Raw genomic sequence first — 72,089 nt, 5'->3', positions numbered from 1 at the left:
CCTTTCTCTCTCTATTTCCCTCTCTCTCTCTCTCTTTCTGGAAAAAGTCAGAAGCAAATTCACAGAGATACTCACCTATCCAGAGGCCCATGTGCTGAGGAACTGAGATCTTCAGCAAAAACCTGGTGAGGAACTCGACCACTCCTACCAACAGTCATGTGAGTGAGCTTGGAAGTGGATCCTCCAGCCTCCCAATTAGGCCTTCAGATGAATGCAGCTCTTGCTGACATCTTGGATGCAACCTCATAGAAGACCCCAATCTAGATCTATTCAGTTAAGCTTTTCCCAAGTTCCTGACTTGAAGAAACTGTAAGATAATAAATATTTGTTGTCTTAAGCCACCAAGTTTGGGGTGAATTTGTTATGCAACAGTATATTACTTACACAGATAAGGAACTCAATCCTAGATATTTCAATCAGGTATATGAATCCATGTAAAAGAGGGAGAAAATATTTTAATTAGTTGGGGAATAATGGAGAACACCTGATAAAGTAATATACCCTTCATGTTTCAATGAATGTGGGATCATCTATGTGAGTGGGTTGCTCCCCCTCCTCATCAGGTCTAGTGTTAGAAGTTGTTGTATGTTTTGAAACCAGTTTTCAAAAACTAATCTTTTAATATGGTTTTATCTAGATTACTAGTGACTCTGAAGAAACTCTTCTTTAGGAAAGAAACATTGTTTGTACCAAATAAGGAGCTTCCTCCTACCCTTTCCCTCTTTTTCGGGCCCTGTGATTATTCCTAATCCCCACTAGACTAGTAATCAATTTGAAAGCATTTGGTGTGTTTTGGCATTGCTGGAATCACAACCATTGCTTTGCTAGGAGTTTAGAAATAAAACAAAAAATACTTTTAAATATCACAGAGGCATAACATTACCTATCTGTAAACAAACCTGAAAAAAAATGCAGATAATCACTATCCCAAACATATGCTACTTAAAATGCACTCCTCCATCCATTTTGATTACCGTCATCATTTTTCAAGCTGACAAATCAGAAAGCTAGACCCTTTTCTTTCCCTTCATCTATTGTACTTAGTCAAAGTGAACCATGAGCAGACTTGGAAAAAAGGTAAATTTAACTGACAAGGTGACAGTTTGGCAATGTTATAAAATACTACCCCTGCCTTCCCACACCTTACTTTTAAATATCTCTGGTGCTCTCATATTGTACATTTTTACTCCTTGATTCTTTTACCTGCAAAGTAGAGGAAGCCTTTTCATCTTAGTTGTTAGATGAAAATACCATTGAAAAGCTTACATGGTTCTCCTCACTGATTTATACACTAAATCATCACCATAACAAGATTTGCTCTATAGAAACTTTTCCTACCTCCATCCAAATACTCACTGAAATATCAAAGACCTCATTACAAAAACATCTGGGTTTTGATGGCCTTAAGAAAGACAGCAAGGCTACATCAAAATACCAGTGTTTATTTAAACTGATCAAAACAATGCCAAGATGAACACTAAGAATGTCAGATAAAAATAATAGTATATTCATACGAATATTTAAGTTTGATTTTTTATTAAAAGTAAGTTTAATTTGAATAGCATTTCAAATCACTTAAATCAACCTTCATTTTAATGTAAGGCTTTTAAAAATTAAATGCAACATGTGAAGCTGCTAACACAAAGTACAGCTCATGGCATAGGCTCAAAAGATAATACTACAACAGGTACTGCTGCTTCTCTCATTTCTTTTTTTTTCCTTTTGAAACATTTAATAGCTTTATTGAGGTATAGTTGGCATACAGTAAACTATACATTTTTAAAAATGTTCAGTTTGATGACTTTTGACATATGCACACACCCCTGAAACAGTCACCACAATTAAGAAAGTGAACATGCATATCAGGCATGAACATGCATGCAAAAGTTCCCAAATGTCCCTTTGTAATCTCTTCTCTCACCACCACCCAACCCCAAGCAACTAGCAATTTGCTTTTTGTCACTATAAAATAGTTTCTTTCTAGTGTGTAAAAATAAATGGAGTATAAATAAACATTTTCATTCTGGCTTCTTTCCTTCAGCACATGTAAGAAATTTAGTGAAATATAAGATCAACATACAGTTGAAAGTGCCAGTCTAAAGTGGCCCATTACAGCCATCAAAGAAGCTTAGAATAATGCAGTGTATTGATCATTATATTTATTCCCCATGAAGAAAACAAATCAAAATTACAATAAGAGTGTTTAAGTTAAAAACTTTATGTCACACAAGCTTAACAAATTGGGGAGATTATTGAGAAATTAAAAAAAACATTTTTTCTGTCTGAATTGCTGCCTTTATATACTCAAACAAAATTCGATGGTAAGATGGGTCAAATTTGTGGGGTACAGTGCATGGATATTTGGGAAATTAAAGACAAAATAAAAAAACCAAAACATACACATATAACTACCACATGCTATCAAACAACCTCAGTTTTTTGAGATCTAAAACGTGGGATGCAGCATTGCTTCTAGAGAATATTTTGTGCATCTGTGATAGTCATTTGGTTTCAGATAGCACTTATATATTTACATAAATATAATTTTGTTTTAAATTATTATTCATGCTTTATTTATCATTAGAGCATATATTGAATATTTTATTTATTTTTTATTTATATATTTTTAAATTCAGGATATTTTTGGGGTACAAACATTTTGGTTACATGAAACTCATTTGCCTCGCTCAAGCCAGAGCCACAAGTGTGTCCTTCCCCTATACAGTGTGCCTCATTTCCACCCACCCACCTGCTCTACTCGCCACCCCCCCAACATGACTGGCACCCAGTGAGTATTACTACCATGTGAGCACCTTAGTGCTGATCATTTCTTTTCTTTTTTGTTTTTAGAGACAGGGTCTCACTCTGTCACGCAGGACACAGTGCAATGGTATAATCACAACTCACTGCAGCTTCAGACTCCTGGGCTAAAGGAAAGCAATCCTCCTGGCTCAGCCTCCCGAGTAACTAGAACTACAGGTGCATGCCACCATGCCCGGCTACTTGTTTTATTTTTTGTAGAGATAGGGTCTCACTCACTATGTTGCTTAGGCTGGTCTTGAACTACTGGCCTCAAACAATCTTCCCTCCTAGGCCTCCCTGCCATGCTCTCATTTTCATTAGACGTAATAGTAGTGGCAGTAATCTTCTGGTAGATCAATAATAGTTACGTCCGTGCTCTCCTCTCTTTTTATGTGTGCATTTTTTTCCAGAAGGGAACATTATGTTAATTATGAAATGACCAGTCACTGAAGCAAAACAATGATTGAGTCCCTTTATTATACATAATCCACAAAAAAAGAACATATTTCATACAAGACAATGAAAACCCAAGTAAGAATAGAAAGGAAGGAAAACTGGAGAATTCTTTCCAACTTTTGCAAAGGAGGAGAAGCTCATATTTCAGCTACTGGCATATATCATAATATTAACCCATGGTGGGATCTTGTGCTATGAGTTGCAAAAGATATGACTACTATAAAATTCACAGAGAGAAGAGAAAGAAGATAAAAATAATCATAATCATAAAATATGAAGAAGAATACAGAAATGAAAGCAGTGACGCCAACTGAAGACAACTTTGCTAATTGTAAAAACATATTGACAAGAAGTACAGAGACAAAATATGAACTTCTGCTCCAAAGCTCAGTATCTTACAGTCCTGAGTATTTACACAGACTATTCTGGATAAGGAGGTAACCCTTGTCCTAACTCCATAGAACAAGTTGAATTTATAGAGGGCATACAGGTTTCTGAGAAGGGAACGTAAGATAAAGTTGTAGGCAGATATTTGGGTTAAGGGATTGTAAATCCTGGAGGATATTCAGTTCAGATACTGAAATACCTTGAAGCTTCTCTTAAATCATTTATTCTTTTAGTCCTACTATTTTACATAGTTAAGAATTCTCTTTCCTAAAGACTAAACAATATACATACTTACATCAGTCATGATAAAGACTACTTAAAAATGCAAAATAAATTTGAGATTTTATAATTTCTTTGAAAATTAAACCTCTCATTTTATCTAAGGTCAGAATGATAGTGAGATTGACGTGGAAATTCCAGAGGAATTCAGAGTACAAGAGATGTATTTGTCTCTATCCTTAGTACTTCTGAAGAATAAACAGAAATATTTTAATATTTATTTATTAAAAGTAAGAGCTAGACAGTAGTAGGCAAGGGATAATATAAAACAACTGGGTTTCATATTTAGTTCCTTTACTTCTCAAAGTTCCTTCAAAACACTTTACATGGTGATTAGTTAAATGTCAGCAGCGGTGAGCACAGGTAAATGGAGGTACTTGATGTACTGGCAATAAATTACACAGAGAATTGGAGGAGAAAACACGTGATTTAAAGTGGGGGCATTGGTAGAATGTAATGTGTTGTTGTTCTTCCTCCTAATCAAACATTTGTACAGCACTTAGTATTTTATCAAGTGCTTTACAATAATTTTTATTTGATTCTTCATAGGTACCTAAACAGGTGAGCCAATACTAATCATCCCATTTTCCAGATAAGGACATTAGGGTACTTAAAATTTTTAAGTAGTTGTTACTTGAATCATTCATTTACAAAGAGCTTTTTTAGAGTGCTTTACTCAAATAGGAACAAGTTCCAATTAAAAGTTATTCTTAACCCGTTAAAAAGTGGGCAAAGGACATGAACAGAAACTTTCAAAAGAAGACAGACTAATGGCCAACAAACATATGAAAAAATGCTCAACATCTCTAACCATCCAGGAAACGCAAATCAAAACCACAATGAGATATCACTTAACTCCAATGAGAATGGCTTTTATCAAAAACTGCCCAAAAATAAATGTTGGCGTGGATGTGGAGAAATAGGAACACTCATACGCTGCTGGTGGGACTGCAAACTAGTACAACCTCTGTGGAAAGCAATATGTAGATATCTCAAGGAGCTAAAAGTAGAACTACCATTTGATCCAGCAATCCCATTACTGGGCATCTACCAAAATGAAAAAAAAAAAAGACATTCTGTAATAAAGACATCTGCACTCAAATGTTTATAGAAGCACAATTCACAATTCCAAAGAGCTGGAAACAACCCAAGTGGCCATCAATGCATGCATGAGTGGATTAATAAAATGTGGTATATGTATACCATGGAGTACTACTCAGCCACAAAAAACAATGGTGATCTAGCACCTCTTGTATTATCCTGAATAGAGCTGGAGCCCATTCTACTAAGTGAAGTATCCCAAGAATGGAAAAACAAGCACCGCGTGCACTCACCACCAAATTGGTATTAACTGATCAACACTTATGTGCACATTTAGTAGTAATATTTATCGGGTATCAGGCAGGTAGGAGGGAGGAGGAAGGGATGGGTATATTCACACCTAATGGGTGCAGTGTGCACGGTCTGGGGGATGTACATGCTTGAAGCTCTGACTTGGGTGGGGCAAAGGCAATATATGTAACCTAAAGATTTGTACCCCCATTATATGCTGAAATGAATACACACACACACACACACACACACACACACACATATATATATATATATATAGAGAGAGAGAGAGAGAGAGTTATTCTTACAATCAACAGGACCTTAACTAAACTGGCAATTAGGTTCATCCAATACGAATGTCTTCTTAAAACATAAATTGATATTTTAAATTCAAATCATTAATATTGAAGATAACAAATTATGAAATAGATAATGAATATATACATTTTTCTGAGTATAAATTTAAGTATATACCCTATACTTTACCTGATATGCAATAGCAGACAATCCCTTTTCACTGGTGTCTGAACAACATGGTACTTTTACATCTGTCACTATTTCATGCCCATGCTGGACCAAAAAAAGACTTACCTAATTTCTGATATGATATGATAATTGTAGAGTTCTCATTCCCTCTCAAAAATGACTCAAAGTTCAGACTTACTCAGAGTTCTTTTTCCCTTAGCCAATTTCTCAAAACTGCATGCAATAGTAGCTAGAATTAAGAACTAATTCCTTGCAACAATTTTTAAAGAGATTATTTTGCTGATGTTTTCCTTTTCAACTATTTTTGTGCCTTTGACCTGTGGGTTACAAATAGAATTCTCCATTTCTGTCTTTCCATTCAGTTGCTTAACTACATGAAAAATATTTTACTACCTTCAACGCTGGAATAATCATTGGTGTTTAACCAAGAAATGACTACTAGGAATAAATAAAACTACATGGGCAAGGAGATGGTTGGTTGACAGTATTCTAGTACTGCATGATATTGTCCTTGTAAATGTACAGAATGGATGAGTTTCTGAAAATAGATTATAAATTTCTGTTCACAAAAATATAATTTTTCCTCTGTCTTATCTTTTCTAAATTGGAGAATAGTCCAATGGTATAAGTTAACAAAGAAAGGAAAAAAAAAGACTTGGAACAAAAACTGAATTGTAAAATTCCATTTAAAAATTAGGCAAGCCATTTAAAACCCCACTTTTAAGGAATGGTTAAACTTTATTTCATTAATGAAAATACTCAAAATAATAATTATTACCAGATCTCTGTACATAGCGATCAAAAAATGTCTATTGAATGACAAAATATCACCATATAAATTCATATAATCTCACTGGAAAATGTATCCTTTGTGCAGGATTAACATGAAATGATATGTACCCTTAGGAAGTTCAAACGTCTGTAGAAAGCAAATATAAAGAACAGTCCTGTCCCATTTCTAACAATTTGATAGATTCACTGTATGCCAATTAAATATTTTTTTTCTATACTGACTGTTGATTTAGTAAGCTACTACTGAGAGTTGCTGTTCTTATACTACTGTATGTTGTTTCATTTGTTAATAAATTTTGACTGAGGTTGTTAGTTTCTCAAAGAATATGGGAAGAAAAGCGAAGTGCTTGCATTTTATTTGAAATAGCCTCATGAACTAAGCAGCACCATTAATATCTTCCTTAGCAGAATTATATGTATGTGTTAGCGAATTAAAAAAATTTTACTTCCTTAAAATGATTAGCTCATGTCCTTTGGATTTCCTTTAAGTGAAGTACATTATGTCTTACAGATGTGTCTCATCTCCAATTAATAAAAAAAGAGTGTGCATTTGGTTTGATTGATAAATACTTCCAATCAACATAGCAATTTCTATCAATGTTCTTTATAGTTTCACCTTGTCGTAAACAACTGTAGACTTCATTCATTTTACATCTTCGTCTTGTCAGTAAAGGAATAATTCTACACCAAAGTCACAATATGTAAGTGGAGCTAACGCCCAACGGTAATGTAGTTTCAAAGTTTTTCATCTGTGTTAAATTAGAAAAGCAACATAGAGACAGATGATCAGAATCTTCAACATTGTATCAAAAAAGAATCCCAATAACCCCACCCTAAATCACTACCATGCAGAACCATTAGCCTGCAAAAAGAACAAACACTAAAAGAAGCTCATCAGAATAAAAACACCAAAAATTAACTAGAAGAATCCCTGGCATTTTTCTTCCATATCAGAGTGACCAAAAAAGTGGTTTGAATTTAAACTTACTTGTTTCTGCCCACCCAAAACTGTAGGTAGTGATGAAAAATGAAATAAAAGGGTAAGAGAAAAGAGAAGAGCTTCTGGATCAATTCATGAACAATTCAAAGTGAATGGTATCTAAGGAAATGTTTCACTTCAACTTTTATTTTAATATGTTTCTTCCTCCATTTGTTAAATTCAAAACAAACTATTTTTAGAAATATAGTTTAAAGTATTTTAAAATATTGGTTGTTAAATTCTTGATACTAGAACTTGAAGCCTAGAGAGGTGAATTGACTAAGGTAACTTAGCTGGTTAGTAGCAGGCCAGGTAGTAAGAAGCTTGGATATTATACTTAAAACTTTTCACCATTCTATCCTTACTCCTAAAAATTCCACTGCTATTTGAAAAGAAATATATAACACATTATAATTAATGTTATCTATTCAGAGCATAGCTAAATGTCTAGGGTTAGAATTACAGGTGCCTACTGTATTTCTGGGTTTTCTGTTCATATTACTAGAAAGAGTGTGCTATTACATTCATAAGTCATAACATTTTTTTCTATCACATTGTCTTTCTACATTAGTACCAAAGTGGTGGAGGTAAACTCTTTTTTGGTTTTACTGATTTAAGGCAGAATTACATATGATTCTTGTTGAAAGACATAAAATTTGAATTATATAGTAGAATTTTCACTATATTGATTAAATATTGCAGTTTCTCTAAGTGGCTCCTAAGATGTTGAGTCAATACTGAAATACAATAATTCTCATAGTTGCAGTTGGTTCAAAATGATTCTATATCAATCTGCCATGTATTAAAAACCATCTGGTACTACATTCTATATTATAACATTTTATTTGGGTTTTCTTCAATTTTTAATTTTTTTCCCAAAAAGTGAGTTTGCTAGTCATCTTATTTCCATTCTAGAGCATCATAAAGTAATTAAGTCAGTAAACACTTGCTAATCACAGTTTTCATAAATGGAATAATCTAGGTAACCTTTCAAACCATAATATTTGGATGACAAATAGTCCCTTTTAAGATGTTCTGGTGAAAGAAAATTGATGAGATAATATTATACTATCCACATTCAAAAGCCAAGTTGCAACCTGAAACTTATTTTTTCTTTATAAACTTGTATTGCCCAATAGATGCTTCTGTACTCTATAACCTTGAATGCCTCCCAGGGAAGGAAGCAAAAGAGAGGAAGAAAGTGACAAATAGAGGGAAAGATAACAACACAGTGTGAAAAGAGTAGTAGAGCATCACTACAAATTGCATTGTATAATCCAAAATTCCATACCTACATCTGGGTTATGCAAAGTATATGCTTAAACTTTCAACACACCTGCATACATAAACAATTTGATTTGACCCCTTTGAACAATAAACAGAAGTAAACCAAGGGAGTTTATGTGGAGAATAGCACATCTTGATATTAATCTTTTGGTAAATACAGTCCCCCAGAAAAGGCTAAATTGTCCATTAATGTCTTTGTGTAGTTAAAGACACAGCAAGGCACTGCAGTGTATGTTTGTGCCAGGCAATAACCAGCCTGGGGCTTGGGAGCCCATTCAAATGTTTCAGATCATTCCCATATTCCAGGATTGCTCGGACATGAATGAAGACCCTTTGTTAATGCTCTGTCATTACTTGAGAACTATTAATATATGACTGAGTTCAACCATTTTCTTTTTCTTTTCCATTTTAGTTTCTCCTAATATAGTGTAGATAATAAATACCTTGTGGTGGTCCATTGTTGTAAAAGTTGTTAAACTAGTGCTCTTAAACAATATTTAAAATGACATTTTTATTAAGTTGGCATCAACCATGTTTCTAAATTGCTTTTAATATGATAATGTTTGCAGTTTACTATGCCATAAGTGCAGTTTGGCAGTGGAATGCACATGAATATTTCATCCAGCAAAGGCCATGATACTGTAATTATAAATAGACCTGTTCCAATAGAAGTAGACAGATGCTTGTGTTTCAAAGCAAATGTTCTAAAGGTACAGTAGCTGGTTAAAGGCTTGGGGCAAAGCAGAGGTATGTAGAGTGTGTATGTTACCTATAGGAAGTCATTTTTTTGGCACCTCAAGTTGAGAAGGCAGCGCTAGTGTCAGCCATAGTTGCAACTTAGATTCTGTTACCTCTGTAGCTCTCCGTTGTACTTCTGCTTCTCCTGTGGCACTTCCATTTTGGAAAAAAACCTATGTCTTTTGCTTCAAGAACAAGTAAACCTCCAAACCCTAATCAAATAGCACAGAGATCACCAAGGCTTTAAGCAGCCTGTGTGCTGTATGTTTTGTCACAATTTGCTCTCATTATTCTTTCACATTATCACATGATGTTTATCCTGTATCATGTCACCAAGATGAAACAACTTGTATTAAAATGAAGAGTAAATAGTATTATTCTCCTTATGTATACTTCCAGTGGGCTCTAAGTGGTATGAAATTTTCACTGCTCCACCTATTTGAGAGTGTCTATTAAAGACCTATGCTTCACTGCTTGCCACTTTTTCATGTTAATTTTGTGTTTCCTTTTCTCCCCATGCTTGATTTAATGAAGACAAAAGTACATGTGCAGTCAGAACACAACACATAGACAATAGTGATCTAGTAAAAACTACCAAGATTTTACCTTGTGTTAATTTGTCTTAAGACTAAATCTTTACCATCACATCTAAAAGGGTCTTTCTGAGAGTAGCTCAGGCTCTAAAAGGGATATAAGAAATATTGATACAGCCTCCATTTTACCTGTGTAAAATGAGGCCCTGAGTAGAAGAATGAATGGTCTACAGTCTTAGAAAAAGAAAGAGGCTCTTTGAGCCTTTTAAATGGTCAATAACAAATCCAGTTGGAATAAGTTTTTATTTGAACAAAAGCCACTGTCTCAATAAGTAATGTAAATTGCAACAGAGCTATAATTACTCAATATTTGCTTGCTTTGCCAATGGAATTATTTGCAATGAGAAAATTTAATATCATTTCATAATAATTTATTTCTAAAATTAAGTGTTTAAAACACTATTGGGTTAATAATAAATGTAAACTATATCTTTTTCTGTATATAATAATTCAAGCAATTAAACTGTATATGGGATGAGTTTATATAATAATATAATGATAAGTGAGTGAAAAGATAAGGAAAGAACTGTGTTATTTAAATACAGTATGTTAATTTTCCAGTGACTTTAATAGTTTGTATTGTTTCTGTAGGCAGAGGAAAATTAGATGGATACAGTTCACATTTTAGAGAAATGAAAAAATTTTTTTGAAAATTGTAAAGTACTTTCTTGGTTGATGCTTTTCCTTTCATGCTGGTTTTGTTTTAAAGTATCATTTGCTTTGTTTTCACTTCTGAAAAAGTTGTTATTACACATTTTCTTTGTATCTTTGTTCATATTCTGTTTCAATCATGGGGGATTTTTGCTCCATTACTAGTTTGTTTTCTTTAGAACCAAAAAGCAACGTGGCATAGAATTTATCATATGTTTTCTGGTTTGTCTAAACTCATCTCATCCTTTGAAAATGTTCCTGCATATCTAGAGTTTTCCTTGAAAGTAAAATTCAATCTGAAGTAGATTTGTAAAGTTTCTTAACAGAACTGGAGTGTTTTTTTTTCTTTTTTATTTCTATAGGCTGTATATGCAAAGAAAAACGTTTTTTCAAGTAGTTTGGTTAGCCCAGGGCACTATTTAGTTTAAATTGCATATTTTTTCTTTCATACAATATACCTAAATAGAATATGAATATTTTTCAAAATAAATCTCTAACACAATAGAATTAATGTACCATTAATAAACTGCTAATAACCGTTTACAGTTACATTTCTATATATCTCCACCTCTTTTACAAAGCATCTCAAGCCTGTCTTTCCTATTTCCTTTCCTTATTATCCCTCATCTTTCTCTTACTTATTATTTAACTAAGCTTTTATTGCCCATCTTCACAAAATGTTCTATGTTGTAATTTGTTTGAAAGATACCATAACAAAAAAATTGTAGTTATATTTACACACCACTTTTTATCTCTAAGGATCCTAAATAACTTCACAAACCATATAATGAAACAAAATCTGCAATCGGTCCATGCACACATCTCCCATTAACTTCACTGGGAATTCTGTGTAAAAAATGATTACAGGATCACATCTCCTGAATATACACTTTAATCATGTCACTCTCCACTGAAATGTAGTCACCTCTGGGATTAGACCCAGAAGCTATTTGAAATCACAATGCAACACTCCACAAGTTTGGAATAGGAAATGAGATTGAAGCTGTTCAAAATAGCAGGAAGAAAGTGTTTATTTAGTTATACTTTGATTCATAAATGCACTCCATGCTCTAAATGGCCTCTGGGCATATATACAACATTTATAGAAAATTTCAAACACTATTCCACAAAAGAAAGGGAGGGGGCTGGGTGAAAAATAAGTGATCCACTTTATAGTGAACTCATGCATAAATAAATAAATTCCTCATGGGTTGATTTTATTCTTACTTTCCGGGGTAAGCCAGGTCAAAATGAATAATACTGAGAAAATTGATTAAAAGGCCAATTGAAATGACAAAGTAGAAGTGATATTCTAACATTTGACTCTCAAAAGAATTTGCAGCGAGAATAAAGATACAAAAGAAGTAATTTTGAGGGAACCCTCAACAAGGCCTCAAAATATTTCCTTAGATGATCTGAATAATTAGGTCATTCCTTTTCAGCAGCCCTCCACCATTCTTCTCCAAACTTCAGGTTTCTCCTGCTACTTCCAATTTTAATGTTCTCTGATCCCATTAGCAGCTAATAACAAACTCATCAAGTGTCTGTGTAAAGAAACACAAGTTCCATATGGTCTTTTGCCCTTCTTCTTTCACTATGTGTGAAGAGACCATTTTTTATATCTTCCACATCTTGAGTTCATTTTCTGGGATTCTATTCTGAAGCTCTTCACATTACTCTCCTTTCCAGTGGTAACCACAATGCCATCTTTGCTACATATATAAAATCATTCATGTAAGTGAAGATGAATTGCTCTTGACAATTCTGTGGGGCTAACTGGTAAAACTATCAAGGTATTAATAAAAATGAAGTAAATGATTTATCTTAGATAACACAGCTCAATAATGACATAGCCAGGACTCAAGTTTCTTCCACTCAATTTAATCAACCTGCTCTAGCAGAATAACATTATTTTTTAAAGAATTTTATGAGCTTTTCATTTATTAAGTTATAACTCCTAACAGTGATATTTTCGGCTTTATGGTAATGTCAAAAATACTAATTTTTTACATAATTGTTATTTCAAAATATTAGGGGACACAAGTGTTTTGTTACATGGATGAATTGTATAATGCTGAAGTCAGAGCTTTTAGCGTGCCCATCACCAGAATAGTGTACATTTTACCTGATAGGTGAGTTTTTATCACTCACCTCCTCTTACTCTCCCCACTTCTTGATTTGCAATGTCCTTTAAACCACTTTATAACCATGTGTACCCATTGTTTAGCTCCCACTTATTAGTGAGAACATGTGCTGTGTGTTTTTCCGTTCCTGAGATACTTCACTTAGGATAATAGAAGAACATTATTTTATTTGTATCTAATCACTGTGGATTATTGAATTTTATATAAAATATGAATCCAAACCATGTTTCTGATTTAAAAACTTCCTTTAAGCTTTTATTTTTCACTATTTTATTGAGATAAAATTCACATAACACAAAATTAACCATTAACAATTTTAAAGTGTACAGTTCAATGCCATTTAGTACATTCTCAATGTTGTGCAGCTGCCACCTCTATCTAGTTCCAGAATGTTTTCATCACTGAAAAAAGAAACCCTATCCCCATTAAGCAGTTACTCCTCATTCCTCCCTACTACTAGCCCTCTGCAATCACTAATTTACTTTCTGTCTCTGTAGAGTTACCTATTCTAGATATTTCCTATTAATGGAATCATACAAGATGTGAGCCTTTGTGTCTGGCTTCCTTCACTTAGCATACTGTTTTCAAGCTTCATCCATGTTGCAGCATGTACCAGTATTTCATTTTTTTGAATGAATTATATAGATATACCAATTTTGTTTATCCATTCATCATTTGATGCACACTTGGATTATTTCCACTTTTTGGCTATTATGAATAATGCTGCTAGAAACATTCATATATGAGTTTTTCTGGGGACATGTCTTTTCAATTTTCTTGAGTACATACCTAACAGTGAGATTGCTGGGTCATATGGTAAGTTCATATTGAACTTGATGGGGAAACTTAAAACTTTTCCACAGAGGCTGTGCCATTTTCTGTTTCCACCAACAATGTATGAGGATTCCAATTTCTCCACATTCTTGCCAACACCTGCTATTTCATTTTTTCAAATTATTGTAGCCATCTTATTGGGTATGAAGAGGAATCTAGTGATTTAATTTGCATTTCCCTAATGACTAATGACTGTAGGCTTCTTTACATGTTCTTGTTGGTCATTTGTATGTCTTCTTTAGAGAAACATCTAATTATATCTCAACCATTTTTAAATCAGGTTGTCTTCTTGTTGTTGAGTAATAAGAGTTCCTTATATATTCAGGATACTAGATCCTTATCAGACGTGTTATTAGCAAAGATTTTCTCACATTCAATAGGTTGTCTTTTCACTTTATTTTTTGTAGATTTTTTCATTTTAATAGATTTAGTGGGTACAAGTGTTTTTGTTATTAATACATCAATGAATTGTATAACACTGAAATCAGGGCTTTTAGTGTACCCATCACCACAATAGTGTACATTTGTAACTGACAGGTAGATTTTTATCACTCACTCCCATCCCACCCTCCTGCTTGCTTAGTTTTCAATGTCCATTATAACACTTTACGACTGTATATGCTGCTTATTTAGCTCCCACTTATAAGTGAAAACATGTGGTATTGTTTTTCCATTCTAGAGACACTTCACTAAAGATAACACTCTCCAGCTCCATCAAAGTTGCTGCAAAAGACATTATTTTATTCTTTTTATGACTGAATAGTACTCCATGGTATACATATACCACATTATCTTTATCCACTCATCAGGTAATAGGCATTTGGGTTGATTACATATCTTTGCATTTGTTAGTTGTGCTGCCATAAAAGTTCAGATGAAGAGGTCTATTTTATAAGATGACTTCTTTTCCTTTGGGTAGAAACCCAACAGTGGGATTATTGGATCAAATGGTAGGTCTACATTAAGTTCTTTGAGGAATCTCCATAATGTTTTCTGTAGAGGTTGTACTAAATTACATTCCCACCAACAGTGTATAAACATTCCCTTTTCACCACATCTGCAACAACATCTATTGTTTTTTGACCTTTTAATAATGGCCATTCTGACAGGATAAAGTTGTATCTCATTGTGGTTTTAGTTTGCATTTCCCTGATGATTACTAATGTTGAGCATTGTTTCATATGTTTGTTGGCCATTTGTCTATCCTCTTTTGAGAAATGTGTGTTCATATCTTTCACCTACTTTTTGAAGGAGTTGTTTTTATCTCACTGATTTGTTTGGGTTATTTGTAGATCTGTATATTAGCCCTTAGTTGGATGCATAGTTTGCAAATATTTTCTCCCATTCTGTAGGTTGTCCATTTACTTATGTTGATTATTTCCTTTGCTGTGCAGAAACTTAAGTTTAAGTAAGTTGCATTTGTTTATTTTTTGTTGTTGTATTCACTTTTGGGGTCCTAGTCATAAATCTTTGCCTAGGCCCATATCCAGAAGAGTTTTGCCTACATTTTCTTCTATAAATTTTATGGTTTCATGTCTTACATTTAAGTCTTTAATTTATCTTCAGTTTATTTTTGTGTATGGTGATAAATAAGGATCTTCATTCTTCTGCATGTGGCTATTCAATTTTCTCAACACCATTTACTGAATATGGAGTTCTTTCCCCAGGGTACATTTTTGTCTCCTTTGTCAAAAATAAGTTGGTTGCAGCTATATGGCTTTATTTCTGTGTTCTCTATTCTGTTCCATTGGTCCAAGGTCTACCTTTATACCAGAACTGTGCTGTTTTGGTTACTACAGTCTCGTAGTATAATTTGAAGTCAGGTAATGTGATGCCTCCAGATTTGTTGTTTTTGCATAGGACTGCTTTGGCTATTCAGGCTCTTTGTTCATTTCATATGAAGCATAGGATTGCTTTTTCTAAATCTATGAAAAATAACTTCAGTATTTTGATGGGAACTGTGTTTAATCTGTAAATCACTTTAGGCAGTATGGACATTTTAATAATGTTAATTCTTCCTAGCCATTAGCATGGGATGTTTTTCTATTTATTTGGGTCATTTACAATTTCTTTCATCAGTGTTTTGTAGTTCTCCTTGTAGAGCTCTTCCATCTCCTTGGTTATGTATATTCCTAGGTATTTTTTTGTTTGCATCTATTGTAAATGGTATTGAGTGCTGTTATTAGTGTATAGAAATGCTACTAGGATTTGTGTGTATTAAGTTTTGAACCTGAGACTTTACTGAATTTATTTATCAATTCTCAGAGTCTTTTGGTGAAGTCTTTAGGGTTTTCTAGATATGAGATCATGTCATTGGCAAACAGGGATAGTTTGACCTTCTCTTTCCCAATTTGATGCCCTTTATTTCTTTATCTTGCCTGATTGCTCTGGCTAGGACTTCCAGTACTCTACTGAAAAGAATTGGTGACAATGGGCATCCTTGTCTTGTTCCAGCTCTCAAGGGGAATGCTTTCAACCTTTCCCAATTCACAATGATGTTGGCTGTGGGTTTGTCATATATGGCTTTTATAATTTTGAGTATGCTCCTTCTATGCCTAGTTTGTTAACAGTTTTTATCAGAAGAGGTGGTAAATTTTATCACATGCTTTTTCTACATCTATTGAGATGATTATATGGTTTTCGTTTTTAATTCTGTTTATGTGGCAAATCACATTTATTTATTTGCATATGTTGAATCATCCCTGCATCCCTAGGATGAAACCCAATTGATCATAGTGGATCATCTTTTTGATGTGCTGTTGGACTCAGTTTTCTGGTATGTATTTGAGTATTTTTGCATTTATTTCATGAGAGATATTTATCTGTAGTTTTCTTTTTTTGTTGTATCCTTTCCTGGCTTTGTTATCAGGGTGATACCAGCTTCACAGAATGAGTTACAGAGGGTTCCCTCTTTCTTGATGTTATGGAACAGTTTCAGTAGAATAGGTGCCAGTTCTTCCTTGCAGATTTGGTAAAATTTGGCTGTCAATCTGTCTGGCACTGGGATTTTTGTTGTTGTTGTTGTTGTTGGAAGATTTTTTTATTACTGTTTCAATCATGCTATTCATTACTCTCTGTTCAGGATTTCTGTTTCTTCCTGATTCAAGCATAGAAGGTTGTGTCTTTCCAAAACTTTATTGATTTACTCTAGAATTTCTAGTTTATATTCATAGAGGTCTTCATAGTAGTCTCAACTGATATTTTGTCTTTCTGTAGTATCAGTTGTAATGTCTCCCTTTTCAGTTTTGATTCAGCTTATTTTAATCCTTTCTCTTATATTTCTGGTTAATCTAGCTTGTGACCTATCAATTTTGTTTATCTTTTCAAAGAAACAACTTTTTATTTTGTTGATCCTTTGGGGTTTTTTTTTGGGGGGGTGGTATATGTTTATTTCCATTTCATTTAGTTCTCCTCTAATCTTTGTCATTTCTTTTCTTCTGCTTGCTTTGGGTTTGGTTTGTTCTTTTTCTAGTTCCGTTAGGTGTGACATTAGGTTGTTAATATGGGATCTTTCTGCCTCTTTGATGTAGGCATTTAGTGGTATGCACTTCCCCCTCTTAGCACTGCTTTTGCAGTGTCCCAGAGATTTTGGAAGCTTGTGTTTCCTTTGTCATTCAATTAAAAAATATTTTGATTTCCATCTTGATTTCTTCATTGACCCAAGGATTGTTAAGCTGCAGTTTGTTTAATTTCCATGTATTTGTGTAGTTTCCCTGTGGTTGTCACAGTTCATGAAGCTCCTGGAGGATATTCATGTAAATGTGTGGTAGGGTGGGCTGGTGAGAGCTCAGTTGTGGGTAGGATTGATCACTCTCTGTGGAGGCAGATGGCCCTGGGGTCAGCTCTGCCTGAGTCCCCCAGTGCTGGCATCAGTGGTGGCTGGGTGGAGCTACCTAATTGTGGCTGAGCAGGGCTACGGGTACCACACAGGTCTGGCAGGCACATGGCATGTTGGGGTGTGTGCGAGCATGCAGGTATATGGCAGGTACATGGAACATTGCTGGTGTGGGGGATAGGGCAGCATGGGCATTCATTCTTCCCAGGTCCGGCAGCAGCAGTGGCAGTGGTGGCACTACACAGCTGGTGCAGCAGCCACCAGGTCCTTGGGTGCTTGCTCTTCCTGGGTTCCCAAGTGGTGAGAGGAGATGTAGCATTCCCCACACGGCATGCAAAAGCACTCAGTCTCCCCATTCCCTCCCCAGCCCAGCAGGGGTAATGGAGAGGGGGCAGCAAGGGACCTGAGTCCTAGGTAGGGGCAGCACTATGGACCTGAAACCTCAGAAGGATGACAGCTGTAATACCCAGGGTTTGGAAGCCAACAGGACCCCACTGTGCCTTCTCTCCCAAGCAATGCTGCTGCATAGTCTCCCAGTCAGCCCATTGTATAAGTCTGGAGGCCTGCTGTGGTGGAGGCTCCTCACATAGTTCTGATTGCTGTGTTCACAGGGGAATTGGGAGCCCTGAGGTTCTCTCCTCTGTCCCTTCCCCACATGCAGCTGCCTTCTCTGGGTATCCCGATCTCACCAAGCGGTTGGCTGCACTTCTCTTTCCTTCACTTTGGGTGCCTCCCATCACCTCTCTTTTGATTCCCATGGCTCTCTCTTAGACCATCAATCCAAAGGTGAATATCTACTCATGACTCTGGATCCTCTAAGTGAGAGCAGTGTGTGCACATTGCTTCTAGTCTTCCATCTTGGCCTCAATCTCCTCACTTTATTGGTAGTGTTTTTTGATGCACCACAAAAGTTGTTTTTTTTCCCTTAATTTTTACCTGTAAACTTTTTGCTATAAATTTTTTCATAGCATTTTGGGTGTTCCAAGAGCTGAAATGATTGTATTTTTGCAGTAACTTTTATTGGTTTCTTTCATATGGATGCCCTTAATTCTATATTACTATTGTCTACATTCATCTGACAGATGGGTTTGGTCTGCTCTACTTTAACTAAAGTTATAGGTCACAACAAAAGTGAATAAAAATAAATTACTTTTATTCCTTTATCATTCTGTTTCAATTAAATAGCTGACAGTTGTTCCCCATAAAATTTCTGTAAAATTAGATAAAATCAGAATATTATTGTACTTCTTTAAAAAATGTATTCCTTTCAAACCATGGTGACTTTTCCCCCTGCTTTATGTGATAAGGATTTAATTTGTAAAAGTCTGTTTAGAAAATAAATTATAACTTTTACTTCAGTTTTGAAAAATGTCTTTTTTCTGCATTTCATTTCATATCTTCTCTTAAAAAGATGTTTCTTAATTAATGCACTTGTTTAACAATTAAATGCTGCTTCATGTTATCTAGTATTTATTAATTCCAGAGAATCTTTTGCAGTCCTAAATTTAACTTAGATTTTAAAGAGAACATAAATTATTTGTTTTCATTTTTTAATGTTCTCAAAATGTCTGCTTTGATACAGTTGCCTAAAATATTAACATTAACACAGAAGCTACTAGAAACCTTCCTGCAAAAAGATAATGACAAGTACTATTCTTAAATAATTGTAAATCATTCAAGAAATATAATAATGTTTCCATCATTGCACAGGTTTTCTTACCAACAGAGGAAACAAATATTTTTTACTTGGATTCAAAGTATATAGCCAGTACAAAACAGAGAACTTAGGCATATGCAGTAAGAGATACTCATATCTCCTTATTGATAAATCTAACATCTGTGCAGAGTTAAGTAAAGAGCATTCATCGTTTTTAAAGTGACGATCATGGGGAGAAATCAATATGCCCTCAATACATGTTAAAAATCTACTTAAAATATGACCAATGCTGATATTTTAGTGGTGTTTACAACTAGTGGCAAGAGTTATAGAAAAAAAATAAGGAATAAAAGGACTGGTCATGGTACAGGTTATAGCATATCTACTGAGCCTTGGACCAAGTTTATAAGTTTTAAGCAAATCAAGGCTGTATTAATTCCAAATATTTAGTTCATTAAATATGAAATGTCTGATTTTGAATAAAAAGTTTAGTTTACTATATCTCAAGCAAGAAGCAGTACAATTGATCAAAGTATGTGCCTAAACTATCACAGTTTTGTCATCTTAACAGTAGTTTGTTTATGCCAACATTGAAGAAGCCTGGAAAGCAAGTGGCAATGAAAACACGAAAGGTGTTTTCCACAGCTTGTGGAGAATTGAACAGTTTTCCTTACAAGAAGCGGTCCACAGCTTGGAAGAAGTGGTAGTCAATTGCTGCAAGGTCTGGTGAATACAGTGAATGACAGAGAGTTTCCAAGTCCAGTCTCTGTAGTTTGAGCAGAATTTTTTTTGTGACATGTCAACTTGCAAGAGGATTGGCCTTTCTCTATTGAACAATCTCGTCTGCTTAATCACAAGGATCCTCATCATTTCATCCAAATGGTTGCAGTAGACATCCACTGTAATCAATTGACCAGGTTTCATGAAGCTGTAGTGGATAATACCAGCGCTGGATCACCAAACAGACATCATTAGCTTTTTTTGATGAATATTTGGTTTTGACCTGTGTTTTGGCAGTTGATCTTTATCCAACCAAACCGAACGCTTGCAACTGTCAAAAGGAATCCATTGTTCATCACAAATAACAATCGGTATAGAAATGGTTTGCCTTTATGTTGTGACAGCAAAGAAAGGCAAGCTTCAAGACTATTTCTCTTCTGATGCTCATTTAATTCATGCGGTACCCATCTATCCAGCTACTTTACCTTGACAATTTGTTTCAAATGGTCCAATATTGTTGGAATAGTAACGTCAAACCTTGCTGCTAATTCACGTGGTTGAGATGGATTTGCTTCCACTACAACTTTCAGCTCATCATTATCCATCTTGGTCTTGGGTCACCCACATGACTCATTTTCAAGATTAAAATCACCAGAATGGAACTTCTCAAACCATCGACATACTGTACGTTCATTAGCCACATCCTTCTCAAGCACTTTGTTGATATTTCGAGCACTGGTTCCAAGGCAGAACTCATATTCAAAAATAACATGAATTTTTGACTTATCCATGGTTTCACAAAAATTGCTCTAAAAATGTGAAAAATAATCACAAGCCAAAATGTGCATTTGAAAGAATGAGGATGTACCTTCACAATGAAAAAAAAAAAAGAAGTGTCAAAGTAAAATGTCAAAGGTATCAACTGCCAGACTTAGTACTTACGGAAATCAGACATTCCGTAGTTAATAACCTAATAGAACAGTGTCCTGCAACACAGCGTTTTCATTAGTTGTGACATCCTTTAGATAGGGCAGGAAAACTAATGCCAGTAATGTAGTAGGTAGCAGAGAAGGTGTAAGCAGTGGCTGAGACTACCAGGAAAGGGCCAAAGCCAGTTTTGGTTACCAAAAAGATATGTGCATGAGTGCAGAATTTTTTCATTAATTATTAGTCTTGCTGTAGATCTGTGCATTTACACCTCTAGCACCAAAATAAAGTTAGGAGTAATCCTATTAAGGTAGCATTTTAGATTAATACTCTGTGTTAAGTAAACAGTCTTATAAGGAGAAAAGTCTTCACTGAAAATATTTCTGATATGAAACAAAAATGATCTGATTGTTGTGATGATAATTTGTTTTTTAACAGACTTTATTTTTAGAGTAGTTTTAGGTTCACAGCAACATTGAGTGAAAAGTACAGAGATTTTCCATATACCACCTATCCCCCCACATGCATAGTCTCCCCCACTGCCAACATCACCCATCAGAGTGGCACATTTATTACAATCTATGAATCTATATGGCCACATTATCACCTAATGTCAGTGGTTTATGTTAGGGTTCACTCTCAGTGTTGTACATTCTATGGGTTTTGACAAATGTATAATGATATGTATCTGCCATCATAGTATCATAAAGAATAGTTTCACTGCCCTAAAAATCCCATTTTTCACTGACTCATACCTCTCTCCCCATTCTCTGGCAACCACTGATCTTTTTAGTGTCTCCAAAGTTTTGCTTTTTCCAGAATCTCATATAGTTGGAATCATATAGTATATAGCCTTTTCAGATTGGCTGCTTTCACTTAGGAAACTTCATTTAAGATTCTTCCATGCCCCCCATGGCTTGATAGCTCATTTCTTTCTAGCAGTGAATAATTTTCCTTTGCCTGGATACTCCCCAGTTTATTTATCCATTCACCTACTGAAGAATATCTTGGTTGCTTCCAAGTTTTGGCAATTATGAATAAGGCTGATATAAACATTCTTGTGTAGGTTTTTGTGTGGATGTAAGTTTTCAACTCCTTTGGGTAAATACCAAGGAGTGTGACTGCTGGATCATATGGTAAGAGTACCTTTACTCCTTTTTTTGTAAGAAACTTAATAAAAGTTTGTCGATTTTATTGATTCTTTTTTGAAGAACCATCTTTTGTTTTACTGATTTACCCTATCATTTTTCTGTTTTCAGTTTTATTGATTTCTACTTTTTATTATTGCTTTCCTCTGGTTTCTTTGGGTTTGATTTGCTCTTCTGTTTCTAGCTTCTTGAGGTAAAAGCTCAGATTATTGATCAGAGACCTTTCTACTTTTCTAATGTGTACATTTCTTTGAGTGGCCTGAATTCACCAACTAAAAGACAGAGATTGGCAGAATAGATTTTAACATGACCCAATTATATTCTACCATTATACTTCTTGTCTTTTCCTGGTTCTGTCTGTTCTTACTTTCTTTGTTTTATTTTTCTTGCCTTCCTGTGAATTACTTGAATAATTTTTACAATTCTCTTCTATTTATCTATAGTGTTATTGAGTGAGTGTCTCCTTTTATAACTTTTTAGTGATTTCTCTAGGTGTTAAATTATATATACAAAACTTATCACAGTCTACACTGCTGTTATTTTACGAATTCTAGTGAAGTATAGAAACCTTAGTTCCCTTTCTCTCTCATGTTTAAAATAGAATGATCTTAAATATTTCTTCTACATGCATTTAGAACTGCATCAGACAATGTTATAATTTTTCTTTCAATTAACCAACATAATTTAGAAAATTCAAGAAGATAAAGTCTACTGTGTGTTCTCAGCATCTTCCTGATGTTCCAAATTTTCTTCTTTCATCATTTCCTTTCTGTTTATAAAACTTCCTGTTGCCATTTTTTCAGGGGAGGTCCACTAGTGAAACACCTTCTTAGTTTTCTTTCATTTGAAAATGTCTTCATCTTGAAGAATATTTCTGGGGGTATATAATTCTGGATTGACAGTTCTTTTCTTTCAACACCTGAAAAAAACATTGTCACTTTTCTTTAGTCCCACATGGTTTGTGATGAGAAGAAATTCACTCTTTTTCAAATTGCATTTCCACCATAGGGGGGCTGCTTTCAACATTTTTTTTTTCATTTCAAAAACTTAATTATCATTTGGCTTGGGTTGCATTTCCTTAGATTTATCCTCAGCTTCTCAAATATGTAGATTTCTGTCTTTTGTCAAATTTGAGAAAGTTTTAGGCACTATTTTTTTCAAATACTTTTTTGGCCTTACTCTCTTTCTCATCACCTTTCAAACCTTATATCTTTTGTTATAATCCCACAGGTAACTGAGGTTGTTTTTTGTTTTGTTTCATTTTGGTTTTTGTCTGTTTTCTCTCTGTTTTTTATATTGGGTAATTTCTACTGTTCCATATTCCAGTTTGTTGATTCTTTCTCATGTTCCTTTCATTCTCCTATTGAGCCCATCAACTGAACTTTGAACTTCAGTTACTGTATTTTTATTTGCTATTTGCTTCTTCTTTACATCTTCTATTTCTGTTCTGAGATATTCTATTTCTTTACTGAGGTTTTCTATTTTCCCATTTGTTTCAAGGACATTTGTAATTATTCACTAAAGCATTTTTAAGATGGCTATTTAAAATTTTAGTCAGATAATTCTAACATCTCTGTTATCTTGGTGTTGGCATCAGGTGAGTGACTTTTTCATTAAGATCATTATCATCAAGGTTCTTTTTATGACAAGTAATATTTTATTATAATTTGCGTACTTTGTGTATTACATTTTGAGACATAATTTTTTTAAACCTTCAGTTTTAGCTGGCTTCTTCAAACATTACTCCATCAGTGGAAGTGGTGGTTACCACCTCATTACTGCTAGTTGGAAGTAGACGTCAAGGTTCCCCTCTTGGCTTCCACTGACATCCAATGTTCTCATTCTGCTGAGCCAGGTTGGGAATTTTCACCTCATATGACCTCCACTGAAACCACAGTGGAGGTAACAGCATTACTGCTGGCAATGGTGAATGTCCTAATCCTTTTCTGACACCACCACAATGGATAGAGGCCATGATGCCTAATTGCTGTTGTTGGGGTTAGAAGTCCAGGGTTATCACATGGTCTCCAATGATACCATGGAAAGGAGCTTATTTCTTCCCATAAGTGATGAAAGTGCCAGCTTGCTACTTGACTTTCTCTGACATCAACCTGGCAGGGGTGTTCTTTTGCCTCATTATAGCCTCATGAGGGTAGAAATCTAGGCTTCTCACTTAGCCTTTGCTAGTGTGGGTGGGGATGGAATTTGGGTGGAATTTTTCTGTGGTATTTAGATAGAATAAGGTAGGTTTTTTTAAAAAAATTAATCTTGCTACATTTTTCCTTTCCTGATCCTTTGGCTAGAGAGAGTCAACTTTTGATGGGACTCTTAGTCTGTGTCCTTTGGTATTTATGGGTTGCTAGCTTCTTCTGACCCAAGTATGGGATATATGAAGAAAAAATAAAAATCCAGTAAACTTACCACCAATTCATCCCTTGGGCTCTGAATTCCCTAGATTAACTGTCTTCTTCTCTCCACCTTTCAAAGTGCTTTTATGTTTGTTTTGTGTGTAATATTCACAGTTTTTATTTTTACTTAGCAGGAGGAATAAAGAAAAGTATGTCTACTCCATCTCCCATAAATGGAAGTGTACAGTTTGTTTTTTAACTTGACATTCACTTTAGTTTGTAATTGCAAATAACAAAAAGGAAGGTTTGAGATTGTAATGATTATCACAGGGATTTTTATTTTAATTGGGGACCCACTGCTCTGACACAATAATCTCCTTAGGTGCTGGCATTTTTTATTAAACACATTTAGTTGCCGTGTTTTTATTTCTATGAAGTCTTTCATATTTGCACTTACTCTTACATAGTTTTAGTGACCATATGAAATTATTTTCCACACTGTCTTATGACAATTTAGTCTTTTTCTATCTATCATTAGACTCACCAGGAAATGTTTTGCATACATATAGTATACTTTCAATTATTGTAAATAAGGTACTTCATCTGACTCACCTGATATGTATGACTTTTTTCAGCCATATGAATGAATATTTCCTAGAAAAAATGATAAACAGACTTACAAAATTATCTGAGTTGTTTTTATGTTCAAGATATAGTGCTAGTAAAACAACAACCACATTCTAAAAGTAGTAATAAAAACATTTCTTCTATTTGTACTTGAATTCCCTGTTTATGTAAATGAATTGTTCAAGAATTTCCACTTTATTAGCCCACCTGAGCCATCCTTCCACCTGCATTTCCAAATATTCTGGCTAGTATTCTCCTCTCTGTCTCTCTCTCTCTCTCTCTCTCTCTCTCTCTCTCTCTCTCTCTCTTCAAAATTTATTTTCCAAGTTCTGTTTTGGGAGGACTTTGCTTACCCTAGGACAATCTGGTAAAATATCAGAGGCACTACCAGGTACCTTATCTATAAAATGAAAAAAATAATATCTAGCTTATAGAGTCATCATTAATATTAAATGAGATAATGCATGTAAAACTAATTATTTTAAAATGTATTTTCAAGAGCAACCTTCAGAACATTAAAAAAGATTTGTTATGATAGAAATTTTAATATAACTTTTACAGCTGAGACTTTTTTTAGATGTACCCCATCTGGCACTCTTCAAATAATACCACAATGGCTACCTACGATTGCCTTCTATCTACATCCAAAGATTTCCTGATGAAGACCTAAATGAAATGAATACTGAAATAAAAATTGCTATATTAGGTAATAACCCTGGTTTATTCATCCCAATATTCTATTACTAAGAATATATTCATTCAGTCAACAAATTTAGTACTATATGGATTTTTGACTGCCCAGGATTGGCACCCCTAATCCTTACATTGTTTAAGGGTCAGTTTCATAAACAAACATAAAATTCTAGTTAATCATATGCATGATGTCATTTGTAATTTATATTGTTGTGTTCATTATTGTTATAGGCATTGAAACATATGGATCAAAGCAATAAAAATCCCAACCAAACAAACAAATAAACCCTGTATACATTTTGGTTGTCATGCCTGATATCAAAGTACAAGTTTAAATATGTAAATCACATCTTTTTAAGTAGCCACATCTAGCTCTATCATTCATAGATTTATGTGAACTCTGTCTTAATACACTCCTATTTCTTTGCAGTGTTACTTCTTGTCATAATACATGCTATTCAGCTATTATCTATTGATCAATTATATTATCCTAAATGTATTTTTAAAAATATATTAGCACATAAGAATTGGTACACAAGTCTATGTTAACCTTACCCACATATTCATTATTTTATAGATGTAAACTATATATCATTTCATCTTTTGCTGTTCCAAATTGAAAAGACGTGATTTTATATTTATTCACACAGCAATCCATGTCAACTCACACTGTATTAGTGTCACTCTTATAAACATTCTCTGGTTCCAAATATCCTAATAAATATGCACTGATCAGAACATAACACAGGATTCCAGGTACAAATGTGCTACAGTTTTAATTAAATTAGGGCAAAATATTTTATGTTGTTTTAATATCTATTTTCCTGTCTATTTTTTAATATTTTATTATGTAAATTTTCAAACATACAGAAAAGTTGAAAAAAATCGTACAGTATATACCTATGTATCAACCATACAGATTCTACCATTATTTTGTTACACTTGATCAATTATATATCTATTCATATGTTCATCCCTCTAACCAACATAAATCCATTTTATTTATTTAAACATTTAAAATTAAATTAAAGACATCAATATATTTACCTCTAAAAATAGTTCATAATGCATGTCATTAACTAGAATTCTATATTTGTTTATACAGTTGACCGTCAACAATGTAAGGGTTAGGGGCACCAACCCCTGTGCAGTCAAAATCTACATATAAATTTTGATTCCCCAAAAACTTAACTACTAATAACCTACTATTGACAAGAAGTCTTATAAATAACATAAACAGTTGATTAACACATATTTTTATATTATATGTGATATATACTATAGTCTTAAAATAAAGTAAGTAGAAAAGAAACTGTTTTAAGAAAATCATAAGGTGACCTCCTGGATTTGTGCTCCTGGAGAGGAAGGCATGGATCTCAGTCTGCCACAACGCTAGAGGATTGCTCCCCTGCAAGAACAGCAGTGTGAATCCATGGAGAATCAGCGTGGGACACAGAGAGCAAGAAAAGACTGAGGTGAATGGGAAATAAGATTGCGAAAATCTGGAGAGTGTGGGACCGACAATAGAGAGGGGAGTGCAGGACGGCTGTACCCGCCTCACCAGTGAGTGAGCTGGGTTCAGCCCCACAGGAAAGCGGCCTGTTTCCCCACTGACCTCCACATCCACTCAATTAGGGATCTGCCTGAAGTCGGTGCAGAATCACCGCGAGAGAGGTGGGGCTCCGTGGACAGGAGACATCAACGAGAAACAGCTTGGACTCTAGGGGTTCTGTGCTGGGACAGCACTTGGTGAGGGAGGGATGAGTCTGCGCTAAGGTGAAAGGCAGCAAGGAGATGCCCCAATTTATAGCTTTTATTCAGTGGCCCTCTAGCCAGGGAGCTACTGTGGGCTCCTGAACTCACTAGGCCCCTGACTCTGGTGCCTGCCAGACCCTGAACATTCACCCCCAGCACCGGCGATCTACGGGCAGGCAGTTGCCATCATGGGGTCCACAGCTTAGCTGCTGTGGAGCCATAGGGTGCCGGGTGGCTCCCTGGGTGGCTCCCTCCCCTAGTCCGTGGACCCTCTCTAGTAGCCCTGCCCTTGTGTGAGAACACTGAGTGCTTCCCCAGTCAGGAGAGTGTGGAGCCTGGACCTTGGGAACATTGAGGCTGGCAGACCTTTGCCTGTGGGAGCTGGGGTGCTGGGCAAGCAAGGGCACCTCTCCCTCCCCCTAGCCACTGTCTTTCCTGCAGAAAGAGGCAGAAACCACCCCTCGAGAGGAAGAGCCAAAAAAAAAATAGAGACTTTCTGCCTGCAACTAGTGTGAATCCTGCCTGCTAACTGAAACTCCACAACACAGTGACTTAACTCATCAAACCAGTCTTAGGTCAAACCAATCCTCTGGGGCTGGACCCATCAGGAACAGCCCCCCAACTGAGGTAGAAAAAACTCTAATTAATACACAACAGGCTCCCCCTAGTGACAAAGGAAGCAACATACCTAGATTGCTTCACAGCCTAAGAACAAAGTACAAGGCGTGCTGCTATCCAGACTGAAGCTGTAAGAAGAGATCTAACAATTGATCCAGATGGGAAGGACTCAGCGAAAGAACATGGGGAGTATAAAGAATCAAACGGAAATCCCGCCCTCAAAGAGGAATACCAGCTCTCTACCAATTGACACAAACCAGATTTAAAATACCAGCATGTCACAGGAAGAATTTCAATTATGGATTATAAACAAGCTGAATAATATACAAGAAAAAATGGTTAACCAACACAAAGAAACCACAAAAAAATCCAGGATTTGGAAGAAAAATTCACTAAAGAAATTGAATTTTTGAAGAAAACCCAAACTGAACTCCTGGAAATGAAGAATTTATTCAGGGAGCTACAAAACACAGTGGGAAGTCTCAAGAGCAGGGTAGATCAAACAGAAGAAAGAATCTCAGAGATTGAAGATAACTCTTTCCAATTAAATAAGTCAGTCACAGAGATAGAGCAAAGAAATAAGAGAAAAGATCAGAGTCTACAAGAAATGTGGGATTATGTGAAGAAGTCTAACGTGAGAGTTATCGGCATCCCTGAGGGTGAAGAAGATAAGCAAGGGTTGGATAAGCTATTTGAAGACATAATTGAGGAAAATTTCCCAGGCCTTGACAAAACTCTAGATATACAGGTTCAAGAAGCTCAAAGAACCCCTGGGAGATTCATAGCAAATAGGAAAACACCACACCACATAGTCATCAGACTGACCAAAATATCCACTAAAGAGATCCTTCTTCGAGCTGCAAGGAGAAACAAACAAGTAACATACAAAGGAAAGCCCATTAGAATTATGCCAGATTTCTCAACTGAAACCTTACAAGCAAGAAGAAGTTGGGGCCTCATTCTCACTCTTCTGAAACAGAATAATGCCCAGCCTAGAATCTTGTACCCAGCTAAGCTAAGTTTTCTATATGAAGGAGAAATTAAGACATTCTCAGATAAACAAGGACTGAGGGAATTCACCAAGACAAGACCAGCCCTCCAAGAAGTACTCAAAAGAGAATTACACACGGACCACCACAAGAAAGACCCACGAATGTAAAACTACTCAAGAGCTAAAGATCAAATCCCAGCTATCACAATGGCTCAAGAGAGAAAACATAGCAATGAAGTTCTACCGAACAAGATGAACAGAATTCTGTCCCACTTATCAATTCTCTCAATAAATGTGAATGGCTTGAATTCCCCACTCAAGAGACATAGACTGGGCCAAGGGATAAAAAAAAAACACAAACCAAGTATCTGCTGTCTTCAGGAAACTCACCTAACCTGCAAAGATGCATTTAGACTGAAAATAAAAGGATGGAAATCGATATTTCAAACAAACGGTAGCCAAAAGAAAGCTGGCATGGTAGTTTTAATTTCCAATAACTTAGTTTTTAAACCAACAAAAGTAATAAAAGACACAGATGTTTACTATATACTGGTGAAAGGCACAATTCAACAAGAAGATATAACTATACTTAATATATATGCACCCAACTTAAGTGCACCCGGATTCATAAAGCAAACCCTACTTGATCTGAACCAAATGATAGATAACAATACTGTAACAGCTGGAGACTTTAACACCCCACAGATAGTACAGGACAGATTCTCCAAACAGAACATAAACAAAGAAATAATGGACTTAAATAAAATGCTAGAACAAATGGGCCTGATTGACATCAACAGGACATTCTACCCAAAATGCACTGAATATACATTCTTCTCATCAGCTCATGGGACATTCTCTAAGATTGACCATATCCTAGGACATAAAGCATGTCTTAAAAAAGTTAAAAAAATAGAAATTATACCATGCATCTTCTGAGATCACAGCGGAATGAAGGTAGAAATTAACCGTAACAGAAATTCTTATTCCTACTCAAAGTCATGGAAGTTAAACAACCTTTTCCTGAATGATTATTTTATAAATGAATAAATTAAGACAGAAATCAAAAGATTCTTTGAATTAAACTACAAAGGAGACACAAGTTATCAAAGTCTGTGGGACACAGCTAAAGCAGTCCTGAGAAGAAAATTCATTTCCATAAATGCCTATATCAAAAAGACAGAAAACTTACAAATAGACAACCTAATGAATAGACTCAAAGAGCTGGAGAAGGAAGAACAGACCGACCCCAAACCCAGCAGAAGGTGAGAAATTATTAAGATCAAATCAAAACTATATGAAAAGGACAACAAAAAAACCATAAGGGAAATTAATAAAACAAAAAGATGGTTCCTCAAAAAGATAAACAAAATAGACACACCTCTGGCTAGACTAACCAAGAGCAGAAAAGAAAAATCTCTAATAACCTCCGTCAAGAACATGAAAGGAGAAATCACAACTGATGCCACAGACATACATGATATAATCTATGAATTCTACATAAATCTTTATGCACACAAAATGGAAAATGTGGAGGAAATGGACAAATTTTTAGAAACACACAGCCTTCCCAGGCTCAACCAGGAAGAAAGAGAATTCCTGAATAGACCAATATCAAGAACTGAAATTGAAACAGCATTAAAAACCCTTCCCAAAAAGAAAAGCCCTGGTCCAGATGGGTTCACTCCCGAATTTTACCACACCTACAAAGAACTGGTGTCTATCCTAAATAAATTTTCTCCAATATCGAGAAGGATGGAATTTTCCCCAACACATTTTACCAAGCCAACAAAACATTGATACCAAAACCAGGAAAGGATGCAACAAAAAAAGAAAACTACAGAACAATATATCTTATGAATATAGATGCAAAAATACTCAATAAAATCCTAGCAAATTGAATCCAAGTGCTTATCAAAAAAATAATCCATCACGACCAAGTGGGCTTCATCCCAGAGATGCAAGGGTGGTTTAACATACCAAATCTATAAATGTAATTCACCACATAAATGGAAGCAAAAGTAAAGACCATATGATCCTCTCAATAGATGCACAAAAAGCATTTGACAAAATTCAACACCCTTTTATAAGAACGCTTAACAAAATAGGCATAGACGGGACCTACCTAAAAATGATACAAGCCATATATGACAAACCCACAGCCAACATCATACTGAATGGGGAAAAATTGAAAGCATTCCCACTTCAAACTGGAACCAGACAAGGCTGACCACTGCCCCATTACTTTTCAACATAGTATTGGAAGTCCTTGAGAGAGCTATCAGGCAAAAGAGCAGAATCAAGGGAGTCCAAATAGGGAAAGAAGAAATCAAACTCTCACTCTTTGCTGATGATATGATGTTATATCTGGAAAACCCCAAGTATTCAACCAAGAGACTCCTGGAATTGATCAATGAATTCAGTAAAGTCTCATGTTACAAAATCAATACACGCAAATCAGAGGCATTCATATAAGCCAATAACAGTCAATCAGAGAACCAAATTAAGGACTCAATACCCTTAAAACTAGCAACAAAGAAAATAAAATACCTAGGAATATATTTAACTAAGGAAGTAAAGGACCTCTATAGGGAGAACTACAAAACAGGAAAAACAGGTGGGAAATTGTAGAGCATGTAAATAGGTGGAAAACCATACCATGCTCATGGATCAGAAAAATCAACATTGTTAAAATGTCTATACTACCCAAAGTGATCTACAGATTCAATGCAATCCCTATTAAATTACCAACATCATTTTTCACAGACATAGAAAAAATAATTATACACTTTGTATGGAATCAGAGAAGACCCCATATAGCAAAAGCAATTTTAAGCAATAAAAACAAAATGGGAGGTATTAATTTGCCAGACTTCAAACTATACTACAAGGCTGTGGTTCTTAAAACTGCTTGGTATTGCACAAGTGCAGGGACACAGACCAGTGGAAAAGAACAGAAAATCCAAATATAAAACCATCCTCATATAGCCATCTAATCTTTGACAAAGCAGACAAAAACATAATCTGGGGACAAGAATCCTTATTCAATAAATGGTGCTGGGAAAATTGGATAGCCACATGCAGAAGACTGAAACAGGACCCATAGCTTTCACCTCTCACAAAAATCAAATCACGGTGGTTAAGAAACTTAAACCTTAGGTGTGAAATGATTAGAATTCTAGAAGAGAATGTAGGAGAGAGTCTTACAGACATTGGCCTAGGCAAAGAATTTATGAAGAAGACCCCTAAGGCAATCACAGCAACAACAAAAATAAATGAATGGGACCTGATTAAATTAAAAAGCCTCTGCACAGCCAAAGAAACAGTCATGAAAATAAACAGACAGCCTACAGAATGGGAAAAATTTTCGCAGACTACACATCAGATAAAAGACTGATTACAAGAATCTATTTAGAACTCAGGAAAATCACCAAGAAAAAAATCAAACAACCCTATCAAAAAGTGGGCAAAGGACATCAACAGAAATTTTTCAAAAGAAGATATAAGAATGGCTAACAAACATATGAAAAAATGCTCAACATCCCTAATCATCAGGGAAATGCAAATCAAAACCACGATTAGATATCACTTAACTCCAGTGAGAATGGCCTTTATCAAAAAGTCCCAAAACTGCACATGTTGGCATGGATGCGGAGAGACAGGAACACTCATACACTGCTGGTGGGACTGCAAACTAGTGCAACCCCTGTGGAAAGCAATATGGAGATACCTTAAACAGATTCAAGTAGACCTACCATTCGATACAGCAATCCCATTATTGGGCATCTATCCAGAGAAACAAAAGTCATTCTATAAAAAAAGTCACCTGTACCCGAATGTTCATAGCAGCACAATTCACAATTGCAAAGATGTGGAAACAACCCAAATGCCCATCAATTCATGAGTGGATTAGTAAATTGTGGTATATGTATACCATGGAGTATTACTCAGCTATAAGAAATAACCGTGATATGGCATCTCTTTTGTTCTCCTGGATAGAGTTGGAACCCATTCTATTAAGTGAAGTATCCCAAGAATGGAAAAATAAGCACCACATGTACTCACTAGCAAATTGGTTTCCCTGATCATCACCTAAGTGCACATTTGGGAATAACACCAATTGGGTATCAGACTTAGGTGGGGGGTGGGGAGAGGGGATGGGTGTATAACTACATGATGAGTGCATTGCACACCATCTGGGGAATGGTCATGCTTGAATGTTCTGACTCGGGGGGATGTGGGGTGGGGGAGGTGATAGGGGTATAACTATATGATGAGTGCAATGTGCACTGTCTGTGGAATGGACACACTTGAAGTTCTGACTCGGGGGGATGGGCGGAACATGGGCAGTGTATGTGGCCTGAACTTTTGTACCCCCATGATGATAAGCTGAAATTAAAAAAAAGAATAAAAGAGACAATAAAGACATTCTTTAAAGAATAGAAAAAAGAAAATCATAAGGAAGAAAAAATATATTTAATATTCATTTAGTGGAAGCAAATCATCATAATTGTCTTCTCCTCATTGTCTTCACATTGAGTAGACTGAAGAGGAGGAAGCGAAGGGCTTGGTCTTGCTGCCCTGGGGAGGCAGAGGTGGAAGAAAACCACATATAATTGGGCCTGCATGGTTCAAATCCCTGTTTTTCAAAGGTCAACCATATTTAATTTTCTTCAAGATAAAATTTATAAGCAATTAGATGTGCAAATATTAAACGCACATTTTCTGAGTTTTGAAAAATTCATACACTTGCATAACCCAAACCCTTATAAAAACATAAAACATTATTATTACCCCAGAAAGTTCTCTAATAACCCTTCCCACTCAATTTGACCACACACACAAGAGACAACTATTGGATTGCCTATTCTAGAACTTCATATACATGGAATCATCCATGTTGTTGCTTGTATCAGAAGTTCAGTCTTTTTGCTGTTGAGTAGCATTGCATTATATGACTATGCCATAGTTTGCTTCTCCATTCACTTATTGACAGACATTTGGGGTTTTTCCAGTTTATCTAGAGTCATTATGAATAAAGTTAATATGAATATTCTTCGATAAGTCTTTCTGTGGACATATTTTTCATTTCTCTTATGTAAATATCTAGGAGTAGTATTGTTGGGTTATAAGTTTGGTTTTCTAAGAAAGTGTCAGATGCTTTTCCAAAGGTTTGCACCATTTTACACTCTGACCAACAACAGATGAGAGTCATTATTGTTCCACATCTTTGCCAAGATATATTACTTAATAGCTCAAATCATCCTTGATGGTGAAAGATTGAATGATTTATCCTATAAGTACAGGAACAAGGCAAGGATGTACCACTCTTATTCAACATTGTACCGTTATTTAGTCACTGCAATAGGCAAGGAAAATAGATAAAAGTCATGCAGATTGGAAAGAAAGAAATAAGAATGTCTTTATTTGAAGATGCCATGATCACATAGATACAAAAGCCCAAATAATATACATAAAAGAAATTAAAACCAATAAACAAGTTTAGCAAGGTCACAAGACACAGGATCAATATACAAAAAATTACTGCATTTCTATATTCAAATAATGGACAATAAACAAAAATTTATGAAATAAAAATTAGCTTTCATAACATCAAAAGCATGAAATACTTCAGGTTTTATGACTATTTCTGAGATATATCTCAGAAAATATGTAAAATATATGTATGCTGAAAACTATGAAACATAGATGAGAGAATTAAAATATATATATAAATGGAGAAATCTACCATGTTAATATATCTTAAAACTCTATATGTTTAGGATACCAATTCTTTTCAAAATGATCTACATATTCAATGTAATCCAAAACAAAATCCTAACAGGCTTTTTTTCTGTAGAAAGGAAAAACAGAAGAATGGAAAAATAAGCACCACATGTACTCACCATCAAATTGGTTCTAACTGATCAACACCTAAGTGCACATTTAGGAATAACATTCATCCAGTGTTGAGCAGATAGGAGCAGGGAGAAGGGGATGGGTATATACACACATAATGAGTGCAATGAGCACCATCTGGGAGATGGACATGCTTGAAGCTCTGACTCAGGTGGGGCAAGGGCAATATATGTAACCTAAACATTTGTACCCCCATTATATGCTGAAATAAAAAAGAAAAAAAGAATTTATATGGAAAAACGAAGAGCCTAGAATAGCCAAAAAAGAAACTGATAAAGAAAAACAAAGTTGGAAGGCTCATAGTACCTGATGTAAACTTACTATAAAGGTATAGTATAGTGGTGTTGGCATAAGGACATACATATAAATCAATGAAACAGCATAGAGTCCAGAAATAGACACATATATATTGTCAATTTCTTGTCAACAAAGTTAACAAAGTGTTCATTGGAGAATGGATAGGCTTGTCAACAAATTGTGTTAAAAGAACTGAATATTCTTATTGGAAAAAAAAAATGCCCTCAACCTTTACCTCATACCATCTATAAAATTCAACTCAAAACGGAGCATAAACCTAAATATCAGACCTAAAACAGCCAGGCATGCTAATGGGTGCCTATAATCCCAGCTACTCAAGAGGCTGAGGCAGGAGGATTGCTTGAGCCCAGGAGTTAAAATCCAGCCTGGGCAACATAGCAAGACCCTGGCTCTAAAAACAATTTTTTTAAAGACCTAAAACTACAAAACCTTTAGCGAAAACATAAGGGAAAATCTTTGTGACCTTAGGTTAGGCAAAGATCTCTCAGAAAAGTCACCAAAAGTACAAATGATAAAAGACACATTTGTTGAATTTTAGACTTCTGCTCTTTGAAAGATGATGTTTAAAAAAATAAAATGACAAGCCACATGCTGAGATAAAATATTTGAAAATATATGTCTGATAAAGGACTTATGTCTGAAATATATGAATAATTCATACAATGCAATAATAAGAAAATAAAAAGCCCAGAAAAAAATAGACAAAACAGACACTTTACCAAAGAAAAGCTATAGTTGGCCAAAATGCATATGAAAGCATGCTCAACATCATTGGTCATAGGAAAACTCAAAATTAAAACCACAAGTACATATTACAACACATTTATTATAATGGCTTAAATAATTTAAAAAACCTGACAATATCAAGTGCTAGCATGAATGTAGAACAATTGGAACTTTCATATATGGTTGGTGGAAATGAGTAATGGTAAAGCCATTTTGGAAAACACTTTGGAAGATTCTTATAAAGTAAAACATACTCATACTCACCATACTACTACTGTTCTGTGTATTTATCCATATGCCCACACAAAGATCTATGCTTGAATGTTTACATAGTCCCTTAAAAACTGGGAATAACCCAGTGTTGTTCAGTTATTGAAAAGATGCACAAACTATGATACATCAATTAAATGGAATATACTCCATAATAAAATCAAACTACTGATTCATGTAACAAAAATGATGAATTTCAATAACATTATGATAAATGAAAAACAGCCACAAACAAAAGGCTACACAAGATATCTCTATTTATATGCTATTTTGGAAAATGTAAAATTATAGGGGCAGAAATCAGATCAGTGGGTGAGGTAGGTGAGATGATTGATTTACACAGCAGAGGGGGAGGAAGGGGAATTTTTAGACTTATGAAAATATTCTATAAAATTTTCAATGGTATTAATAGTTACATGACCATCATGGTTATATGACCAACAAGGATGGCTACATGTTATTACAACCCATTGAACTCTACATCTAAATGGGTAAAATTTTACTGTAATTTTACTTTAACAAAATATGAAAGTTCAAAATTTATAAATTATAGAGATTTTAATTAGCTGTCTGATAGAACTTTCAAAACGCTTTATGTGAAATATTCAAGTATATAGACAATAGTTTACAAAGCATATCTCTAAATAAAAGATACTATCAATTGCTTGAGTAGAAATAGTATTCACACTTCTATTATTATGTTTTTGGTTCATCACATTTATCATGAAATTATAAAAAATTTATCTTTTTTTCCTTCACCTAAAGGCTAAAACTATAAAATATTTAATACTAGTCCTAAAGACAACTGATTATTTTTAATATTATCCTTTCTTCTTACTGTTTTGGGAATTTACGTGACAAATGTCACAAGCAATTAATTGTTTTTGAAATATATTCTAGAAAATTCTATGGGAAAACTCTGCTCATTCTGTTAGAACAAGTGTTGTTTTATTGTCTAATTATCATCTTATGAAGATAGAGAGTATATTGGTGGTTACCAGAGGCCAGGAAGAGGAGGATATAAGAGAGGAATGAAGGGAAGAAAATAATATACATGTATTTATTACCACCGAACTGTACACTTAAAAATGGTACAGATTCTAAGTTATATATGTATATTTATCTCAACAAAAATAAATTATTTTTTTTAAAAAAGAAATGTCTCCCACAGATTTGTCTATTCCAGTTGAATATGCATTCTATAATTTCCTGGGGCCCATATGCATATATCTTTGGTCCAAATAAACATTCCCTTTGGAACCTGTAGGTTCATATGAATTAGGATAATAAGTGCTAAACTATGCACTGAAATTTGAGGAGTTCTGAAAAGAAACCACCTGAAAAAATCTCTTGTCTGCTTGTTGGCTACTGATATCAGAAATTCCACTGTTAAATATACATTTGCATAAGATGTAAGTATTCTTGGAAGAGAACACCAATAATTTCTCAACATCTTAGAGATAAGAACATTCATCTGTTTATTTTACTCCATCAATAAAAGCAAGGAATCAATTTGAAAACCCTGGAGGAATAGAGAGGGTGCTAATAAGGAAATGAAAGGGTCCAGATAGGGGAAGGTTGGCCACAGAAGAAAAGCATCTTCTGACCATGTAATACTTCCTGGTACTCATTGTTTAAGGATAAATGTGAATGTTTATCTACAAATTTCTCTAATACTGGCAAATTTTTCCGTTACATTGCCAATAAAACTTGTATTTTAATATATAAATAATTTTCACAGCTATCATGTATTTAATTATTTTTTATTTACAAAGTTTTATTTTCATAACTCATATACTCACTTTACTTGATTCTAGGAGCAAAATGGAAGGAATGGGTAATCTGTATATCACTCACTAAACATGCATCTTGGAAAAAAAAAAACAATCAATACAGGATACTTTATTCCTATTTGTAACACTGCAATGTGTGGTGTTACAACAGGAAAAAAAATATTGATGGTAAGCTTTTTTTTTCGTTAAGTCCTCAGCTAGTTAAGAAATATGGCCACTTCTCTTTTAAGGTTGTATTCATTTTTAATGATATTATTTTTGGTAAACAATAATGGTCTAATCTTTAAAAAATTGTATGTATAGCTTAAGTATCAGTTTCTTTGGAGATCCATGCCTTTGTTTTTCTGTGCTCATCAAGTAAGATGAAGTGTCAGTTCTGTTTTCCACTGTAAGTAAATTTTACACTTCTGATTACCTAGGATTTTATTGTTTACACTTTGTGGGAGAGAGCCATTAGTCCTTTCACCCACAAGCAGTTATTAACATCTTTAAAATTATTTTTCTTACATTCAAATTCAATCTTTATAAAAATTTCCCAAATATAGAATTTTATTTATTTTTCTCATAATTCAGAAAATTATAGTTGAATACATAGTAGAATTATACGTCTAAAAGTGATAGATACCAGGGTCCTTTTGTATTATAATGTTAAAAAATCTCTTCTCCCTTCTTTTATAGATTATACACAGAACAAATTTTATCCATTCAATTGTCTGCTGATTTATAAATGCTATATATGGGTATCACTACCTTGAATAAATCATCTTGGGGTAATTAGAGCATAATGTTCCCATAATCAGTTCTTGGCACTTCATATTATAAGTCTTAAAAATCTAAATTCTGCACATGTGGGTACCTAGTCTTAGGAACCCAGTCTCATGGTAAGAGGTTATGGTAATAAAAATCATGTCATTTTAATTTTAGTTTATAAAAGATCCTCAGTGTTTGATTCTAACTTGCAAAACTCAAGTAAGCAAATGATTATTTATTCTATAGTTAACAAACAGCCCAATGACAATTCTTTGTTTCATACCCATGTAAAAAGAATACTAGGCAAATTTAAAAAGCCACAAAGCATTCTCACACAATGTACTGCCAGTCATCTCAGTTGCATATACTAATAGGCCTAAGAGGTAAATATCATATGGTAAGGTGACATCAGAGAAAATGACAGTATATAAACCTCCAAAACAATCACCTCCATAAAGCAATGAAAACACTGGCAAAATATTGTCAAATCAACTTTCTCAGAACTCTGGCAATTAATCAAAGACTTACAACAATGCTTGAAGCATTTATTGGAAGTAAACAACTGAATCTCAGTAAGAACAACAAGCTTTGTGGTGTTTTAATTTACTCTACTGTAATGTCACTTCCCAGATCAGCATTACCTTTGAAACTAACACTTCACAATTATGGCGAAAACTATCAGCCTGTCAGGCACTGGAGGAGGTAATATGGAATTAAAGATTGTTTTAAGCACCATTTCCCGAGAATTATCATTATATGACCTGTTGATTATTCCTTCAAAGATCCTACTCACAAAGTTGTCTTCATTTTAGGAGCTTACCAAATATGAAATCCATTTCTCCAGGGGCTTATGTCAAGAACAATTGCAAAACTTATTTAATGTTGTGGCTTCCTAGGACATATTATACCAGTTGGAATAAATAATAGGCTATTCAAAAAGCTTAAATGGTAAAGCTTTTGAATGAGATGTGCATAAGAACTTTTTTTTTTTTTTTTTTGAGACAGAGTCTCACTATGTTGCCCGGGCTAGAGTGAGTGCCGTGGCGTCAGCCTAGCTCACAGCAACCTCAAACTCCTGGGCTTAAGCAATCCTACTGCCTCAGCCTCCCGAGTAGCTGGGACTACAGGCATTCACCACCACACCCGGCTAATTTTTCGATATATATTTTTAGTTGGCCAGCTAATTTCTTTCTATTTTAGTAGAGACGGGGTCTCACTCTTGCTCAGGCTAGTCTCAAACTCCTGACCTCGAGCGATCCACCCGCCTTGGCCTCTCAGAGTACTAGGATTACAGGCGTGGGCCACCGCGCCCAGCCTAAGAACTTTGAGTTATGACATTTTCCTGGGGCTACAGAAGTCCATGTGTGTCGGGCTGTGTGCATGCTTAGCAGAGATCCGAGAAGACCCTATTTCTCACCACTAGCTGATACTGAGTCTTTGCAAAGTCAGAAAATGAAGACTAAAGTAGACTTCTCAACTGCCTAGCTGAGGGTTGAAGTCATGACTGAACAAAATATATAGAGCTCCTTGACAAAGACTGAGAAACTTGTATGTTGCAGACATTTAAGGAACTCTTGGTACAATAATTTGATGACAACTAGGCTAACAAAGCAGAGACTTCAGTGGCCACAGACAACAAAGAAAACAAACTTTAAAAAAATTAGTTCAGAAAGGTAACTAAGCAAGCAAACAACAACAGCTAATAGCAAAAATAACAAACCTGATATCCAGAGTTGCTAGATTATGTTATTTTAAATGTCTAATCTCAATAAAAATACATGACCTGTAAAGAAACAAAAAAATGACCAGTGCACAAGAAAAAAAACAATCAACAAAACCTGTCCTTGAAGGAGCCCACACATTGGACTTACTAGACAAAAATTCTAAGCCAGCCATTTTGAGTATGGCCAAAGAACTAAAAGTAATAATCTCTAGGGAACTAAAGGAAAATATGAGAATGATTTCTCAACAAAAACAGAATTTAAATAAAGAAATACATATTATAGGATGGGCGCGGTGGCTCACGCCTGTAATCCTAGCCCTCTGGGAGGCCGAGGCAGGTGGATGGCTCGAGGTCAGGAGTTCGAGACCAGCCTGAGTGAGACTTCGTCTCTACTAAAAATAGAAATAAAAATTATCTGGACAACTAAAAATATATATAGAAAAAATTAGCCGGGCATGGTGGCGCATGCCTGTAGTCCCAGCTATTCGGGAGGCTGAGGCAGTAGGATCGCTTAAGCCCAGGAGTTTGAGGTTGCTGTGAGCTAGGCTGATGCCATGGCACTCACTCTAGCCCGGGCAACAAAGTGAGACTCTGTCTCAAAGAAAAAAAAAAAAAGAAATACATATTATAAAATTGAGCCTAATAGAAATTCTGGAGTTGTAAAGCACAGTAACTAAAATGAAACATTTAGTAAAGATCTCAATATCAGATTTCAGAAGGCAGATGAAAGAATCAAAATTCTTGAAGATAGATCAATTAAAATTATCCAGTCTGAGGAGAAGAGAGAAAAAATAATGAAGAAAAATGATCAGAGCCTAAGAGACTCTGATCTCTTGGAGAGAATCTGGAATTCTGGAATTTGGTATTCTGGAATAACAAAGTATGCATGAGTAGAGTCCCAGAAGGAAAGGAGACAAGTGGCAGAAACAACTTTTAAAGAAACAATGGCATAAAACTTTCCAAATTTGGTGAAAAACATTAATCTAACATCCAAGAAGCTTAAAAAATTCCAGATAGGATAATCTCAGAGTTCCACACATAGACACATGAAAATAAAACCATCTAAAGAAAAAGAAAAAAATCTTGAAAGTAGCAAGATTGAAGCAACTTATAACATATAAGTGATGCTCATTAAGATTAGCAGCCAATTTCTCACTGGAAACACTAAATCCAGATGGCAGTGGGATGATACATTCAAACTGCTTAAATCAAAAACTGTCAACCACAAATTCCATATCTAACAAAACTATCCTTCAAAGATGAAGGAAAAATTAAGACATTCTTGGATAAACAAATACTCTGAGGATTTATTGTCAGGTTGGCAGTCTGCTGTCAGTTCTTGGTGTGCTCTTGGCCAAAGAATGCCAGACACACCAAAAGCAAGGTAAGTGCAAAACAAAGTTTATTGAGGAAGAACAATTTATGTTTACAGAGCAAGAATGAGACACATTAACCACAGATGACAAACGGGCCCCCTGTTGTAACAAGAGGCTCTGGTTATGGTCTGGGATCCTGTTTTATGTTATCTGGATTGGGCCCTACTTGTGGTTCAGACGTCACCATTGAATCACTTTGATGGGCAGTTAATGACATGATAATTAGCCTTAGGTTACTCTAGGTCATTTTTCAAACCCTATGATTCCTGGGCTGTCTGCCCCACACAGGCTGGGGAATTCCCTGAATTCTTTTGCAGATTGGCAGGGTGTTCTGCCTTCCCCCAGGTGGGGCAATTGTTCAGGGCAGGACCAAGGTGGGGCAGCACCACAGCTGAGCACCCACCTTTGTCCTTCTTTTCCAGGTGTGGCAATTCCTCTATATCGCTAAGGCAGGGCATTCACTTTTGCCTTTAGGAGAACTGGAGACCCCCTACCATCTACCTAACATTTACTGTTACCAAACCTGCCCTACAAAAAAAATACTAAAGGGAGTCCTGTAGCAGAAATGAAAAGACATAAGAGAGCAGCTCAAGTGCATATTAAAGCATAAAGAATATTGGTAATGTTAACTTCCTGGGTAAATATAAAAGACAGTATAAATGCAGTTTCATTGTTAACTCTTTCTCTTATCTAATTGAAAAGACCATGACATGAAGAAGTAACTCCAAGTAAGTTTCACATGCACAAAATTTATATAAATATAATTTTTATGATAATAAAAGCACAAAGTAGGAGGTAGGGAATAAATCTATATAGAAGCATAGGTTTTGGTTTTTTCCCCCCCAGTGGAAAAGGAATGGATGTTTTAGTAAATGGTCGTGAACACTGTTAAATTATCTGACAAAGAAGTTAGGTCATTTTCTCATAACAAAATAAAATGTAAATGAATCAATAATTTAATGTAAAAGGTGAGCTCCTGAAAGAAGTAGAAGAAAATATAGGTGGCTATTCCTATACCTCTGGTATTAAGATGACTTACTACATGATACAGCAAAGTAGAAACCATAAAAGAAGGAAGTGACAGATTTGATTACATAAAATAAAAACTTCTTTAAGCCAAATAACTGTATACAGAATTAAGACAAACAATACACCTGGAAAACATTTGCATGCCATATCACAAATCATTTTTATAGTTAATATATAAATATTTCTTACATATCAATAAAAATGTGAATACCATAAAAGAACAATGAAAAGATGTCTTAAATAGTACATTTACAAAAAAAGAAATAGCCAATAAACTTAAAAAAATTAATTTCCTTGTCATAGTTAACTGAACTAGAAGTTAGACAGTGTATATACTTTTTTAATTCAAAATATTAATTTAATATTCAAAATGTTAAAATATTTTTTATTCGAAAAAGATTTTGATTACATGGATTGCTTTTCTAACGCTTGAGTCATGACTATAAGTGTGCCCATCACCTAAATAGTGTTCATTGTAGCCATTAGGTAGGTTTTTGGCCCTCCCCCCCTCTATCCTCTGCCCCACTTGATTCCGACTACGTTTTACTCTCCTCTTTGCACATGTGTGTCCATCAGTTAGTTCCAATTTTATAGCAAGTACATGTGGTGGTTGTTTTTCCATATTTTAGATGATTTGCTTAAGAAAATGGTCTCCAGTTCCATCCAAATTGTTAAAATGACATTAATTTATCCTTTTTTTATGGCTGAGTAGTACTTTGTGATATAAATATAACACATTTTGAATTGATGGGCACTTGGGTTGACTCCATATCTATGCAATTGCGAATTGTGCTGCAATAAACATTTGAGTGCAGGTATCTTTTTGATTAAAAAAAAAAAGACTCATTTTCCTTTGGGTAGATGCCTAGTAGTAGGATTGATGGATCAAATGGTAGGTTTATTTTAGTTCTGTAACAGAAGAAATGGCTTGAAAAAATGGCTAAAATGTTTTATGCCTCTTTAAAACATCCCCCACTCCTTTTGAAGAGCTAGGACCTATATCTCTGCCTCAGACTAGTGGTCAGGGGAGTCAGGGGAGTGCCCTTTGTTCTTTGTGCCACAGGAGATGGGATTAATCTGGGCAGAGGTCATGAAGTCATCTCACCCAAAGATGAGATTAATCGGGGTGGCGGTCATGAGATTGTCTTAGCCAAAGATGGGATTGATCAGAACCTTTAAAAATTCTGTACATCTGCTCAGAAGCAGGTTGCTGGTACGTTGAGATGGAATCCTGCCAGCCTCCTCATTTGCTGGCAAATTAATAAACTCTTCTTTCCTTCTCCTCAAACCACTTGCTCTCTTTCTCCTGGCCTCAGGGACAAGTGCTGAACTTTCAGTAACAGTTCTTTGAGGAATCTGCATACTTTTTCCCATACAGGTTGTACTGATTTGTAGTCCCATCAACAATGTATAAGTGTTCCTTTCTCTCTGCATCCATGTCAGCATCTAGTGTTTTTGGAATTTTAATAAAAGCCATTCTAACTGGGGTATTATGATATCTCATTGTGGTTTTAATTTGCATTTCCCTGATTATTAGTGACCTTGAGCATTTTTTCATATGTTTATTGGCCATTTGTCCATCTTATTTTGAAAAACTTAGGTTTATGTCTCTTGCCCACTTTTTAATGGGGTTGTTTGTTTTTTCTTGTTGATTTGCTTGAGTTCATTGTAGATTCTGGGTATGAGCCCTATATCAGGTGTATAGCTTGTGAATATTTGCTTCTACTCTGCACACATTGTCTATTTGCTCTGTGATTATTTCCTTAGTTGTGCAGAAGTTTTTTAGTTTAATCAAATCCCATTTATTTTTGCTATTGTTGGAATTGCCATTGGGGTCTTAGTCACAAATTCTTTGCCTAGGCCAATATCTAAAAGAGTTTTTCCTATATTTGCCTCTAGAATATTTATGGTTTCATGTCTTACATTTAATTCTTCTATCCATCTTGAAATAATATTTGTGATTGGTGATAGATACTGGTCCTGTTTCATTCTTCTGCATGTGGCCATCCAGTTTTCCCAGAAAACATTTATTGAATAGGGCTTCTTTTCCCTAGGGTATGTTTTTGTCCACTTTGTCAAAGATCAGTTGGTTGTAGTAGGTGGTTTTATACTTGGAATCTCTATTTTTTTTGTTCCATTGATCTATGTCTCTATTTTTGTACCAACATCATGCTGTTTTGGTTACAATAGCCCTGTAGTATAGTTTGAAGTCTATGCTAATGTGATGCTTCTAAACTTGTTCTTTTTACTTAAGATTGCTTTGGCTATTTAGGCTCTTTTCTGGCTCCAAAAAAAAAAACTTAAAATTATTTTTTCTAGATCTGTGAAGTATGACATTGGTATTTTGATGGGGATTGAATTGAATCTGTAAATGACTTTGGATAGTATGGACATTTTAACAATGTGGATTCTACCGATCCATGAGCATGATGTGTTTTTACATTTGTTTGTGTCATCTGCAATTTCTTTTGTCAGTTTTTCATAGTTCTCCTTGTAGAGATCTTTCACCTCCTTGGTTAAGTATAGTCCTAGGTATTTTATTTTCTTTGTAGCTATTGTGAAAGGTATTGAGTCTTTGATTTGACTCTCAGCTTGACTGTTATTGGTATATAGAAATGCTACTGTTTTATATACATTGAATTTGTATCCTGAGACTTTGCTGAATTTATTTATCACTTCCAGGAGTCTCTTGGTGGTGTCTTTGGAGTTTTGTAGATATAAGATCATATTTTCAGCAGAAATTAATAGTTTGACCTCCTCTTTTCTAATTTTAATACCATTTATTTCTTTCTCTTGCCTGATTGTTCTGGCTATGACTTCCAGCACTATGTTGAATAGATGTGGTGACAGTGGGAACCCTTATCTTCTTCCAGTTCTTAGGGGAAATGCTTTCAGCTTTTTCCCATTCACCATGATGTTGGCTATAGGTTTGTCATATATGGTCTTTATAATTTCCAGATATGTTCAGTCTATGCCTAGTTTGTTGAAGGTTTTTATCATGAAAGTGTTCTGAATTTTGTCAGATTCTTTTCTGCATCTATTGAGATGATCATATGGTCTTTGTTTTTGCTTCACTTTATGTAGTCAATCACATTTATTAATTTATGTATGTTGAGCCATTCTTACATCCTTGGGATGAAGCCTACTTGGTCCTGGTGGATTATTATTATTATTATTATTATTTTGATGCCCTGTTGAATTCAGTTTGCCAGTATTTTATTGAGGATTTTTGCATCTATTTTCATAAGGGATGTTGCTCTGCAGTTTTCTTATTGTGTCCTTTCCTGGCTTTCATATTAAGGTGATACTGGCTTCATAGAATGAGTTGGGGAGAATTCCCTCCTTCTCATCATTGTGAAATAATTTCTGTAGTATGAGTACCAGCTCTTCTTTGTAGGTCTGGTAGAACTTGGCTGTGAATCCATCTGGTCTAGGGCTTTTGTTTTTTTGTTGGTAGGTTTTTTTATTACTACTTCCATCTCACTGCTCGCTATTGGTCTGTTCAGGAGTTCTATTTCTTCCTGATTGAGTCTTGGAAGGTTGTGTGTTTCCAGAAATTTGTCCATTTCCTCTACATTTTCTAGTTTTTGTGCTAGAAGGTAAAATTTCTGTATGTCCTATTGACATTAATTTGGTGTTACTATTAAATAGATTCATATTCATTAGCATGTTAATTTCCATCCATATGCAACCACTTAAAAATTCAAAAATATACCAAAAGAAATAAAAATAAAATTAAGATAGTACACCAGAAAATATCTGTTTAACACAAAAGAAGGCAGAAATGGAGAGATAAAAGACATAAGATTTTAAAAATAGCCAAATGGTAGGTATAAATCCTCATTTATATATAATTGTGTTAGATGGAAATGAATTAAACATTCCATTTAAAAGGTAGATTTTGGCAGAATGGATTTTAAAAACACATGATGTAACTATATGCTGTCTATAAGGGACACAATTTAGATACAAAGACAATTAGTATGAAGGTGAAAGGGTCGAAGACATTATACAATGCAAGCAGTAACTAAAAGAGAGCTGGAGTGGCTATACAAATAACAAACAAAATAGATTTTAAGATAAAAATTGTTAATAGAGATGAAGAAGGATATTTTATGATGATAAAAGGGCCAATCCATCAGGAAGATATAAAAATTATACACACATATGCACCTAACAACAGAACCCAAAATATATGAAACAAAACCTAATTACATGAAGGGAGAAAGAGACAGTGCTAGCTATAGACTTCAATGTCTCATTTTCAATAATGAATAGAACAACTAGAAAGATGATCAGTAATGAAATAGAAGACTTGAACAACACTCAAACCAACTAGACTTAACAGACATCTACAGAATATTTCATCCAGCAACAGCAGAATACACATTCTTCTCAAGTGCACAAGAAGCATTCTCCAAGGTAAACCACACGTGAGACTATAAAGCACATCTCAATGAATTTAAAAGGGTTAAAATCATATAAAATATGTTCTATGACCACAATGGAAGATAGCTTATAATTATGTCTCTTCATACTAGGAGAAAAACGTGCCGGTAAAGAGAGGGTACTACAGTATGCCCGATGTATTCCCAAGCATAATCTTCCTATGGGAATTACAGCCTATAGTTATTATTCTCTGCATCAATCCTTCTCTCTAAGAAAAAACTAACCATTGCTATGGCGTTAAGTCACTTTTTCCAAAATACGTTCTCCATAACACAGGGTCTTTGGGATATTAAAAGGTATTATGTGAAAAAATGTTTCCATTCCCAAACATTTAAATCACATACAGTGAAATAGATTCCTTTACTGAAAGACTTCTCAAATCTTTTGAAAAAAATTATTAAAACTTCAATAAAAGGATATAGCATGCAGAATTTTCCAAACATATTTGAACAAAGAACTGTTTTTTCAAAGATTATTCCATGCATCTAAGATTCCACTTAGAACACTCTTTATGACACACTAAATTAAATCTTAATAACATAGAACAACAAAAACCTATTATCGCCTTTGTGATTCATAATTTATAGGCTTGAATATGAATTTTGATAGTATTCTAGAGCTTGAAAGGGAAACTTCTTACTAACTTTATTTAGTAAAAAAGATGAGAGTTTTATTTTATTTATGAGAGTTCATATTCACACATGCTATATCTCAGAAAGTAGATTGGAATCAAGTAAATACTGTATTAGAGGGAAGGGGAACAATTACTTGAGCTTTTGAGTGTGATAGAATTAATAGCCACTTAAAAACTTTAAGACATGGGGTAAGTTACTTAATCTAGCTAAGTCTACATTTTATCCTCTGTAAAGTAGAAGGTGGTAATAGTACGTAGCTCGTAGGATGGCTGACAGGAGTAGAAGAGATATATATTTAATATGTCCAACACCTTACTATGGCATCTGGCACATAGTAACCACACAAGTATTTTTCATATTTGACTCCCTGAGTAGCATGAGTAACATATTACAATAGGTTCAATAAATACTTGCATCAACATCCTACCAGTGCCATGGCTCATTCTCAGAATACTCAGAAAGTTTTTATTTTCAGTTATTTTGTGTAAAGTTTGCTATTAAATAACAACTGTATCCATTACTGAAAATTCAGTAGCTACTGTACAAGTAAATGTTTTATGTAGAAGTTGTCAGTTGTGGCCACTCTTTCAGATTAGTAAGCATGTCAGAGGAACGCTTGCCTATATAGAGATAGGCAGTGGGAAAATAAAATGTCTTCTGCAAGAGGTGGAGGTGAGTAAGTAACCATTGCTGCATTCAGCCCCTGCCAAGTGCTATGGTCTGAATGTTTTTATCCCCTCCAAATTCATATGTTGGAATCCTAACCCCCAAATTGATGGTATTAGAAGATGGGGCCTTGGGAGGTGAGTAGGCCATGAGGGCAGAGCTCTCATGAGTTTGATTAGTGCTCCTATAAAAGAGGTACAAAAGAGTTCCCTTGCCTTTTCCCATGAAAGGTTACACTAATAACATGTCTATCAATGAGGAAGTGGGCTTTCAACAGCCACCAAATTAGCTAGTGCCTTGATCTTGGACTTCCAAGCCTATAGAACTGTGAGAAATAAATGGCTTTTGTTCATAAACCACTCGGTTTAGGGTATTCTGCTATAGCAACCCGAACAGACTAAGAAGCCCAGAAAAAGTAAATCATATAGTTAAAATAGTAGCTACCATTTATTGAGCATGTACTATGTGCTTAAGCTATATTTTACCCATATTACCTCATTTTTATCTCCACAACAGCCTTATGAGGTTATAAAGCTTACAGCTCAACTTTACAAGGTGAGTATCATTATTATCCCTGTTTTGCTAGTGGGGAAACTGAACCTAGAAGAATTCACTTGATCTATTATTCAAAAAATGTATTTAGCAGTTATAAAGATTAAATGAGAAGATATGTACAAAGCATTTAGCATAATTCTTTGCACATAATAAGTACTTAATAAATGTTAGTTATAATTATTCTAATTATGAGATCTTCAAAATAGATACAATAATATTTTTTTCTCATTTGTGTAAATTGAGATAGCATTGGTACTTACCTCATAGAAGTGTTGTAAGGATTACATGAGATTATACATGCATAACACTTAATCATACTACGTGCTTTATAAATGTTAGCTGTTATCACCTTCAATTTTTATACGTGGAAACTGAAAGCATTAAGGCAGCATGTCAAAGGTCATAAGAGCAATTATAGATCCAGATCCGAATCCAGTAGCTTGAGACTGTACCCTGGGTATTTAACCACAGGGTAGTACTCATTCTTCATCTGATTAGCACAGTTAGAGAACGTATTCTGCAAAGCACCATTTAAATGGTGCTTTCTTCTCTTATTAGCACATCAACCCAAATTGGCTCCTAAATTTAGCTAATTGTCACCTCAGGAGGCCCTGAGAGACTGCCTAGAGGAGAAAAGAGATGGGATTGCAACATTTATGCAGGGTAAGTGAGGGTAATCATAGTACCTACAAAACTTAGGTTACAGGATGCAGACATTGTCTCAGGGAGAGCAAATTTCAGAAAATGGGTACCCAAATGGGTGGGTATCAAAACTTAATTCCTTTAACGATCAATTCATTTGATTCAATATTCCTATTAGACTAGCTGCTTGGCTCTCAGTTTCAATTTCATGACTGAATGCTATATTTCTGAGCCCATCTCATTTAATGCCCACATTGGGGCACTGAAAAGAGGACAGTGTGTCTAACTCCACAGCCAACCCAGACTCCTACCAGGATGAGACAAACAGAATTGTTTGTGATTGTGCATCCCTAGGATGTTCCCAAGAATGACCCTTTCTGAGGTCAGTGACCCTTTCTAAGGTCTAACACCCCAGAGGAGAGTGAATCATGGCATCCCAGATGCCTAAAAAGAGCCTTTGTTGTTCAGGCAAGATGGCACCCTTACCCATCTCCTGTGCTGTTGCTTCCCTTGTTGATGTTATGTGGGTTTTCCTGGCCCTCAAAGATATCAAGGTGCACATTTATGGTAGTCCACTGCTCAGATGCTAGTGAGAAAAGAAAAGAAGTGGTATTTGGTACTAGACCCTCCAAAACCACCAGAGGAGGTAACAACTAATCTCCCAATGCAAAACCCCTAGCCAGTGTGACTGGGCTTTGGTTAGTACTGCTGCTTACCAACATGGCAATATGTTAATCTTGTGATCACGAGGGCTGATGGCCTCCACATGGACCATAGACAAAATGACTTTACTGGATGCGGACCCTCACCTTTGGGAGATTGACTGACACTCCCTGGGGGAGAAAGAGGAAACCACCTATGAGGTGAGCCACTGTGCTCAAATTTTTCCCTGCAACCAACCAGAAGGTCTGCCCTATGGGTGATCAGATGGAGACAGAAACTCAAAGCTTCTCATGGCTACAAATCCAAAATATTCTGAAGAAATTTGTACAGAGAGAAAAGGAAATAAAGGATGATGCTGAGATGCAAGGTCTTAATAGAGAATACATAACTCACCAAGATCCTTAAATACCTCTGCCACTGCCACCTATGATTCTGCAGCAGCAAAGTTCCTGATCCTCAGGGTTATAGGGGAAAATGCCCACTGCACTTTGTGTCACAGTGAAGAGGTTGGTTCAAATCTGACTCAAGCCTGGGGTCCTTAAACCCTATAAAGCAACTATTGCCATGGGGGAGGCCACTCACCCTGACAATATTTGCTTGAGGCTTTCCAAAGGAAGAAATTCATAAATAAGAGCTGGGTAGAGGGGACACCTCCTGAATCATATCCAGTGTGTGGGGGAGGTGGATCTTGTGATCCACGAAAGATATCAAGGTGCACATTCATGGTAGTCCATGGCACAGGAGCTGATGAGGAAAGAAAAGAAGTGTTTGGGACTGGCCCCTCCAAAAGCAGTGGAGGAGGTAACAACTAATCTCCCAATGCAAAACCCCTAGCCAATGTGGCTGGGCTTTGTTTAGCACTGCAGAGAGTAAGAAAGAAAGAAAGAAACCAAAATACAGGGGAGTGAATAAAAAACTGAAACAGAAGCCCACAAGTTGACCCAATTGTAAATTCAAAATTTACTACAAAAATTTATACAACAAATAATAAAATGGTGCTGACTGGCTTTTACACCACTTCAATATAGGTTCTGAATTAACTTTAATATCTGCTGAAATGTACCAATTGCCTTAATCAATACTGGGGCTCAGATTAGTTATTCCTGTGGCTCTCACTAAATTTCAACATAGCACCCCCCATAATCTTAGGGAAGTTACTAAGCATAAAATAGAAGACAAATAGATGATGTTTCTCCTTAACCATCAGAAGTACTGCTTTGCCTAAATTCTCCATGGTCATAGCACCCATTGGTCTAATTTTAGGACAAATTCATAGTGGGCACAGATATTTTGACACAATGAGTAATAAATTAAAATTAAATTAAGTCTGACACAAATTGGTTTGAGAAAATGGGACTCCAATGGACCATATCCCCAGTTACAATAGTTAATATGGCCCAGTATAAATCAAAACAGGGCTTTTGAGGATTGAAATTCATTATACAAGATCTATTTAGTGAAGGAGAGATTGTCCCTATTGTTTCTCCTCTTAACAACCCAATTGCCTGTTCTTAAACTTGGAATGAGTGACAGCCTACAATGGGTTACCAGAACCTTAAAGCTATGATCACATCCATTAAGGCCTCCGAATCCGATACTCAATATAATTGAAATATCTAAATCCATTCAATCAGCAACTGCTACCTATTTTGCTATTATATTTGGCCAATATGTTCTGTTCAGTACCTGTTTCAATAGTTTTTCAGGCATGGTTTTCCTTCATGTCCAAAAGGAAATGATACTAGGTACCCACAGCTTACCTCAGTAGACTTGCCATCACACGCAATCTTTACAGGCAATATCTTAACAACATCCACCTTTCTTCAGTGGTACAGGTATGACATTACATGCATGACATCCTCCAAGCTTAAAATTCATTTGCCATACTTATATTCAGGACTCACAAATACAAAAAAATAAAATCTCACAAAAAGGAGATGGGCCATTGTTTCATACATGGTGCAAGGGTCATGCCACCTTGGTTAAATATCTGAGACTTACTGGGTAAAGCAAAGGTTGCTGCAACCGTGACATGGTGAAGAAACAACTATTGACCCTCTCACCACCCCCAATGTTAAAATAAGCCCAACGTTTTTTAGGCTTTTTCGGGTTGTGGAGGCAACATATTCCTCATTTAAAAATTTTATTTGATCTCCATTTTGCTATTATTTTCAAATCAGTCCAATGTGGATGACATCCTCTCCAATAAAGGCTCTAGAACCTATCAAAATTGCACATGCAACAGGCATTTCCATTAATGTCCCTGAGACTCGCTCATTTCATAAGCTTTAGCAACCTCCCTTTGTGTCTCCTAGAATCTCCTGACCAACCATGATAACCATAAGTTGCCCATAGACTTCTGATATAAGAAATTACCCTCCATAGCCACACACTATACACCATTAGAGCATTGTGATGGTTAACTTTATGTATCAATCACAGGATGCTCAGAGAGCTAGTTATATGTTATTTTGGGGTGTGTTTGTGAGAATGTCTCTGGAAGAGATTAGTATTTGAATTGGTGGAATAAGTAAAGCAGATGGTTCTCCCCAGTGTGAGTGGGCATCATCCAACCTGTTGAGGGCCTGAATAGAACAAAACCACATAGGAACATTTAATTCACTCTCTGCCTGAGTACACGAGCTAGATATTGACCTTCTCCTGCCCTCAGCATTCCTGATTCTTAGGCCTGCAGACATGGACTAGAATCTACACCATTGGCTCTCCAGCTATCAGGACTTCAAACCACACCACTGGCTTTCCTTGGTCTCCAATTTGAAGACAGTAGACTGTGGGACTTTACAGTCTCTATAATTGTGTGATCCAATACCTTACAAGAAATCTATCTCTAAATATATAGTAGGAGATCATATACCTTGGTTTTGTTTCTCTGAATAATCCTGCTAATAAAAGTGCCAATTACTGCCAACCTATTGCTCTCTTCTGGGAATAGAAGCTCTCACAGACCCTGGACCCATGACCCTCTATACTCAGGGACCCATTGTACCTTGGGTTATAAAAAAAACACCTTGAAAGCTTGACGTGGATACTAAAGCCTCATTGCTACAGAATGGAGCAAAACTCAGGCCCTATGGTATATCCCACCTTTAGGAAAGGGTGGCCTCCTTTGCTAGATGCCACAGTGCTAAAAGAAGTCATTTCTTTCCTATACCCCTTGATTACCTGGAGAGTTCCTTGGGGTCAACTAAGGGAACAACAATGGAAGTTCATACATTTTATGGCAGTATTGCCACCATATAGGTGATGGAGATTACTGGAGAGTTTCTGTCTTTTCATCTCTTAGTAGGACATCCCTGATGAAAGACCAGACCCAACATCAGCGCAATTGGCTACACTTCATTCAGTCACCATAGCACTGGATGTCCTGGCCAGCAAATGGTACTACCTGCACATTTTTATAAACTCTTGGGCCATTGTCTGTCTAAGAGTTTTCCCCTTTGAGGTAAAGAAATCTGGGAATCTCTTGCCTCACAGATGCCCAAATATAAGTCAAGGTAATAGATGTCTCTACATATACTATAGCCACAACATAAGGTTTTGCCAAAACACCCTGTATCTTCTTCAGAGCCTCAGACATTTCTGATCATTACCAAGCCACTCATTTCTCTTCTTATAACACACAATTCTGGACTGTAGAAAAAGATATTCAATGGAGTTTCTACCTTCTCTATAGGCCCCAGGCAACTGGCTTAATTTAAGTATAACGGGCTCCACAAATAACTCCTATTTAAGTTACAAAGTGGCAAATGTACCCACTTCTGGATGGCGTTATTGCTACAGGCATTGATTAGCCTAAATGCATGTCACTTGGGGACAGGCATGCCCTACAGCAATGCCACACAGTTACTTCAATTGCCTTTATTGGCCATTAAGGGATACACTACTAAGCTTCACGGTTTTTGCTACCACCTCACCATGTGGTCCTCACCCTCTTTGTTAAAAGTCTGTTTTGCTTCCTAAGAAGGCATTTCTTATACCCACTAAGAGTTCCAGTCATTGCCAAGGTTTAAATTGATGTCATGGCATCAGTTGTGGCATAAGACCTAAAATTATGGTCCAATATTATGTGCAATCATGACATCTGGCAAAGCTGGGAGGAAATCATATGACCTAACCACAAGTTTTCCTCTCCACTCTGTTCCCTCAGATAAAGTCCCTTAGCCAAACAATCCTCTTTATATAAGCACAGTTCCTGCTTATCCCTGAGTAGTGTGTTTCAGTTCCCTGCCAGCCTGCAGAATTATTTAAACAAAGTAAGCACATCCTTGTGGAAATCAAGGAGGCATCCCACCCTCTTAGTAATACTACAAAACCTGATTCCCACAACTCATGGTTATATACTCTGTTCTCAAGTGCAACCCCCATGTGGCCTTGTGTGGTGTGCAGTATCCTCCTCTCCTGGACTGAGTACATATGGCTAGTAACTACTGTCAATCTCATTTTTCCAATGTTCGGTGTAGTGTGTTTCTCTGTACTCATAACCCTAAGCAAAGAAACCCTCCCTCACAGACCTGATAAATAGGTAATTAAGCACACCCTTTCATTGGGTCACCAATAAGCACTGATGAATGCCAACCAGCTGTCCCTTCAGGGAAGTCTGTCCTCTGCCAGGCATAGAAAATGACAGGGGGCAAGAGACACATCTCATTTGGAAGAAATGTAAGCTATGTCAGAGTAAATATGGATTATGTGGGAAAATGATGTACAAATGAGTCAGATTTGAGAAATGTAGACTACATTGTCTTCCTCTTCCCAGACTAAAGTTGTGAGTTGTGAGAATTAAAGGTAGTAAAGGGAGAGCAAGGTAGGGTAGCTTAAATGCCATGTCCCAAATTGTTCCTAAGGAACCTGGGAGACAGGAGGTGAATGACTTAAAAGAGCAAGACAACAGGTGGATAATGCACAAACACATGTTTAAATAGAAATCAGAGTTTTATTTAAACATAGGGAAATGTGTGTTTGTAAGAATGAGATCAAGTGAGAAAAAGCCTGTTATAGATGGCAGGAACCATCTCTTTGTTCTTTTTACTATACATGCTCACAGACCCTAATGAGCAATGGGTCCATACAATGAATATAAAAACTCAATAACAAGTGTTAAAAAGAATTATCCAATCTATTAATCCCTGACCTCAATTTATAAATTCAGAATTGTTTTGTTATTTTTCTCTACCACTATATTGAAATTAATGCATTTTACCTTGGAAAAATTAATCATTCTGAATAAGAAAGGCTCATCACTTAACATTTTAATTAAAAAAAATTTAATAGACTTTTATAGGCTATTTATTGGAAAGCTAGGATACCAATAGGCTCTCTTAAATTATTCTAAAGGATGGGCTTCCCCTTTCAGTTTGAAACCTCACGGCCTAAAATAGGAGCACAATTAAACTTTGGAAAATTTGATCATTACCTGTAGCTATTTTCAGGAGGTTGAATCACAACTTTTGCAGCAAGAATTAGCTAGAACTTCAATGGAAACATCATACTCCCAAAGCAGGTGAATATTTCCGTCTCTGGAAGTCAAAGTCTTCATTCTGCTGTTTATGAAACCAGCATTGGAACAAGAAACAAATATAAGAATCATTGTGATTCTCCCCCAGAAGCATTTCTGATTTAACTACAGTTTCTTTGTGCCCTTTAAATATCAGCTGGGAGATATGGTGATTACAAGAAACTCCCCTCCTGCCCTGCTGCCCCTAACTAAGATTTCCCTTGGTTGTCCACACACCTAGGATAGATCCACTTTGTCTTTTACTTTACCCTAGAACTGGAGCAGCTTTTGGCCTTTGCAAAAAAGTAAATGCATGCAGGGCACTAATACAACTTTTTGTAAAATGAATAGTGTAACTTTAATTGATTTCAAAATTCAGAGTTGGGAAGTCAATAAATGAAGGACATTGTCATTGGTTTGGTTATTTTTTTAGCATCTAGAAGAGTTCTAAGCACATAATAAGTGCATAATAAATTCCTAATGATTGCTTTTTCTACTAAATATGCAAATAGATGACACAAATTTCTCCCTATACTGTTTTTTTTGTATTTGTTTGCAATGAGATCCATATCTAATCAGAAAGGCTCAAACTCAATGATGTTGAATAATTGACACCTCAGTAATTCAGCCTGCATTTTTCCTTAATATTAATAATATGTATTCAATTGCCTTTTTTTTCTAGGATGAATTAATGGCAGTCTTGCCTGCAGGTACAGGGAGTAACCTAGACATTTGGTTCCATACCTGTAGATTGTAAACCCCTAGGCAACTGAGAAGTTGTTTATTATAAGTCATCTATGAAGCCAGAGACAAATTATAATCATTTCCTCTGTGAACAGAATAGAATAAGTAAAAATTAAGGGTTATCATTCTTAAAAAAAAATTGAGACACCTTGGCCTAGTTCTCTTTTAGTTTTATAGCTCTATTAACAACAAAATATAAAACAGTCAACAAATGTTTTCTAAGCTCCAAAAAGAAAGTTCTAAATTCGAAGCTCTGACATCTTATTTCCTCATCCATGCTCTTGCTCTGAGACCCACCCCTTACTTTGTAATATCCCATCTAGTTTAATAACAAAATTCTCTAAATGTTAGCAATTATTTTGATCACATTCATTTTTGAAAACAGGAACATATGAAAAACAAGACACATTGCTTCATATGGAATGCAATTTCAGTTCTGTAAAAAGAATGATAACACAGGAAAACAAAGTGCAATTATGGCTAACTTATATTTTCTTCTTTATACATTTTTATATTTTCGAGATTTCTAAAATAAGCACAAAAATAATTTTGTAATAAACAAGTACCTTGTAATTTTTCTTAGAGGAAAAGAATCAAACAGGGAATAATGTGTTGTTACAATTCCAAAGGGTTTTGAATTTCTATTTTTTTCACTAGGCCACACTGATCATCTCAAATCACATTTAAGTTTTCCTCCTGGGATTATTTTATGCATTGTTATCCAAGTCAAGACTACTGGAAAGTTAAAATAATCAGAATGTTTTAAAGAACTGTGCATTTGTACCTACTGTCTTCTGCTTGCATGAGAAAGAGTGTGTAAAAGGTTAAGTGAAGACTCTACTGAAGACATATTAAAATTTTACCAAACCACCCCCAAAAAAACTCCCAAACAGGATCAGTATCAATTCTTCCTAATGCACTCTACCCACATCATCTCCAGTACTATCTAGTTATGGTCCATTCTAATGCACTTAAAGATTCCCAGATCTACAAGTGCCTGCTGAGTTAGCAGGTCTTCATCTTAAGTGTATATTACTGTGGAGTAGACCAGTGACATTCTTGGCAATCTCCAAATTCAAGAACACCACAAAAAAATCCTATGAAGAGCAAAATACAAGTTTAAACTAACATCTAGTTGCAATATTTGTGTGTGTGTCTGACTAGGCTTACTCACTATTTAAATGATTTATTCCTCCATACAATGAAGGACCAATATAATTCAAATTTGTGCCTAGCAAAACTACAAAATCATCCCTATTGTAGACATTGAGGGTAATTGGCAAGTGGCTGAACTCTTAAATATTTATTTTTATATAATTGGTAAGCTATTCTGCTACTGAATATTTGATTAATCACCTATTGCAGGAACATTTATTATAAAAAAAGGTCTTTATGAAGGAATAGAAATATCCTGAATGTTCACGGTTTATTTATTGTACACATTGAGATAGATTTCTGATATTTTCATGGCCTATTTCTCACTGGAGCACACATTTACTTTTAGCTTTGGTGCATGTAATACTCTGCCTTGAGTATTTGCATTTGGATATTGCATCTATCTTCTCTCCAGGTTTAAAAGACCTACTTGTTTGTTAGTGAAACTGAAATGTTATCTCAGCAAATAATACTTAGATAAATCTATAGTGAAAATGCCCTGCAGTTTTCTGTGTAGGAATCATTTGGGAAGTATATTGTGAAAACTAGCAAACTATATTAAGTGACTATGTTGAGTGATTATATACATAGGAGAGAGGTCAGGAATTATGGCATGAGAATGTTTTGTTTTGTTGTTCTACCTATATGTAAAATTGCAAGATAATAAGATAGAATTTTTTAAATTTCAAAATATTAAGGGGATACAGGTGTTTTTGATACAAGGCAAGAGTCAGATCACAATACCAAAGATGTGAAATCAAACAAGTGCCCATCAATTCATGAGAGGATTCTTTTTAATTTCAGCTTTCTTCTGTAAAGCTGAGGCCTTCTTCATGTCCCATCACAACTGATCCAGGTACAGAAACTACAATGAAATACAGTTTATAAGAGGCAGCACAAGGTTGGGTAATATTTCCAAGAAACAGAATTCCTTGTACTGTCTTTCAACCCACATCTTTTTCTAGCCCTTAAGAGTCAAGGATTTGGAGACAGAACACGATGGTTTGAGTCCCAATGACAGTTAATTTGTTTAATCTTGGGGAACACATGTAATTTCTGTGAACCTGATATTTTCTTAAAAAGTATAAAAAATATAAAATATATTATTATAATAGTAAGATTTATTATGTATAAAATAATAATAACAATATTTATACAATGGTAATAATTTTCCCTGGCCTGCATAGTTGGGGTATTTAATAGATGACAGATATGAAGTAATTTATTTTTTATTTATTCAGGATATTATGGGGGTACAAACATTTTGGTTACATGTAATGCGTTTGCCCCGCCCAAGCCAGGGCTACAAGTGTGTCCTTCCCCCATACAATGTGTTCCACTTACATTAGTTTTGGGTTTACACCCCATAACCCCACCCCCACCAGCACCCAATGAGTATTACTACCATGTGAACACCTTAGTGTTGATCAGTTAGTACCAATTTGATGGCGAGTACATGTGGTGCTTGTTTTTCCATCCTTTTGATACCTCACTTTGAAGGATGGGTTCCACCTCTATCCAGGATAATACAAGAGGTGCTAGATCACCATTGTTTTTTTGCGGCTGAGTAGTACTTCATGGTATACATATACCACATTTTATTAATCCACTCATGTATTGATGGGCACTTGGGTTGTTTCCACATCTTTGCAATTGTGAATTGTGCTGCTATAAACATTCAAGCGCAGATGTCTTTATTATAGAGTGTCTTTTTTTCCTTTGAATAGATGCCCAGTAATGGAATTGCTGTATTAAATGGTATTTCTATTTTTAGTGAAGTAATTTATTTTAAAAAACTTTAAATGTTATAAAATGCCACACAGGTATTTTCATTATTTATGGTAGTAGTAAATCTTCAACTCCCTTCATTTCCTTTAGGGGACTGGGAGAAGAGACACAAGCTTGTCAACAACCAGGACTTTACAATGAAGTCAGCAACTCACCATATTAAGCAAAATTTCTTGAACCTACTATGTGTAAGATTTTACGCTAAGGGGCCCTATGATATTATCCTTTGAAACTTTTCTTGTAGTGAAAACTTATTTAACTTAAAATTCACCATTTTAACCATTTTAAATTGTGCACTTCAGTGGCCTTTAGTACATTCTTAGGACAATATAATCATTACCATGATCCAGATTGAGAATATTTCCATTACCCCAAAAAGAAATCCATATGCTTTAGCATACACTATCCATTTCCACCAGTATTTAGGAAATAACATGCAAATAGAATCAAACAAAATTCAGCAAATTTTTGTGTCTAGTTTTTTTTTTCACTTAGCATAATGTTTTTGAGATTTATCTACATTGAAGCATACATTGGTACTTAATTCCTTTTTATGGCCAAATAATATTCAATTAAATAGATAAACCTTATTTTTTACATTTTATATGGACATAAGTTTTTAATTCTTTTGAAATCCTATGGCTGGATTGCTGGGTTTTATGAAAATTCAATGTTTAAGTTATTGAGGAACTACCAAACTGTTTTTCACAGCAGCTGCATCATTTTACATTCTTACCAACAATGTAAAAGTGTTCTAATTTCTCCTCATCCTCACCAAGACTTGTTATTTTCTCTCTTTTTTATCATTACAGCCATCCTAGTGGATTTGAAATGGTATCACACGACTTTTGTGTTCCCTAATGATGATGGGTATATGTACATGTACTCGTAGGTCATTTGCACATCTTCTTTAAAGAAATGTCTATACGGTAGTTTCCCCTTATTCTCAGTTTCGCTTTCTGTGACTTAAGTTACCTATGTTCAACCATGATCTGAAAATGTCAAATGGAAATTTCCAGAAGCAAACAATTCATAAGTTTTTAATTGCATGTCATTCTGAGTAGTGTGATCAAATGTTGTGCCATACGGCTCTGACCTGCCCAGGATGTGAATCATTCCTTTGTTCAGCATATGGATACTGTGTATGCTACCCACCCATTAATCACTTTGTAGCTATCTCAGTTATCAGATCAAAAACACATAACATATGTAGAATTTGGTACTAACCTACTGAGGATCTTGTGATGCAGATAAGAGGGTACTACAGTACAAGTACTGTGCTCACTTTTTTAAATTATGTTGTTTGTCTTTATGATGTTGAGTTGCACAAATTCTTTATATATTCTGGATACTAGACTCTTATCATATACATAATTTGCAAATCTTTTCTTCCATTTTTTCACTTTCTTGGGGTTTTTCAGTTACTGATGTTCTTTTGAAGCACAAAAGTTTTTAAATTTGTTGAAGTCTACTTTATAGATTTTTTTTTTTGTTGCTTGTGCTTTTTGTGTCATAAACAAATATGCCAAATCCAAAATCATGAAGATGTTACTGTATGTTTTCTTCTAAGGGTTTTATAGTTTTAGCACTTATATTTGAGTCTTTGATCCATTTTGAGTTATTTTTTGCATATGGTATGAGGTAGGGGGTCAAACTTCATTCTTTTGCATGTGAGTATTCAGTTGTACCAGAAGTATTTGTTGAAGAGGCTATTCTTTTTCAAATTGAGTGGTCTTGGAATCTTCATCAAAAATTAATAGGCAAAAAAATTAATAAACCATAGTTGTATGGATTTATTTCTGGACTCTCAATAATATCTCATTGGCTTATATGAATACCTTTATGACAGTATCACACATTTATGATTGCTACACCTTTGTAGTATGTTTTGAAAACTCAAAGTGTGAGTTCTCCAACCGTGTACTTCATTTTGAATATTGTTCTGGTTTTTGAGGGTCCTTTGAAATTCCATTTAAATTGTAGATAAATTTTCTACTTGTGCAAAACAACTAATTGGGGACTTGATAGGGATTGCATTGAATCTGTATATTGCTTTGAGAATATTACCATCTTAACAATATTAAGTCTTCCAATCTAGAAACACAGGATATCTTTCCATTTATTTAAGTCTTTAGTTTCTTTCAGCAATATCTTACAATTTTTGGTGCACAAGTCTTCCGCTTCCTTGGTTAAATTTATTCTTGAGTATTTTATTCTTTTGGATGTTATTGTAAATTAAATTGATTTCTTAATTTCCTTTTTGTATATTTCATTCTTAATGTATACAATTACAACTGATAATTGTGTGTTGATCTTATATCCTGTAGCATTGCTGAAGCCATTTTTAAAATTTTTTATTTCTAATTTTATGGATGCATAATAGTTATACTTTTTATGGGGTACATATGATATTCTGATACAAGTATACAATGTATAATGATCAAATCAGGGTAATTGGGATATATATCACCTCAAGAAATTATCATTTTTTTGTGTTAGGTACATTCCAATTCTACTTTTTTAGTTATTTAGAAATATACAATAAATCATTAATTATGGTCACTCTATTCAGCTGTAAAAAAGAATAAAATTCTGTCATTTGCAACAACATGAATAGAACTGAAGGATATTATGTCAAGTGAAATAAGCCAGACAGAGAAAGACAAGCATAACATGTTGTCACTCATATGTGGGAGCTAAAAAAATTAAACTTATGGAGATAGAGAGTAGAATGATGGTTACCAAAGTCTAGGAAGGATAGTAAAGAGGAGGGGAGACAGAGGGACTGATATAAGATTCTTTTGTGAAATGTTTAGGTTTTTCCATATATAAGATTATGTACTCTGTGAATAATGATAGCTTTATTTCTTCCTTTCCAGTTTGGATGCCTTTTATTTTTTTTTTCCTTGACAAGTTGATCTAGCTATAACTTCCAGTAAAATGTTGAATAGAACTTGCAGAAGTAGGCATCCTTGTCTTTATTCTAACCTTTGAGGGAAAGTTGTCAGTCTTTCACAATTAAGTATGATGTTAGCCATGGGTTTTCATAAATGTCCTTTATCAGGTTAAGGAAGTTCCCCTCTATTTCTAGTTTGTGGAGTTACTTTTTTTTATCATGAAAGAGTGTTGGATTTTGTCAACTTTTCTACATTAATTGGGATAATTGTGTAGTTTTGTCCCTTCATTCTATTAATATGTTATATTACATTGGCTGATTTTTTTATATGTTAAGCCACTCTTCCTTTCCTAATGTAAATTCCACTTGGTCATGGCATATAATCCTTTCAATATACTACTGGATTCAATTTGCTAATATATTGTTGAGAATTTTCACATCTATATTCATAAAGAATATTAGTTTAAAGTTTTATTTTCATGTAATGGCTTCCTCTGGTTTGGTATCAAGGTAATGCTGGCCTTGTAGAATGAGTTAGAAGTGTTTCCTCCTCTTCCATTTTTTGAAAGAGTTTGAGAAGGATTGGTGTTAATTCTTTTTTCAACTTCTGATAAAATTCACCAGTGAAATATTTTGGTCCTGGGCTTTTCATTGTTGGGAGATTTTTATTACTGATTCAATATTTTTAGTATTTATAGGTCTATTCCATTTTTCTATTTCTTCTTGAGTCAGTTATAGCAGTTGTGTGTTTATAAGCATTGGTCCATTTCATCTGGGTTATATCATTTATTGGCAGGCAACTGTTCATATGGTTATTTTATAATCTTTTATCTCTGTAAGATTTGCAGTAATGTCCCAATTTTCATTTCTTTTTTTTCATTTTTATTTTTTTAATTTTTTTATTTCATCATATTATGGGGGTGCAAAAGTTTAGGTTATGTATATTTCCCATGCCCCCCATCCCCCCAATTCAGAGCTTCAAGCGTGTCCATTCCCCAGACAGTGCGCATCGCACTCATCATGTAGGTATACACCTATCCCCTCCCCCCACCCCCCACATCTGTCCAACACTCAATTTGTGTTATTTCCAAATGTGCACTTAGGTGATGATCAGGGAAACCAATTTGCTGGTGAGTACATGTGGTACTTATTTTTCCATTCTTGGGATACTTCACTTAGTAGAATGGGTTCCAACTGTATCCAGAAGAACATAAGAGATTCTATGTCACCGTCATTTCTTATAGCTGAATAATACTCCATGGTATACTGATTGTATTCATTAGAGTGTTCTTTTTTTTCTTATTAAATCTAACTTAAGGGCTGTGATTTTTTAAATCTCCTCAAAGAATGAAATTTTTGTTTTATTGATCTTCTCCATTATTTTCCTATTCTCTATTTTCTTTATCTTTGCTCTAATCTTTATTATTTCCTTCCTGGTGCTAGCTTTGGGTTTAATTTGCTCTTCTTTTTCATAGTACTTAAAGTATAATATTAGGTTATTGATTTGATTTTTTTTTCTTCTTTTTTAATGTAGTCTTTACAGCTGGATATTTTTCTCTGAGCACTGCTTTGCTACATCCTATACATTTTGGTACAATGTAATTTTATTTTCATTCATCTTGAAATATTTTTTAATTTCTTTATTGACCAACTATTTGTTTAAGAAAGTGATGTCTAGACTAGGTGGGGTAGTTCACACCTGTAATCCAAACACTTTGGAAGGCCAAGGCAGAAGGATCACATTAGGCCAGGAATTTGCGAGAACCACCTGGGCAAAAAGTAAGAATCTGTATCTACAAAACATTTTTAATAATGGCCAGGCGTGGTAGCACAGGCCTGTAGTCCTGGCTACTTGGGAAACTGAGCCAGGAGGATTGCTTGAGCCTGGGCGTTGGAGGTTGCAGTGAGCTGTGCCAGTGCACTCTGCGCACTCCAGTCTGGGTAACAGTAAGAGACATTGTCTCTAACAAAAAAAAAAAGAAAGAAAAAAAAAGAAAACCAAAAACAGAAAAACAGAGAGTATGTTGTCTAATTTTCATATATTTGAGAGTTTTCCAGTTTTCCTTTACTTTGATTTCATTGCTGCCAGAGAATGTACTTTGGATGATTTTAATTTTTTAGCATTTAGTGAGATTTCTAGATTAAAATGCAGTTTATCCTGAGAAATGTTTCATGTGCACTTGAAAAGAATGCATACCATGTTGTTGTTGACTGGAATATTCTGTATATATCTGTTAGGCGTAGTTGATTTTTAGTGTTGTTCTAGTTCCTTCCTTATTGATCTTCTGTCTTGTTGTTCTATCCATTAATGTGATTGGGGTACTGAAGTGTCCAATTATTATTGAAGAACTATCTGATTTTTCCTTCCATTCTGTCAACATTTGCTTCATATATTAGGGGGCTTGTTGTTAGGTGAATATATTTTTATAATTGTTATATTATTTTGATGAATCAACACTTTGCTCATTATAAAATGTTCTCTTTTGTCTCTTACAAAAATTTTTGACTTAAAGTATATTTTGTCTGATATTAGTATAATAGCCACCTTAGCTCTCCTTTATACATTACTTGCATGGAACATATTTTTCCATCCTTCCCCTGTCAATCTATGTGTGTCCTTAAATTTAAAATGAGTCTCTTGTAAACAGTATATACTTAGATTTTATTTCTTTATCCATTCTGCCAATCCTTGCCTTTTAATTGGAAAGTTTAAACCAATTACATTTAAAATAATGGCTGATAAGAAAAGACTAACTGACATTTAGCTATTTTTTTCTACAAGGCTTGCATTTTGTTTCTGATTTCTTTCACTACTGCCTTCTTTTTTGATTCATTGAACTTTTTAGTATATCATTTTGATTCCCTTTGCATTTTAAAATTATTTCCCTAGTGGTTACACAGAGTATTACATATAATATCTTACATTTATAATAATATAGTTATATAAATTTGACTTTAGTAGTATACAAATTTCTGTTCTTACATAACTCTCTCCCTCCCCCATCTGGTTATTTTTATAATTTACAACTTTGTCAATTGTGTGCCCATTAATACAGATTTATTATTATTATGCATTTATCTTTTAAATTACATAAGAAGTTGAGTTACAAACCAAAAAATCAATATTACTGGCTTTTATATCTACCTAGGTACTTAACTTTACAAGTGTTCTTTTTTTTAGTTCTTCTTCATATGGCTTAAGTAATATGGAGATACCTCAAAGAGCTATAAGTAGAACTACCATTTGATCCAGTAATCCCATTACTGGGCATCTACCCAAAGGAAAAAAAAAGACATTCTATAAAAAAGACATCTGCACTAGAATGTTTATAGCAGCACAATTCACAATTGCAAAGATGTGGAAACAACCCAAGTGCCCATCAATACATGAGTGGATTAATAAAATGTGGTATATGTATACCATGGAGTTCTACTGAGCTACAAAAAACAATACTCTTTAGTATTCTTTCATTTTAGTTTGAAGACTATTTTAACATTCTTGTAGGTCATGTCTACTAGCAAACAACTCTCTAAGCTTTGTTTAAATAGAAATGTCTTCATTTCTGTTTCATTTTTGAAGGACAGTTTTGCCATGTATAGAATTTGTGTTGGCAGGTTTTTTTTTTTTTTTAGAACTTCAAATATGTCATTCCAATGCTTTCTGGGCCCCTGGGTTTTGATAAGAAATTAGCTGTTAATTTTATTGAGGATCCCTTGTGCATGACCAGTTGTTTCCTTCTTGCTACTTTCAAGATTCTCTCTTTTTCTTTATTCTTTCATAATTTCATTATAGCATGTCCTGATGTGGACCTTGTTGTGTTTACCCTATTTGGAATTTGTTGAATTTCTTAGATGTGCAGATTCAAATCTTTTATAAAATTTGTGAAGTTTATTGTCATTATTTCTTCAGGTATGCTTTCTTCCCCTTTTGTTCCTATCCTTCTTAGACTCCAATTATGTGTATATTGGTATGCTTGATGGCACCCCACACGTCTCTTAGGTTGTGTTAATTTTTCTTCATTCTTTTTTATTTCTGCCCTTCAAAGTGGATAAACTCAATCTATCTTCATGTTTACTAATTCTTCTGCATGCTCTGCTCTTCTGTGAGCTCCTCTAGTGAAATCTTCATTTTAGTTATTGTACCCTGCAGGTCCAGAATTTCTCTTGGATTCCTTTTGATAATTTTTATCATCTTTAAATATTATCTCTTTGGTGAGACATTATTCTCTCAGTTAAATATTATCTCTTTGGTGAGACATTATTCTTCAGTTTTTTATCCATGGTTTTCTTTAGTTCTTTGAGTATATTTAAGATAATTGACTCAAAGTCTTTCTTTAGTGAGCTTAATTTGTGTGTTTCCTCAGGTACAGTTTCTATTAACTTATTTTTCTTTGGATATGAGACAAACTTTTTTATTTTTTGTATGTATTATAGTATTTTATTCAAAATTGGGCAGTTTTAATGTAATATAACCATTCTCAAAATAAGATTCTTCCCCCTCCTCAGAGTTTGTTGTTGTTGTTTCCTGTGGGTTGTAGTTATTTCTTTATTTGGTGACTTTTCTAGTCTATTTTTAAAAAAACTGTTTATTTGTTGTTTATAATGTCTAAATTCTCTGTTCCTTTGTCTTGTCTTCAACTAGTGTTTTGACAGAGATTTCCTTAAACACATAGAGAAAAAAATAAGAAAGGAAGGGAAAAAAATACTCTCCTGCTCTTTTAAGATTGGCTCTGCATCAGACATTTCCTCAACAGCTAGCCATCCTCTTTGCGACTCTGCCTTATCTTTTACTTCCTAATTGTGCTGAGCCTAAAGATCGGTCACAGGTAAAAGCTGAGGATTTTCACAGGTCTCTGAGCATGAGTTCTGCCCTGGTGCTACACATAGATTTTTAAGTTCCCTATTATAATGAGGAAATTTTTCAATACCCTTATTTTCCAGAGTAACTCTCTCCCTAGATTCTCCCCCATCCATTAACCAGGATTTCAACACCTCTATTGTCTTCCACAACTGTAATACTTTTCCCCAGGTATCAGTGTCTTGTTCATGTGCCTCTCAATGTTTTCAACGAATGCCTTCTGCTTAGCCTTTTTCCACACTGAGAGAGTTCTGAGTTAGGTAAAACAAGACAAGCACCTTGTGTTAAGCTTTTAGGAAACCCCCATGTAGGTCAAAACAGAAAAACACAGGTTCATAGGAACAAATTCTGATCTTTTCCCTCTGTAACCAGGTACCGATACCAGGAACATGGATGCTGTCTTCAAGACAACCTCTGTGCCAAGGAGGGAAGTGGGGCAAGGCTAATTTAAAAGATCACAAGTTCTCCCTCTGTGTTTAAGCTCCCTTTTTCTTTATTTTAAGCTTTATTGAGGTATAATTGTCAAATAAAAATTGTATTGAGATATCATCTCACATCTGTTAGGATGGCTATTATCGAAAAGACAAGAGATCACAAGTGTTGGTGAGGATTTGAAGAAAAGTAAAGCCTGGTACACTGTTGTTTGGGGGGAATGTAAATTTATATAGGCATTATGGAAACAATGTGGAGGTTTCTCAAAAAATTAAAATTAGAACTACCACATGATCCAGTAATCCCACTACAGGGACATGAAAGAACATGAAATTGGTATGTCAAAAATATCTGCATTTTTATGTTTGTTGCCACACTAATCATACTGCACATTATATATATAAAATGTATAAATATGATATAGAAATAGATATACACAATGGAACATTATTCAGCCATAAAATAGAAGGGAATCTTGCCATTAGTGACAACATGGGTAAACCTGGAGGATGTTAAGTTAAGTGAAATAAGGGAGACATAGAAAGACAAGTACTGTATGATCTCTCTTACATGTGGAGTTTTTCCTTAATTCAGTTTTTGTTTGGTTGCTGTAAACCTTTGCCTCTTTTCCAGAGTTCCAAAAAAGTTTATTTTGACAGTTTTTACTAATGTTTTCAGAGTTTCTTTGGAGATATAAGCCCTTGGATCTCCCTCCTCCACCATTTTTACTCTCTGATCATTTTGTGAAAGTAGCTAATGGCTAATGCAATATGGTCAGGAAGAAAGGTACAGGGAATAATCAGAGATGATATGATTTACTTTTGCTTGTACACCATTTTAGCACTTATGGAGCCTTCTCACATAGTGAATATAGAAAGAAGCTTGCCATATGTGACTCTCATGATAGTTCATATTGTTGATGGTCAAGTCATCTTTTGTTCTGTGATATTAATAATGAAGAGTTAAAAGGAAAGTGTGATTTTCCCAGAGAATCTATACATAGAATAAATCAGAAGTCTAGTCAGATTTGGATAAGAATCTAGAAGCACAAAAATATTGTTACAGTTTGAGGGTCTCTGGAACCAGGTGCTAAGATTTGGAAGAGAGGAAAAGGATGCAGAATTCACACAGGGTGAAATCAAACTGTGGTGCAGATCCCACACATTTTTTTTCAGTTCTACCAGGAGTAATGTGGCATGTATGGCCCTTTAGGCTTGTCCCAGAGTGTGCTAAAATGATTGGAACTTTATGTGTTACATCAATCAGTCATTGCATATGGGCTACCCCCAAAAGGACGTGACTTCAGATAGAATGATTCTCTGTGGTTGAGACACTACCTCAAGTTGATGGCAGCTAGGGTTACAAGTCTTTCTTTGAAGGGCCTGAATAATACATCTCCAAGTCTGCATTAAATACATGTTAATATGACTGGCACTGTTCCACATGCAGATAGCATTCTGAAGAGAGATATACAATACAAATTTTAGGTTGGTGCTCAGACCTCAATAGGGATATACATTATACAAGTCTGTATAATTTCAGAGTACCTCACTCATGTGTCTTAAGAAAGTAGATTTTAAATCAACTTATATTTTGAAAGAAAATAAAGAAACTTGATAATGGAAGGAAGCTCTGCAGAGAAGGACTTGTGCTAAGATGAGTGATGTCAGCATATTATTTAACAATGGTTTTTTGGCTGCCTGTTTTCTCTCATGTATGATCTAGGGACAGAACAGGTGCAGTGTTTTCACTAAAAACTTCTTTAGGTATACCATATTAGAAGACCAAAGGGTAGCTTACTTTTATTGTTTTAATTCATAAACAAAATAGTGATAAAACTATACATCAGTATAGCACTCTATTCATCATAAAATTGTATTAAAACACATAATCCAGATCAAATCCCTGAAAAACACATTCTATTTTTAATGACCATGCCAAATAAGATTCTAGAAGACAGCATATCTCTTTACATTTTTAGAAATGTGACATTGCTGATCAAAAGTTTAGAAGCATAGCATATCATAAACATAATGTTTCTCCTTTCTAACTTATTGTGGAAAAGGTACAGAAACATTAACCCTAATAATCATCCATTAACATTAGTTAACAATGTTATGCTAGGTTATAAATGAACTCTAATTTCAAAATTAGTAATTTCTGTCTTCTAAGTTTTTTAATCTTCTATTTATCTTGCTATCCATATTATGATAGAACATTTGTGTATTTTTTGTCATTAGAAAAATGTTTGCTCCTCGCAAAACCTGGAGAATAAATAAATCTCTCCTTTCTAAAACAAAATGCATCTGCAGGTTTTTAAGAATAAAGTAATTAATTTGTGTCTCATATTTCTTTTGTAGCTGAAAGGAAAATTCCAAGACTCTTACATTGGTTCATTTGTATGTAAGAGTAAATTTGCCAATGAAATTGACACAACCCCTTATAGATTTTTTCCTCAATTTTCAGTTCTTCACTCAATATGTTTATGATCGCATGCCAATACTCTAAAGGGCTAATACACTCGAGAAAAGAGGGATAACTTAAAATTTTGGTTTCAATCAACACGCTACTATAATATGTTGATTCAAATTTTAAAAATTCCTGGGACAAGTAATCCCTACTTGTATTATATTGTACAAATTCTAGCCTATTTGAAGGATTACACATGAACACAAAATTGGGAAAAGCTAGACAGTATTAATTATTATAGACTAACAGAAATACCAGAGCAACAAAGATTTCTCAAGTCAATAAACAAGATGGTTCTCATATTTACAGGCATGGTGTGATCAGCAACACAAACAAGTGCAAAAAAATTCTGGTACAGGTGGGAGTAATATTTCTATTTCCCAAGTTTCCAAAGGCACAAGAAGATAGTATGCACTCTCCTTTGAAGCTTCATAAAGTGCACCTCTTTCAATAGAACATTTTCTTCACCTTAATCTTAGAAATGTCTATTTTGTACCAAAGACAAGGAAAAGATTAGTCATTCAGTCAGCCTTTCAGAAACTACTTGTGGTGCATCTACTATGACAGGAAATAAATAAGTAAATTATTTAATAAATGGAAAGTTGGTGGATGGTATGGAGAAGGATAAAGCAAACAAATAGGAAGTCACGTGGAAGAGACAATGCAGGTATCACTTTACAGGCCACAGAGTTTCATGGAGATTATAGTCAGTAATTGATGATCTAAGGACTTTAGGAATCCTGGACTTCTTTCAGGGACTGATGATAATAGGACAAAGGACATTCATGGGATTCATGCAGATGGCCTCAAAGCACATAACAAAGGTGAAGTTGGAATACTGAGGGGTCAAAAACCATGGTGGATCAAAGTTTGCACCCCTCCTTCAGTTCTACCAATGATTTCTCGGAAGGAGGGTAATCTTAACTTGAGCTCGTGGAGCTCTGGGCTTCCCTCTTAACTCTTTTTGAATGAATTGTGGAAGCCTCCATGTGATAAAATAGAACATGTGTTTTTTAACAACTTAGAAATAGCCAACAACTTATTAAATGAAAGCCAAAGGAAACATTTTTACAACTGTAAACAAAGCTTCACACAGATACTATCTGTGAAATTGGAAACATTTGTGGCACATTGACAGATTGTCTGTTGGCAAATTCTTTTTTTCTTAAAACATTGTGCAAATTAACAGGGCTGGAAATTGCTGGTGGAATTTACCTCATGTCTTGCAGATATTTTGTTGGTTAGCACATTAAAAGTAGTACAGTCATTATGTTTGGTTCACATTTGTTCTTGAGTTTCCATAATATTTTACTGTCCACCAACATAAAAGCAAGTAACCTGAGGCATTGGCAAAATTTTATTTTGGCATTCTTCAGTAACTTTTATATACTGTTTCCTTTCATAATTTGAGACGCAATAATGATTTTTGTTATAAATTTCTTCATAAATATTCTTACTGATGGATCATGCATTTATTTAAGCATCAGTGGACAAATAAAGTTATCCACGGGTGACTAACAACCTTGAATAAATACCACTTCACTCAGTTGCTATCCATAGTACTTAAGAAATGCAATTACATGCTGGGACCTATTATCCCAATTAATGGACTGTTTTATATTCACTGTGCATTATACTT

Source organism: Lemur catta, chromosome X (genome assembly GCF_020740605.2).
Source record: "Lemur catta isolate mLemCat1 chromosome X, mLemCat1.pri, whole genome shotgun sequence".
Lineage (NCBI taxonomy): Eukaryota > Metazoa > Chordata > Mammalia > Primates > Lemuridae > Lemur > Lemur catta.
This window is presented reverse-complemented; position numbering follows the sequence as displayed.